This window comes from Quercus lobata, chromosome 5, assembly GCF_001633185.2.
Source record: "Quercus lobata isolate SW786 chromosome 5, ValleyOak3.0 Primary Assembly, whole genome shotgun sequence".
Classification (NCBI taxonomy): domain Eukaryota; kingdom Viridiplantae; phylum Streptophyta; class Magnoliopsida; order Fagales; family Fagaceae; genus Quercus; species Quercus lobata.
The window spans coordinates 75,957,287-76,029,375 of NC_044908.1; the positions used below are offsets into that span (position 1 = coordinate 75,957,287).

General features: G+C 33.0%; 3 protein-coding genes and 1 long non-coding RNA gene across 8 annotated transcripts; 3 read left to right on the forward strand and 1 right to left on the reverse strand.

Annotated features, from left to right (window-relative positions):
- Positions 1-6,097: 6,097 nt before the first annotated feature.
- Positions 6,098-9,195, forward strand: LOC115988946 (putative receptor-like protein kinase At4g00960). The gene is made up of 7 exons (XM_031112584.1): positions 6,098-6,915; positions 7,054-7,218; positions 7,497-7,618; positions 7,911-8,121; positions 8,239-8,476; positions 8,561-8,711; positions 8,807-9,195. The coding sequence occupies exons 1-7, from the start codon at positions 6,120-6,122 to the stop codon at positions 9,089-9,091; spliced, it is 1,968 nt and encodes a 655-aa protein (XP_030968444.1). The 5' UTR covers positions 6,098-6,119; the 3' UTR covers positions 9,092-9,195.
- A 409-nt stretch (positions 9,196-9,604) lies between these two features.
- On the reverse strand, positions 9,605-13,852 carry LOC115988949. Of its 3 annotated transcripts, XR_004091716.1 has the most exons (4): positions 13,223-13,242; positions 11,540-12,626; positions 11,123-11,281; positions 9,605-10,286 (listed from the first exon to the last, which is right to left on the reverse strand). It is a non-coding gene; the product is annotated as an uncharacterized LOC115988949 (long non-coding RNA). The 3 variants fall into 3 exon arrangements; XR_004091715.1 differs by lacking the exon at positions 13,223-13,242 and having other exon boundaries at positions 11,540-12,841; XR_004091717.1 differs by lacking the exons at positions 9,605-10,286; positions 11,123-11,281; positions 11,540-12,626 and adding exons at positions 12,852-13,168; positions 13,656-13,852 and having other exon boundaries at positions 13,223-13,275.
- A 9,560-nt stretch (positions 13,853-23,412) lies between these two features.
- On the forward strand, positions 23,413-40,700 carry LOC115988938 (cysteine-rich receptor-like protein kinase 10). 3 transcript variants are annotated; one of them, XR_004091710.1, is made up of 5 exons: positions 23,413-24,357; positions 38,465-38,635; positions 38,935-39,065; positions 40,103-40,253; positions 40,350-40,433. XR_004091710.1 is itself a non-coding variant. In XM_031112575.1 (4 exons), the coding sequence occupies exons 1-4, from the start codon at positions 23,544-23,546 to the stop codon at positions 40,632-40,634; spliced, it is 1,401 nt and encodes a 466-aa protein (XP_030968435.1). In that variant the 5' UTR covers positions 23,413-23,543; the 3' UTR covers positions 40,635-40,700. The 3 variants fall into 3 exon arrangements, 2 of the variants coding, with proteins under 2 accessions (XP_030968435.1, XP_030968436.1); XM_031112575.1 differs by lacking the exon at positions 40,103-40,253 and having other exon boundaries at positions 40,350-40,700; XM_031112576.1 differs by lacking the exons at positions 40,103-40,253; positions 40,350-40,433 and adding an exon at positions 39,954-40,010.
- A 3,275-nt stretch (positions 40,701-43,975) lies between these two features.
- On the forward strand, positions 43,976-50,902 carry LOC115988926 (cysteine-rich receptor-like protein kinase 10). The gene is made up of 7 exons (XM_031112563.1): positions 43,976-44,845; positions 48,425-48,592; positions 48,830-48,951; positions 49,193-49,403; positions 49,518-49,755; positions 49,949-50,096; positions 50,201-50,902. The coding sequence occupies exons 1-7, from the start codon at positions 44,044-44,046 to the stop codon at positions 50,528-50,530; spliced, it is 2,019 nt and encodes a 672-aa protein (XP_030968423.1). The 5' UTR covers positions 43,976-44,043; the 3' UTR covers positions 50,531-50,902.
- The last annotated feature ends 21,187 nt before the right edge of the window (positions 50,903-72,089 follow it).

Genomic DNA, 72,089 nt, shown 5'->3' on the forward strand with positions numbered 1-72,089 from the left:
TTACATAGATTCACAAATTCTATCAACCCAATCATAATTAAACATGATTAAAAACTTACTCATTGTTTAATGGGCATAAAGGTGATGGTGATCCTGAGGGTGAGCTACCAGGTGAAAATGGCGAGGGTGATCATGCAAATGGCGAGGGAGAACCAAATTTGTTTGTGTCTCCCATCTCCATTTTAGGCTCTGCATTCCCAACAAACAAAAAAAAAAAAAAAAAAAAACAATAAACAATTCCTTCCATTAGAACAAAATGGTTGAATTTTTAGTTTTTCAATTTAACGAAATATCCTCGTTAAATCAATGCAGCAATAAGGATCTAAGCACACACATTTATTGATAAGGAGACTCAAGATAGGATAGTAATTCGAAGATATGTAATCAAGAAGAGCCAGTCCAATACAAATAGAAAATTATTACCCTTATTATATCTGTTTATAAACCATTGAAAACAGAAACTTCCTCCCACGGGTTGCTCCTAGATTTTCACTTTATGGATGGGTCCAAGCATGATAAAGAGAAAAGTTTAATTTTTTTTTTTAAATTGTTATTATTTTGAGAGAAGTAACAAGTTGAACTTTTAGGAAATGAGAAAAGTGGTCAATTGTTCCAAAAACCTTAACAAACATAGACATAACAAATTAATTTTAATTGTTTACATGCCATCAAAAAAGAAGAAGAGCTCAACTATTTCCAAAAAATTAAGTTACAATGAACATAAACTAAAAATACATGTCTCAACATTATTATTGCAATTAACCTCCACACCCCTTTTTAAAAAAGAAATACTCCGCATATGGTTTCTCTTGTGGAACCATTATTTAACAAAACATAAAAAATAAATAAAATAAAATAATAAAAAAAACCAAAATAGTCCTCACACACACACACACACACACACACACAAACTCAAATTCACAAAAGAACAAAATCCAATCAAACACTCAACAAATTCAAGTATGTAACAAAAACAAACTACTCTCCAAATATGGTTGCTGCCCTGTCACAGTTGCAACAAAATCATCAAGAAACCAAACTACATTTGCGATTTTAGATAGTAACCTTATTTGAGCGCATCAAAAAAAGAAAAAAAAAACATTTTATGAAATACTTAATAAAACTATGGGCTTTTGTTGGTTTTTGGATTTACAAGGGAATGTGATTATGAAATAATTAAGAAAAAAATTTGAAGAGAAGTGGAGAACAGACTGGCGGTGACAACTGGGGTGCCGATGAGACCTTGGACTGGTGGTGCAGAGAGCTTGGACCGACGATGAGAGGCAGTGAGCTTGGACGGCGGTGCTTGAAAGTGAGTGAGATGGAGGTCATGTGACTGTGAGCTATGAGATTGAGAGTGAGTGACAGAGTGAGGCGGCTGTGGCTATACTGTGAGTGTGCTTGTGTGAGGCGTGAGCGTGCTCTTGTGTGAGGCGTGAGCTGAAATGATATGTGGGTGGGCTAGGGTTTATAACTATTATATATATATATATATATATATATATATATAAGGGGTTATTAATAATTTCAGAATAATAGGGTCGGGTCCGGGTCCGGGTTACGAGCCGAGTTTTCGATAAAACGCGGACCCGCTTCTGGGTTTTTTTTTTTTTTTTCCCATACCCGACTCTATTCTTTATCAGGCCGGGTAAAACCTGGCCCATTAGGGTCGGGTCGGGCTGGGTACCCGTGGGTCAAGCAGCAATTGCCATCCCTAATCTCTGTCTAAAACATAGAAGAAAAAACTAGATCTTTACACCTTTTAAGCTAAACAAAAGATGAAGAAAAAAAACAAAACAGAGGTTGTGTGAGAGGAAAAAAAATAAAATTAAAAAAAAAAAGAAGAAGAAGAAAGGAAGAACAAGATGAATAGAGTGTAGATACAATAAAAGCATTTGCACTAACTCCTATTTTAGTATAAGAACCGAATTTTTTTATTATACATAATCACTTTTCAAAAAAATTCATATCATATTATCTATTTTACACTACATTTCATTATAATATCATTTTTTATACAATTTTGTTTTACTCTCCCAAATCATCGCTCTGTCTACGACTAAAGAAAATATTCTAAAATACATATTTGTATATGAATAGTAACCATATATATTTACATAGCTATTGTATCTAGAATCCTATTTTGCACAATTTTGCATAAGTTGATGTAAGTATTTTTTGAGATTAGTTGAGCAAATTGTAGGGCTAATGCTATTTTAGATAGACTAATATGAATAATCTAAGACATGATGAAAAATAATGAAGGGTTTAGCCGATTAGGTGAAAACTTTGTGAGATTACAAAAGCAAATAAATTGGGTAGGTGAGAAAGAAAGTCAGTAGGGTTGGACAATGTGAAAAGTGAACCTTTCAAGAAGGTTCCTTGTACCACCATGTACTTTTGGTGTGATGGTCACTCCACAAGTAAAAGTGCTTGTAGGGTGTGGGGACAAAGACGGAGGTTCAAGTCTCTAAGTGGGAGCTTCAAGTCTCTAGGTAGGAGTTTCACAAATATATACACTTAAATTAGGTTAGAATAGAATTTCTATCTTGTATCCAAAAAAAAAAAAAAAGTTATTCGTTTCAATTACTCAGTATGTTCGTTTTAGTTACAAAAATTCCATAAATGATTTAAAAAAAATAATAATATGCCCACATTGTTTTATTTTTTTAATTTATGAAGAATTATGCTCATTTTATTTAAGATTGAAAAAAAAAATTAATTAAATTCATTGTTTTATATATAATAGGGTCCTCGAATATTCCCTTCCAACTGAAATGGAGTCTGAAATGATATTCAGAACTTTGCCAGCTTAAGTAAGGCCCTCATAGTGTAAGAAAGTCCCAAGTATAGATTAAGGCCCTCATAGTGTAAGAAAGTCCCAAGTATAGATTAATAAAAAAAATTAAAATAAAGATAAACATCCCAAATATTAGTTGATACATTCTGTCAAAAAGAAATCCCAAAATATTTATCTAAAGAAACAAGAGCAAAAACTTTTGGGCTATTAATTATCTTTTAGAGTATAATTAAACCCCAAAACTTACCTAATGCATGTAATTCTCCATCTAAAAGGTGTGCAATTTGTCTACAACTCTTTTAATAGTAGGAGTTATTACTCTATAAATGTGCCACATAATATATACCAAAGATGTTTGACTTTTGGTTAACTATATAATATTGTGCCATATAAGTTTTTGGAGGAAATTACACTCTATCACCCTAAATTATTCTCTCAATTACACTTTACACCATAAACTTTTAGAATGCACACTAAATTATGATCCTTGTTATACCTTACACCTCAACATCAAGCTTGCCGTTAATTTTAATGGAAAAATATGGCACAATGTGAAAAGACCTAATTGCCCATCTTCCTTATCCCTTAATAACAAATGAGAAACTACACTTTACCATCATAAATTATGCTCCTATGTATACTTTGCACCCTAAACTTTAAATTTCTATCCATGTTAAACACAAACTTAACATCAGAGTGCAAAATGTAACAAGAGTCATAATTTAAGATGCAAAATGTGTATTCAAATATTTTAGGGTGCTAAGTGTAATATAATATATAGTTTAAGGTGGTAAAATATAATTTTCCGAAGTTTTTGAGGTCTCCAAATGTTTACATTTCATTATTTTAATAAATATTTTTAATTAAATTTAAATTCTATTCAATATTTAAGCTCTCCGTTAAAATCTTGATTTCTTTAAATGATAGCATATATACTTTTAAATATAAACACATTTATAATAAACTAGCTGATATTCCGTGTGATGTGCATTGCATTTTCAAAAAATTTATAAGAAATTTTCCTATAACCCATCGGGTTCATCATTATTATTGTTGTTTGTCATAACTAATCTAAAAATTTTGCTAGTAAAAATAAATTCAAACTAAACCCTAGTTCCTACCCATTTTTTTGATTCCAAAGTTGTTATGTAGTGGTTTGTCATGAATTGTAAGAAGGGAAAGTAGACATATATATTTTACAATGTTTAAGAAATCATGGACCTTAACATTGAAGAAAAAAATGTGCCACTATCCATGGCAATGTTTAATAAAAAAAATTACCCCAATAAATCTTTCAAATCTTCATCATATACACGTAGAACATTTTATAAATTACATAGCAAACTGCCGAGTACATGCCTAAGAGCTATAAATTATTATAATAACAGCTTAAATAGAGAGCATATAAACAAAATATGGTACTACTTCATTAATAATTATAAAATTAACTCCAAAGAGAAATGGCTATTTAAAGGCTTAGATTTAAGCAGCAAATTACATGATAGGAGGTTATGTAATCTATAATATCTTTTTTCCGCTTAGTGAAATAGCTTACTAATATATTATTTAAAAAAAATTAGAAAAAACCAATTAGCATTTAGAGAAGGCGACAACTGAGGGGTGAAGAAGATGAACCATGAGGTTGAAAAGGTGTAATTGACATGTTGAATCTAAAGGGCGGCATCCTTCTTGGTTTGGATAATTTTATGTGTATTTAAGATGAGATGACATGAAAGAATATGACTAGGTATATATAAAGGATGAGAGGTGTCAGATGATAAAATCCAAACTGTTTGTTTAATCTTGTGAGGAAAGTGAGGAAAAGTCTTAAAACAATGAACCAAAGAAAACAAAGAGTCATTATCTTTTAATTGGTGAGTCTTAAAACAATGAATCAAAGGAAAGGAAACAAAGAGTCATCATGGCAGAATCTCATACTCTTTCACATGAGGTCTCTGTTTATATATATATATATATATATATTGATTGATGTGTAATGAAAAAATATACATTTTTCATATACAAACACAATCATAATAAATAAATATTAATAACTACCATAATTATTAAATTTTATATTTAATAAAATTACATCATGTTACTTTCTGCTCATTGAACGGGTTATAGATTAATATTTTAAATTTTGGAGTCAAGTGGTTGTTGAACGTTGGAACTATGTATTTGATGGGAAAATTTCTCATGCGCCAGGTGCATAAGACCTCTCTCTTACTAACAGGTGGGTCACACACGTGTGGGGCCCACTTATCAGTGAGAGAGTGGTCTCTTGCATGTGAGGCTCACCTACCAATGAGAGAGTGGTCTCATGTGCATGGCACATGAGATACCAGCTCATATTTGACATGGAGGCTTTGGCCCCCACAAATATTTTACATTTTTTTTTTCAAGTAAATACAAAAAAGTTTATTTTAGATAAAATTTACAAAGAAATATGTCCCTAGCTTTTTTTTTTTGTATGAGATGACCCAGCCCCCCGCCCCTGTCCATGTCCATTTCAAGTCCCAAAATGCTTTCCCAAGCACGCTAGCCACTAGCCAATCAACACTTCAATTTTATTTTTTATTTTATGTGTTTCAATAGTATCTTTTCAAAAGTTTCATTCAACTTTACATGTGTTTTACTTTACTTTACTCAATTTACTCATCTCGCGGTAGGTAAGGGGTATCTTGTGAGATCATTGTATCACACGGGACCTACATATCAATGAGACAATAGTTTCATGAGATTGACATATATAAAATTTCTTCTCATCTTAGTGCAATTTCTCTCACAGGTCAGTGACTTCCGTCTCTTTATTGATCTCATGGTCGCATTCTCATTCAACTACTTTCTTTTTCTTAACAAAAATTGCTTTAAAATCATTAAAGGTACACAAATTTTCTTCTCATTTTTCTTTTATATTTCAATTCAATTTCTATCTATTTATCTTGTGGTTTATAAATTTCTCCTTTTTTTTTTTTCGTTTTTTTCTTTTTATAATTTCAGGTTCCACCCCTGCCAATGCTAATACCATATTTGATGGTAGTCCTTTTTCAGATCTCAGGTTCCCCTCTCCACTACTTACATATCAAAATAAATAAATAAAAATCAATTTTATTATTAATGAATCACAAATCGTGGAAAAAAGAAGCCTCGTTTTGACTGATTTTAATTTTTCAAACCCATATCATTTTTGAAAAGTTCAACGGTAGGTGTCTTGGCTTTCTTCATTGAATCTCAGTATTATTGACACCTGAGACACCAGAGAGTCAGAGACTCCTTAGTCTGAGCGCAGTACGAGCACAAGACTATTCATATATATATGGAAATCCCTTCTTTCAGTGTCTCCATGCACCTAGTGCTCCTTTCCATATTCACCTCTCTAAGCCTTACGAGTGAAGCAGCCGAATACCGCTACCACTTCTGTTCAAACCAAACCACCTTCTCCCCCAATAGCACCTACCAGTCTAACCTCAACAACCTCCTCTCTTTCCTCTCCACAAATTCCACTCGCGAAACCGGTTTCTACAACACCACCGTGGGACAAACTCAAACACCGGAGAACACAGTTTACGGCCTCTTCCTCTGCCGCGGTGACCTCGCCACCATTGAGTGCCAAGACTGCGTCTCAACATCAACCAAAGAGATTGTTCAGCTATACTGCCCAGAAGAAAAAGAGGCCGTGATATGGTATGATGAATGCATGTTACGCTACTCAAATCGATCATTCTTCTCCATTATGGAAGACGAGCCTAGTAAGATTCTGTGGAACTTGTTGGATATAACAGAGCCGAATCGATTCATTCAGCTTGCAGCAAAAACATTAAGTGACTTGGTGCCGTTGGCGGCAGCAAATGCTTCGTCCGGTGCTAAAAGATTTGGCACCAAAGAAACCAAATTCACTGACTCGCAAACGCTATACAACCTTGTACAGTGCCTCCCTGACCTATCCAGCTTTGATTGCAATAGGTGTCTTCGGGCAGCCATAACAAACTTGTCCAAATCTTTTGGTGGAAAGAGAGGGGGTCGAGTTCTGAATCCTAGTTGTAACGTTAGGTATGAAGTTTTCGCGTTTTACCTTGTACAAGCTGTTCCCGCACCAGGACCTGGACCAAAAGGTACATATCCTATATCAAGATGATCCATTTTACAGTTCAAATTAAATATTATTGATTCAAGTTTCACCCTCGATCATCTGTATTGATGAAGCTTGATTACTTTACTTCACTAACATGTTATTGTTTTTGCGGGTAAAGGCAAAATCTCAACGGTAATAGCTATCGTTATTGGTGTTACAATTGCGGCCTCTGTGGTGCTAGTCACTCTGCTTTATTGTTTCCGAAGGAGGAAAGCAAGAAAGAAATCTGATGCTATAAACGAATTGAATTCTGAGAAATCTGACAGCATCCTAAATTATCATGGTACGCAAGTGGTTTTATGTTCACATCCTATGTCACACACTACTCATTTTCAAAAGTACACGAGAAGGAATCATTTCATTAAGATTGTGTTTTAAGCCGCACGTGAAAAACAATATAAATTCCTTACTATTTTAAAAGTTAAATTTCTAGGATGGTTGGTAATTTGTCAAAAATAATAAAGATTATATTGATTATGTACAAACTCTAACCTCAACATATCTGAAATCAGTGCTCTTTGTAGTGTAATCTCTTACATCTATTTATTTTTGGATGTTTAGCTACAAGAGAAATAACAAGTGTAGAATCCTTGCAATTTGATTTTGGGACAATTGAAGCCGCCACAAACAAATTCTCAGATGACAACAAGATTGGTGAAGGTGGATTTGGTGAAGTTTACAAGGTATATAGAATCAATATAATCTTTGTCATTTCTGAAATAAGGAATAAATATAAGGTGGAAAATTAACCTCTCGAATAGAAATACCACAACATAGAGAAACGTTGAAAACACTAAAAAGGAAAGATTACAATAAAGACTACGGCAAAAAAGTTGTACCTAAAGTCACATGAATCTAGTGAGATAATGTAATTTTTGTCGTGTACGCAAAAGTCTTCAAATGGTAATCTAATACAATCCACACCAATTAACAATTTGGACCTGAATTTTTCTGTTTGGGGGTTATTTCATTCAGGGTGTGCTCCCTGAAGGGAAGGAAATAGCAGTCAAAAGGTTCTCAATGAAGTCATTACAAGGGTTAGAGGAATTCAAAAATGAGGTCGTACTTATTGCAAAACTTCAACACAAAAATCTTGTGAGGCTACTGGGATATGGCATAGAGGGAGACGAAAAGCTGCTTGTATACGAGTTCATGCCCAACAAAAGCCTTGATAATTTTATTTTTGGTTTGTTTCTTCCTACATTTGTTTTTATAAGTCTGATAGTATTTTGGATTTCTTGTAGACTTCTACAATTCACATTTATTCATGATGTCATAACTTAACATTAATATTGAATTTCAGATTCAAAAAGGCGCTCGCAACTTGATTGGAAGACTTACTATAATATTATTTGCGGGATTGCTAGAGGACTTCTATATCTTCATGAGGACTCCAGACTTAAAATCATTCATAGGGACTTGAAGCCTAGCAATGTGTTGTTGGACCATGACATGGTTGCAAAAATATCAGATTTTGGAATGGCGAGGATCTTTTCTGAAAACCAAAATATAGCTAACACCAAAAGAGTTGTAGGAACATAGTAAGTCACTCTTCTTTTATTTCTCTTCTTCTTGATTTTTTAATAATAAAATAAATAATAATAATTATGTTGGTATCCGAAAAGTGGATACATGGCTCCAGAATATGCAATGGAAGGAGCATTCTCTGTGAAATCTGATGTGTTTAGTTTTGGTGTAATCTTGCTTGAGATTATTAGTGGAAAACGGAGCAGTGGCTTCTACCTTACAGAACATTCTCAGACACTCCTTGCATATGTATGTTAACTTTTTCTCCTTAAATTAGAATTTGAAAAAATGGAAATGGGATAGCATATATGAAGTATAACTCCATTTGCAATCTAAATTGATAGGCATGGAGATTGTGGTGTGAAGATAAAGTATTAGAGTTCGTGGACAACTTCATGATGGAATCATGTTCGACATCAGAAATTGTAAAGTGCATACATATTGGACTTTTGTGTGTTGAGGAAAACCCACAAGATAGACCCACCATGTCGACTGTGGTAGTTATGCTAGGAAGTGAATCAGTAGCCCTTCCTGAACCAAAACACCCTGCATTTTCAGTGGCTAAATTCATGCCAATGGATGAAATCTCTGTAAATGATCTCACTTTTTCTACTATTGTGCCACAATGAACGCGTACAACTGTACAAGATTGCAATTGGGTCTTACATGATGGAGAACTTAATATTGTAACCTCAATTTCTATAAAATAGGAATAGGATAAGTATTGGGAAGGCTAGGCCTTACGAAGTTAATAAATAATATTGTAAGTTCACCAAATTTGCAAGGGAGAAAGTTTTACAGCAAATAACATTGTATGTTGTATAAAAATGATTTTCAATTTTCATTTAGAAAAAGGAAAATTCAATTGTATTTAAAAAAAAAAAAAAATCTTTTTTGGGGTGAGTTTTCTTTTGTAGCTAAATGCAACATGACATTTATTATAACTAGTCGCTAACCCGTGCAATGCACGGGAAAATTAATAACTAAGTTCCAAAATAGTTTTATTTATTTATTTTTAAGATTGTTAAATAATACATGAGTATTTATCGAAGTTCAAATCTCTTAAAACACTACACCAATATGAGAAATTTGATTGTTGTGTTCTACCGAAGTACAAAGTTAAAAACAACATCTAACTTTGTATTACTTATTTGTACCTTTAGTTAACAACCTCAAACTACTGGTAGGCATCCTACATCTATTATCAATTGCATCCTTTCTTTCATGAAATTTAAGGTCTCTATCATTTTTTTTAACATAATCCCTTCTATTATTCAGTGTATTTACAAAATCCTGGTAATCCTAGTTGTTTATTCCTTGTTCTTGTAATCATTAATGTGCTTTAAAAATCACATTTAGGAGTATCATTTGAAAAGTCATATATGGTGCAATTAATAAACAGTAGAAAGGGAGCACAACATGCAAACACAAGAATGCTTTACATATCTTTAAATAAACTACATCCATTTAAATAAATAAAAAAACATATTAAAAGAAAAACATTAAGGACCTTGATCTTTGTGAAATAAGGTTATAATGTTATTACATATAAAGTTATTCATCAGCCCTGTCTCAGTCTTGTGTGCACTGCAAGCAGTAGTTGGAGCATTTGAAACAATTGCAGTCTTTTCTTTTCAAGGCAACACTTGCAGCGGTCTCAGTCTTGTGTGCACTGCAGGCAATAGTTGGAGCATTTGAATCAACTGCAGTCTTTTCTTTTCAAGGCAACACTTGCAGCGGTACCCCACATTCCATCTTGCCTTTGGATGGTTGTCCTCAGAGGTTGCTATTAGAGATATTTGAAATCACGGTAGCAGCCATAGCCTATTGAGGGTACAGAGATAGAGAGAGGGGGAGTGCATTATCGGGTTCAAAGTAGTTCTAAGTTCAAACTAAGTAAAATATTTAACTAAAATACCGTGCTAAAAATAAAAATTAAAAATATTGTTGAGGTGTAAAATTGTGAAGACTCCAAAGCTGAGGTGGCACACTCTTAAGAGGCCAACTTTTTATTAACATTTGAATTTCCTTGCAACCTTCTATTAACATGAAGCAAACAAACACAACCTATGTTAATATTTCTCACTAAGTGCTTTTTTAAGAATCTGCCAATAACTACCAAAACATCCTAGACTTTGCATCAATTCCTAGTACAATGCCAAAAATTACCAATTATCACAATTAAGCTAACACTAAGTACAATAGAAGCATAATGCATATTAGCATGTACAACAACAACAACAAAATTTCACAAACAGCAGCACCAGGCCTTAGTATAGCAGCACACAGCAACAATAATGTTAGTTTGAATACTGAAAAATGAAGATTAGCCTTATGACCATAGGAGCAACATAGAAAGCGTATTGACTAAAACCTTATCTTCTTTCCTTTTTTTTGGTAAGTGAAAAACTTTATCTTCTCTCTAAATCATTTTATTTCAAATTACTGAAGCTCACCCTTTCAAGGGTTCAAAAGAATGATGATAGTGAAACATAAGCAATTGTGAACAGTTGTCGGCCTAATTAAACCATCAACACAATAATTAGACTACAAATATGAGTTATATTAATAATTATTTTTCACAAAATTAAATCTAAAAAAAAAAAACAAATAACAAAACCTAAATAATATTTAACACAAATTTTTGTTGTTAAAAGTACCCTGTATTGGTAGTGGTTCTTGCAGTATATGAAGGTGTCAAGAGGCAGGGTTGAAGGTGGGTGATGATTTGACATGGTAGTAGTTTGACAGTCCTAGAATTCCTCTCTTAATCTCTCTCCATCCATCTCTGTGTGCACATTTACGATTACCTTTATCGGCTACAAAATCATAATAAGAAATTATATTAAAAAATTAATGAGATGGAAACAAACGAACAAACCCAATTAATTGAACAAATTCTTAGGTGTGATTAGACTATTATAATCCAAATCGACTTTTGAAACCAACAATACTCAAACTAAAAGCAATTCAAATATAAACCAATTAGTAAAACTAAATAAAAGTTAAAACGATTCAAGAATATCTAATGCTATTCGTACTAAAATGGATTTAGTCGGAGAGAGAGAGAGAGTGACCCTCTTGGAGGAGTTGGCTCAAATGGGAGTGGAGACTGAGTATTGAGGAGATGGAAAGAACAACAACTCTGACTCTTGTTTGTCCACCGCTTACTCTCCAATATCCTTATACGTGTGTAAGAAGAATAAAAACAACTGTTGCGGCAATCGCAAGAGGTTAAGAAGTTTAAATCAATTTTGGCCGTTCATTGTACCTTTTGGATTGTGTCAAAGATGGGTATAATTTGATTAATAAATTATAAAATGAGAGAAGAGATCTAACCTTTGGAAATAAAGTACAGAGAGGTAGTGAGAGGGAGGAGAACAAATAGAAAGAGAGGGAGAAGAAATAAATGGTTTTTTTTTTTTCTTGGGGGGCTGGGGGGGTTGGGGGAAGAAGAAGAACTATGCAACTTGAGAAGTTTAAAAGACACGTTAGAGTCTAAAATAATAAGCGCTTCACTTTTTTCTTTTATTGTTAATGGTGAAAATATATTTGACATCAAAATATTCTGTAAAATAGCATTTTGGGACAATCTACAATCTGGCCTTACTATAAGTAAAGCCATGCAAAATAGCAAGGCATCAAAACCAACCACCCATAATGTCCTTCCCCCACCCCAAGAAGAATCCAACTAAATAGCAAGGAAAATTAATCACCAAGATTAACTCCTCTTACCATGAAAACAAAATTGAAGTCAGCAGAACTAAAATCTGAAAACCCTGACAAGAAAGCTTCTTCAAAGTATCTAGTATTCTCAAGCCCGGAAATAGAATAAAACAAAAAGCTAAATAATAAGCGCTTCACTTAATCCCAAAAGACCCCGTTGTTCTATGTTATGGCAACATAGCAAAGAAAAATAACCCACAATTTGCCCATTAGATTCAACAATCAATATATCATCTTGGATGATAGTAAAGACTTAGGAAATATGCTTCAAAAATAGATATAGAAGAAGGAAAAACACAGCTCTACCTTTTCACTTTGCTATTGCTGGAATTTGCAGACAGCTTCTAAACTATATAGATTTGGTCTTTAACTGTGCATAACAGAAAGCAGAAAATAATCCCGTGGGTTACTGAAGGACATTGGAAAAGTAGCTGGGGTCTGCAACCAAACAAAGAATCAAACAAAACCCCTCAAAAATCTAGATGCTACTCTTAAAGAAGATTTGGATCAAACTAAAATACAAAATAAATAGAGACTAAACATGAAACCAAAGCTTGAGATAACCTAGAAACTTTAATTAAATAAAAAAAAATAATAAAAAAACAATAATAATAAAGGTCTCATATTAATACAAATAGAGCATAAACTGAGAATTCATTATGGTGGAGGACATCAAATACCGAAACTACACAATTAAAAATTTGCTAAAAACCCCTTTTTAAGGGCATTGAACCAAAGGCCAACCATTCAACCATAGCAACCCAAAAAACCAAAAGTAGATCAAACCAACAGAATTCCCCAATTTCACTCCCCCTTACGAATAACAGAACAGATAAGTGGGAAAACAAAACTTGAAAATTAAAGTGACATGATTAAGTTTAAAAGATCACTAACCATTAATACTCAGATAGGATTTCATCTTCTAGGGGTTTTCCCTCATATCAATAAATAGAGAGGAAAAGGGGTATGAACAAAAATTCCTAAATTGACAACAAACCATAATTGAAGAGAATATTAGAAAAAGAAATTAATACCTTTGTTGTGATGAAATTAGGGTCTCTACATTGTGAAAAATTCCACTTCATCTCTGCAAAGAAACTGAATGATTTAAATCCAAAGAGACGAATTAAAGAAAAAAAAAATATATATATATATATATATATATAAACGAAAACATTTAATAAGTCACATCAGAATCCTATTTTCTAAGCCCTAATTTCTGAATTTAAATCTAGAACCAAAGCCAACTAAAATTGTAAAATTTGAAAACATATAACAAATCTAATTTACCTTTTAGATTTGTTTTTTGTTTTTTAAAAAAAAAAAACAGAGAAAGAATGGGAACCCATCGGAGGTGTTGGTTCAGAGAAAGAGGAACCCATCAGAGAAAGAAATAACAGGAAGTTTTTTTATCAGAGAAAGAGTAGGAACCCATCAGCGGCGGTGTTTATGGGCAGAGGAGATTACCTTTTGAGAGGAAGTAGGCCACAACCCGAAAATCAAAGAGAATGGCTATCTATTTCACTTTCTTCAATTGAAGCTTACCGTCGCCAGGGAAGAGAGAAAGCTCTGTGTCTAGGTTTTCTGTTTTTGGGTTCCTGCGTATGGGTCTTGCAATGTTTGAAGGAGAGACAGAGAGTCAGAGAAATAGGTTTTTATCGGGCTTGTTTTTAGGGAGAAATAGTTAAGGGTTTTAGTTTTTTTTTTTAATAGTTTTTTATCCTCTATTTTCGTTTGCTATTTTTTTTCCACTCTTTTGTTTTTTTTTTTTTTTAATAATGCTAACGTGGAAAATTATGGGAGCTTTAAAAGTTTCGATTTTATATATATATATATATATATATATAGATAATAATTATTTTATCAAAACGTTGTAATCCTAATCCCACCACCCCGACCATAAGAAACAATCTTCGGTGCTAAAAATAGTTAAGAACTCTATACTTATTATTAATGCCCTGTTCATCTCTTTGTGGGCTTGGACATTTTGGCCCAGTATCTCTTCTTGTCATTATTCATGGATGGGCCTGCTGGATGACTTGGACAGACCAGAATTTGGATTCAATCAATAATACCCAAGTGTAGTTACCCACCAAACAAAACTAAACAAAAATCATAATTCATGAATGCTATTTTCTTTCAGTTCTATATGGCAATCACATTTTGGATTATTGAATTATTTATGAGAGAGAGGATAATCAAGAAAATAAACCGATTGCTTAAGTGAAATTGACAAATATTTAATTATTTTCACTCATTTAAGCATATTTCAAAATCAATTGTTTCTTACCTAAATCAATTAAAAATAATCATAAAAATTCATTTTACATAACTAATAAGTGCATCACCTACAAATATTATCACATAAAAACAAATGTATTTACACTAATAATATTGAGTCTAATTACATAAGACAAATGTAGACTACTACGATGTTTGTTCCACACACACATATATTATGTTAATAAAAATATTTACTAAATATAAATTTTTCAGATTAATATAATAAAAAAAATGAACATATCACTTTAGTGAATTCAAAAAAATATTTAATTATTTCAACTACTTTAAGCTTTCCATTATTTTTAATATTTTTTATTGGATGTATTTACCTTTTTTATACCTTTCCGATCATATATATATATATAAAACCGAAGCTTTTGAAGCTCCCACAGTTTTCCACATCAGCATTTAATTTATTTATTTATTTTTATTTTTAAAATTTCGATTTTTTTCCCAGTATTTTATACGACTGACTCTCTCTAAGTTTCTAACCTATACGCATCCTCAAAACCCAAAACCCTAACCTCTGACTTTGAGCTCTCTCTCTCTTCGCTTTGTCTTGGGTCCTGCCGTTTCCCCTTTCTCTCTTTATTCCTCAAACCTCTCCCTTACAAGCCATCCCCCCATTCACTCATTCGCTCTTGCTTCGCTCGCTCTTCACCGATTTCAGCGTATTTTCAGGTAATTTATACGATTTCACATTAAATTTTCTGCTTTTTTTCATTAAAAAATATACAGATTGCATCAGATGGTTGAATTAGAACTTTGTTTCAGAAAATTAGGGTTCGTTTTCTTCTTCTTCTATTTCTTATTTTTTGAGATTTTCGATCAAAATCGCATAAAGCTGAATTTTTTTTTTCTTTATCAAACCTAGGGTTTGATTTGATTAATTAGCAATCAATTAATGCTGAGTACTTCGATTTGTGTGTGTGTGTCGGATCTGTAAAACTATTTGTTGATTTGAGTAAAATCTTTATGGATTTTCAGTGGACTAGAAATTTAACTAGGGTTTTGTAAATTTTGTTCGGTTACTGATTTGCTACGATTTCACATTAAATTTTCTGCTTTTTTCATTAAAAAATATACAGATTGCATCAAATGGTTGAATTAGAACTTTGTTTCAGAAAATTAGGGTTCGTTTTCTTCTTCTTATATTTCTTATTTTTTGAGATTTTCGATCAAAATCGCATAAAGCTGATTTTTTTTTCTTTATCAAACCTAGGGTTCGATTTGATTAATTAGCAATCAATTAATGCTGAGTACTTCGATTTGTGTGTGTGTGTGTGTGTGTGTGTGTGTGTGTGTGTGTGTGTGTGTTCGGATTTGTAAAACTATTTATTGATTTGAGTAAAATCTCTATGGATTTTCAGTGGACTAGAAATTTAACTAGGGTTTTGTAAATTTTGTTTGGTTACTGATTTGCTTGATTCTGATTTGATCATTATTTTTTTTGGTTGGATTTTTTTCGATGAAACGTTTGGTCTTCACTACTCATTTGATCTGTTGAGTTGATTTTGCTTTTGAGTCCGTTTGATCTGTATGTATATTTATGTTCTGTTTGTGTGTATATGTGTAAATACTATGTATGTATTTAAGCTTTGCTGAAATTAATGCTATGTGTTTCATATTGTTTTGTCGGGACTAGGTTTCTGTGTTTTTGTGGTTGGTTTCAATGTTTTGCTTAATGAAATGATTTGGGACATGATATTTTCTGAACTCTGTTTTTAGTTTTTAACTGCCTTGATTTAAAGCTTTGAGAACTTCTAATTTGTTCACTTGATTGTGGTTTACTTTTATGCCAAAATGAGTTGTGCTTAGAAAAGATGTATATTCTTTTGGGGAAAACAGATATTCTAATGTAAAGTTCACATCGTTTGTAAATTTATGTAAGCTGAAATTTTTATTTTAGTCTACCACCAATAGTATTTAAGTTTTTAGAAGTAGAAGTTATGGCAGAATGCTCAAGGTTTTTAATGTCAGAGCTCAAGCTCCAGGTATGTAGTTTTACGATGTTTTCATCACCATAGAGTAGCCAAGGTGTAGTGAGCCAACTCTATTTCCCTTTGAATTATCAAAAAAAAAAAAAAAGACTCTATTTCCCTTTGATTTGTATTCTTTGAAATGGGAGTGTATACATCTTTTAATTTTTCCTCTCTTTTCCTTTTCTAATAAAATTATTTACTTAAAAAAAACACTAACTTATAATTTGATACAAAAAATTATTTGCTAAGATGTAGAAGAATGGTAATAATTTGAAATACTTTAGGGGAAGTAAATTCATATGGTGTGTAATTTTATGGAACTTGCTATTTAAGTGAGTCTCTATTTTAATTTGTTTTAATAGTTGGGAGTTAAATTCAGTTCTGATTTATTATTATTATTATTTATTTGATTGAAAAGGTAGAAATTGTATTACTATCAAAAAGAAAGTTTGAAAAGTATAACATGGGAATGATACAAGCCAACGCAGTGGCTTAGGTTCCAAGAAAAAATATATATATACAGGGAAATAAATAGTATGACCATGTCAACCAGTGGTTAGATGAACTCCAATATACATATATTTATATATTTCGTTTATATTCATATTTTTTATTGAAATGTGAATCTCAGGTTTGTGTTTTCCTATCAAATTGAGATAGATATTTACTTCTTCAGTACTTTCCACTCTTCTGACAATGGGCTCTTCCTCCTCATATAAATGGATAGTGTGTAGGCAATTTTTACATTTTGGTATAATAAGATTGGACACTTGCACTATTGCACATTCTGAGTCTAATAGAAATTCTTACTCTCCCATCCCATATTCCAATTTTACTGTTTATTTATTCTTTTATTAAATTGTTTGTCTTTCTTACAAATAAACAATATTGGATATGATATTGATAGTTTGCTATTTCAGTAAAGCACTGATTCATAGCTTTCATATATATGAATGCATGCTAATTATTGGATTAAATCTTAAATAATTGTTGATGCATTTGTGTCACTTGGATTGAAGGTTTAGAAAAGTACATTTTCAAGGTATGACTTCTTTGGGTGTAATATTTTAAATTTTTGAGAAGATAATCATGTTGACAGATTAATAAGAATATAATAGTAAGTGCATTTTTCCATAGAGGATTTATTATGTATATTGGAAGCTTCAAGGAGGCTGAAAATAATTATAAATGAATCATTACAATTCCATTAGTCAATTTGTGTTTACAAATCAATACATTTTTCAGGTGTTTGAGAAAATCATGATCTATGTTCAATTGAGATGAAGATTACGAATAAATTGAGCATCCCATTTTAGTAACTGTTTTCTATGGTATCAAAAAAAAGAAAAAAGGAAAAAAAAGAGAGTTACATATAGTCTTCAACTATGTTAATTAGAATTATTTAGAATTTAATAAAGGGATCCAAAACTAAATAAATTTTGAACAAATTAGGATTGATGTTATGTAAAAAAATTCTAACTAAATTAGGTAAACTGTTTTTTTTTTTTACAAATAGTCCAATTTCATTTTTTATTTATTCATACTTATTAACTATCAATTATCTATAATTATATATTTTCACAGCTAGCCCGTGCATTGCACGGGTTAGCGACTAGTTAATATATAAAAATCAATGCACTTAACTTATTAATTAATACATTAATATAAATAATTTTTTTATGAGATAGAAGCTTAAATGAAAAGAATTCTTTACTCCTTAAATAATACCCTACTGGACTGAACCTTAGACTAGCTAAGAGATTCATATGAGCACATAGCATGCTTGGGCTTTGACCTTTGGACTCGCACATGCAAGTTGTTAACCAATACAAAAGCCTTCATATTGGTCTCCTTCCCAACAATTAAGAGACTCTTTCGGCCCAAAAACGAACTACGAATTTTAATATCTATTTTTGAAAGGAATTTCAACACTAAAATTTTGCTACAAATTTGGTTGTAGCCTTAAGACTACAACTTTATTTGATATATTTTTATTAGATGTAAATTTTGATAAATTTATCATTGAATTATATTTTCTTCATTATATCCTTCATATTTGCAAATTTTGAGAAGATAAAAAATCAATAACTATGTCATCAATTAAATATTTAAATTTTAAGTTTATGTAAGTCAAAATTATGTATAAAAAAAATTTGTGAATTGAATAGTAGATAATATCTTATTAGCACAACATTTGACATGTGTGTTAAGAATATTAAAAACATACAAACTAACACTTAGATTTTTAAAATATGTAGTTATATTAATTATTGGACAAAATTTAGCTACGGAATTGGTTGTAGGCTTAGGCTACAACCTTACTCCATATTTTTTTATTGGAGGTAAATTTTCAAAAATTCACCATTAGATTATATCTACTTCTTATATCTCTCATACTTGCAAAATTTTTAGAAATAAAGATCAATAACTATATCATCAATAAATTGTTTAAATTACAAAATTTTAAAGTTTAATAATATGCATAAAATATAAGATTATAGATTATATAGTAAATAATATCCGATTGACACAAAATTTGATATGTGTATGAGGAGCATAATGAACATGCAAAATGTTGTGGATGTAAAATTTCTCTTTTGATAAAAAAAATTATTGTTTTATTTTTTGGCTAATATTTGGGCTTTGCTTAATAGTGTTTTAATGAAAGAAATAAATCTATTAGTTAAAATTAAGGGGCCTTTTTCTACTTAGTGGGTCTTAGGCAATAAGCTCGTTTACTGTAAAGCCTATCGTGATCACATATAATTGACTACTTAAATAAATTTTGGCAAAAGTTATGTTAGCAAAATAATTTTTTCTTCTTTTTTATCTTTTAATTTGTAGAAGAAAAAAAAAATGAGTGCAGAACTTCGATCGTCCATAGGCAAAAAAACTGTCATCTAAAAGACTAAAGTCCAAATCTCATATGCAAATCAATCTGTTCACGAGGCTTTCACATTGGATTTTTTTTTTTAGGGGGGGAATTTCAACACTCGACACAGGATTCATAGACAAAAACGCTATAAAAGACCGCATTTCGTCACAGTTCCATTCAATCTCCACCTGTCTACCTCTCTATGCCCTTTTAGTTGTCAGTCCTTTCTTATTATTATTATTTTTTTTTGGGGGGTGAGAAACAAATACACACGAGAGATTCTAATGCAATATCACGACTCCATTTAAAAGTTATGATAACTTTTAAAGGAGGGTGGAGCAAGTTATACTACACACAACACATTTTTTTAAGAAACATGAGACAATTAGTTGTCAGAGTTAAAGGTGCGCATCTCTTTGAGACTGTCTAATATATAGTTCCATTTCAATTTATTTGATTTGACCCTTATCACTTTTTTAAGATTTTTTTAATTTTTTTTTTTTTAATTATGACTAGTTAGGGCAACACGTGCAAGGCACGTGCTTGTTGTATGAAAAAAGTACTGTAGTAATTAAGATCAATTCAAGATTTTATTTGTATTACAAAACAAAGTTATGAATCATTTGATTTTTAAAGTATATAAAGATTTATATTAATCAAAAGAGACATTAATTTTAAGAATTTGTATAATTATGTCATAAAATGTTAATCTCATTCATTTAAGAATTTTGATAAATCACAAAGTGAGGGTAGCTATTTAACATATAAATATTTATTTAACTATAATAGTTTTTTTGTACCTACTTGCTAAAGATAATATATCTATTTTCTAAAAACTTGTAAGAATGATAACGAATATTATCATCTTCCAACAATAAACAATTGAGTTTTGCTAAGAAATTTTAAAAAATAAAATAAAAGATAACAAAAGGCTTGTGTTATCGAATATCATCATTCTAACTTTCTAAAAAAATTTATCATTTAAAACTCAAAATACGTAAAGAAAATTTTTAGGATGTTAAAATTTAGCAGGAGTAATTTAGACATTACACAATAAAATATTTTAAGAATCATAAACTTTCATTAGGGTTTAACAGAGAGAATGATAATATGACAGATTTGCTCTTTTCCAAAATATTAAGGAAAAAATTGCTTGATTTTAAAGTTGAAGGAAGAATTGTAAATTACCCCAAACATAAATGGTGAAAAATGTTTTTTTTCTTAAGTTTTTGTGTGCAAAACTATGTGTTTTTACTTAAAATATTATGTAAAGAAAAAAATATACAAAAAGTCAACCTAAGAAAATTGTATGTGGAATAGTGAATTTTGGCTCAACAAAGTTGATTAAACCAACAAAAAACTTCTAAAAACACTACAGAATGATGCAACATTTTCATAGTACCTTTATAATTTTGTTATATTTTATTTTAACTTGTAAAGAATTGACAATTCAGCAGTTTTAAAAATATTGTGACAACATCAAGATGTCTTAACATTTTTCACACAAAAAAATGTTATGTCCATGACATTTTCACAACAAATCATAAGTAGTAGATTACTACAAGTTGTTATTGATAGGCAAAATAGTAGTTTCATTGGTAAGTTTAAATTAGAACCAATAACAATTTACCATATTTGATTTGTTATGAAAGTGTTGTGAAAATTATTGTGGACAAACCAAAAATAATATAGCAAATATACTACAACTTTATGCATTCACAAAAAAATAAATAAAAAAATAAAAAATAAAAAGGCCAGAAAAACAGTGAAAGTTAAACAAGCCAAAAATACGGTAGCAAAATTACTGTAACTTTTCACATTCACTCTTTATATATATATATATATATATATATATATACACACACACACACATTGCACTTACAATGTAAATTTATATTATAAACGCATAAAAATTGGTAAATGTTGTACACATTTGCAAAATTTGTACAATTTTTTTTTTTTTGCAAATGTATATAATATTTGCTACTTCTTTTGTGTATACAATGTAAGTTTACATTACAAGTAAAAATTAAACATATAAAGATCATTTAAAAGAAAAAAAAAAAAAAAAAAAAAAAAAAAAAAAAAAAGGAAGCTCAAACCAAGTTGGGACTTGAAGGGAAAAGGCAGTCATAAACTAAAAATACTGTTCATAACACTATTCATGAGCCATTGCTCTTTTTATATATAGAAAAAAAAAAAAAAAAAAAAAAAAGAAGCGATGAACAATACATATTGAACAAACCAAAAGTACAATAGCTTTTACACATTCACCCAACAAGTGTCACAATATTTTTACAAAACATTTATTTTCAATTGTGGTTAGTCACAGTTTCATATTTTATTATTTTATTTTAACTTATAAGAAATTGACACCTCAATAATTGTAAAAGTATTATGAAATTTATTGTGTCAGTATAATAATATACATGATGGTTCTTATAAATTTTTAAAAGAAAAAAAAGTACTAACGGAAGACTAGGAAAAAAAAATGTTGTACCACTTGGACAAACCAAAGTAGCACTGTAGCAACTATTCAAAACTTGGGGGAAAAAAATGGCTCACTACACCAAAATGGGCACTTTAGAGGCATTGCCTCTTTTTATATAGTTAGTAGAAAAAAGAGCACAAATCGATAACTAAAATATATATATATATATATATGTATATATGTATTGAACAAGCCAAAAGTACTATAGCTTTTACACATTCACCTGACAAGTGTCACAACATTTTCACAAAACATTTATTTTCAGTTGTGATTGGTCACAGTTTCATATTTTATTATTTTATTTTGACTTATAAAAAATTGGCACCTCAATAATTATGAAAATATTATGAAATTTGTTGTGTCAGTATAACAATATATATAAAAGGAAAAAAAAGGTACCCAAAAAAAAATGTAGCTACAGTGCCGCTTGGTACTAAGCTATTGTTCAAAACTTATAAAAAAAAAAAAATGAAAGACAAAGTGGCTCAATAAACCAAAATGGCACTGTTGAGGCATTGTCTTTTTTTATATAGTTAATAGATATGAATGGCAAGAAATTATTATTATTATTTTTTATTTTTTTTTTTGGGAATGGCAAGAAATGAATTTGTAGCTTGAAACTAATACTATATCGAAAATTTACCCAAAAACTTTGGTGGGTATATAAAGTAATACAAACACCAATAGTTAAAATAGGCCAAATTCCAGAACTATACCCTATAAGTTTGGATTAATTGTCATTTTTGTTATACAATTTAATTTTTGTCATTTTAATACTAAACGTTTAACATTTCTATCAAGATCGTTCTTCCATCCATTGTCATCAACATAATTGCGGTTTGGTCCAAGAAAATAACATAGTATTACATATATGAATAGTTAAACCAAAGTATAAACTTGACATTAGAAACCAACTGAGATTGGGTTCTTTTAATAATTGGATCCAATTAATGAATTTCTTTAAAACATTTGTTAATAGACTTTTTTAAGAAAATTTTGAATTCATTTTTATAGAAAATATTATCGGTCAAGCTATGAACAATGTTATTTTCCAAACTAGTTTGAGGATAAACTCTTCAAAATTTTGATATATCTTTATATTGAGTGTGAATTTTCAAAATTTAACCGTTAAATTGCATGGTCTTATTATATACTTTATACCTTTAATATAAAATTTTGTACAAAAAATAAGTTTATTAAAAGAATAGGAAATAATACTCAATTTGAACAAAATTTAATATACATATTAAGAATATAGAAAATAATAAAAATCAACTATTAAATTTTTAAAATTTACCAAAAAAGTATATAATTATAAGAAATTTGAAAAGCCAAGCCATAACACGATGTCATTTAGACTTTTTAACTTGCGTGGAGCAAGAAAAAGGATACTCGAATACAGGTGTATATTTATCTCCCCTCATAACTGGTGGGACCAGTTGTGAGTCCCACCAACTTGTGAGAGAGAGGAAATATACACCTGTTAATGGGTATATTTCCTCGTGGAGCAGACCCTACCAGCTTCTGAGAAGGGGGAAATATACACCTATTTAGTGTGTATATTTCCTCGTGGAGCAGACCTCCATCCTAAAAGGCAGATCTGTACGTCCTCACTGCTCATCATACCTACCCCCAAAGCATCTGAATCCCAAAACATACATGCAATAAAAACACCACATAAACTCTTTACATAAGTGCGTAGAGGAAGAGTTTGATTCATCGAAATGACTTCCTTCTTCAATCCCTTCTCTCTTCCCATCTTGTTCCTTTCCATTCTTACCTTCCTCAGCCTTACCGCTCATGCTGCTGACCCTGTTCATCTCAACACCGTATGTGAAAACACCACTTTCAGCGCCGATAATAGCATCTACCAATCCAATCTAAACTCCCTCCTTTCTTCTTTCTCCTCCAACGCCAATGTTGATTTCTACGCCACCACTAAGGGCGGAAACACCTCCGACCCTGTCTATGGCCTCTCGAACTGTCGCGGTGATGTCACCCGTCAACTCTGCCGAGAATGCGTGGAAGCAGCGGTGAAAGAGCTAACCAGCAAGTGTTCAAGAGAAAAAGTCGCCGTGACATGGTACGATGAGTGCATTTTGCGCTACTCCAACCGGTCTTTCTTAACCACCGTCGACGAAAGACCAAGGCTCGGTTTGTTAAACACCCAGAATGTGACAGATCAGGACAAGTTTAATCAGTTAGTGAACACGTCGATGATTGCGTTGCTGACTGACTTGGCAAGGGAAATCTCGGACGTTTCAACCGGTGCTAAGAAGTTTGGGACCAGGCAAGTGAATATATCTGCGTTTCAAACACTGTACAACCTTTTACAGTGCACACCGGACCTGTCCGGCGCCGATTGCTATAGTTGTCTTCTGGACGCTATAAATCTTGTTCCTTGGTGTTGTGGTGGAAAGCAAGGGGGCAGAATTGTTTTTCCCAGTTGCAATATTAGGTACGAATTGTACCCATTCTACCGGATGGCAGCAACGGCGCCCCAACCTCCACCTCCAGATTCCGTCAGTGGACCTAAAGGTAAACTGCACGAGCACCTGTTTTAGTTTACTGCTTTTCATTCTTGATTAGACTTAGTCTGGATTCAATTACTTTTTGAGCAGTATGTGAAACTGTGTAAATCAGTTTATGCGCAACATGTTTAATCCATTACTTTTTTGTTTTTTTGTGCAACATGCTTAATCAGTTTAATCCATTAGTTAATGGTTAATTACTGTTACACATTTGCATGTTCCTCACATTAGTTAGTATCACCAATAGATTAGCTAAATCTATTTTTTAGAGAGCAAACCCCAAAGATCAGCTCTAATAAATTCTTTAAATGCCAAATTTTTTCAAATATTTTTTGAAGTTGTTACAATGGTTCTCTTAAAAAAGAAATAGATGTGAACATAGAGCTCCATCAGAAGAAAAGAAAAAAAAAAGTAAAGTGAAGATAGAGTTAAGGGAAAGGTGTGGAGGAGAAAAAAAGAGGAAAAAAAAATAAAACGTGTGGATGAAAAAAAAAAGATAAAGAAAAAATAAAATAAAGAATAAGAAATTAAAATTGAAAAATACTATTACAATATTTTCATAATACTTTCACAATAAATTTTAAGTGGTGGGTTGTTACTAACTAATATTGATGAAAAAAAATTATTTAAGTGATGTGTTCAAATTAAAATTAGTAATAACTTATCACATATGATTTATTGTGAAAATATTGTAAAATGTTAAGAACGTAGCATTTCTCATCAAAATTAGATGAATGAAAGAAGATTGAAAATGAAATATTAAAGAAAGAATGAAGAAATAATATTTAAATGGGATAGAGAAAATGATAGAAAGTCTGTTGGAAAATATATTTGAAAATGTAGGTAGATAAAAGGTAAAATGAACTGTTCACTTTCCAAACAGTACAAAAATTTGAAGAGACTGCTGGAGATGCTCTTAATATAGAGAAAATTGTAGTAACTCTAAATGAATTTTTCTACTTAAAAAAATCATATAACTTAATAAAAAACAATTCTTTGGGTCTGTTTGGATATAGCTGAAAATTGAAAATTGAAAAACACTGTAGCAAAATAATTTTTAAATGTGTGAATAGTACCGTAGGACCCAAAAGGCATGGCTTGGCACAATGAACGCCGATTCTGTGCCTGCCTATGTCCTTTGATCAACGGTGGAGCAAGCAAGATATCTCTCGCTTGTTCTTTCTTTGTTTCTTATCGCATAGAGAGTTAGAGAATGTTCTAGAATCAAGTAGAACAAGAAAAAGTAGAGAGAGAGAGAGAGAGAGAGAGAGAGAGAGAGAGAGAGAGAGAGAGAGAGAGAGAGAACTGGAGAAAGTGATCTAGAATTAAGTAGAAAAAGAAAAATAAGGGAGGATAGAGATAGGAGTGGGTATACGTGTGTGGTGAAGAAAAAATAATAGAAAAAAAAATGGATGAAATTTAGAAAGGAAAAATAATATAAAGAATAAGAAATGACAATTAAGAAATGCTACCACAATATTTTCACAATAAATATTATGTAATTGATTTTTATTAACTAATATTGGTGAGTAAAAAAATAATTTCAATGATGGGTTCAAATTAGAACTAGTAACAACTTTCCACATAAGATTTTATTGTGATTCTTGTGAAAGTATTGGGAAAAATGTTGTGGATATAACATTTCTCATTGAAAAATATAGTTGTTGGGAATGAACATAAGAAGAATAAATGATGATTAAAAAAAGAATAAAGAATGAATGAAGAAATGATATTTAAATTAGATGGATAAAATGATAGAGAATTTGTTTTAAAGTGTATTTCAAAAAGTAAGTAGGTGTTGAGGTCTAAAAAATCACAATATTGCACCAAGGTTCAAAACAGTACAAAGGATTACTCTATAGAAAAAAAGTAAAGTATTTGAGCCTTCAATAAAGAAAAGGGGGGAGAAGCCCAAACTCATTAAGGATTATAAGGAAGAACCCAAATCTATGAATGGGTAAGTTTCAAATCTCATGAGACAAAAAGAAGAAGAAAGCCCAACCCACCAAGGACAAAAATCACTAGGGAGCCTAGGGAAAGAACTGGGTCGGGATACTTGAGGATTCCCAGGAGCCTGGGATCCTTGGGACATGCAGCAAAACTAGGGTGGATTAAGACAATTTAGGGGGGGTGCCGAGAAACACAAGGAACAAGAATAGACATATCCCTATCAACCACCCAATGATGCTAAAAAGAAGTCAGAGGGCCTGGGAACCAGTAACTCATGAACAAGAGCCTTGGTACCTTGGGGAATCCATGAAGAAGAACCAGAAAGGGAGGAGACTTGTGATCTTTCGGCCTAGCAGAAAAGGAATCAGTTCACTTGGGAAAATGACAAAAGTGAAGGCAGCCAAAAGGTGGGTCTGAAAAAAGTGGAACCTAGAAACCTTGAAGAAGGAAAGAACAAAAAACCAGCATTCTAGGATCCCCCAGAACAGAAAGTCAGCAAGAGGCTTTTGAAAAAGAAATCCCAAAAGAAGCAAATAATGAGAAATGAGGAAAGGACCAGCCACCAATGATGTTGGCACAATAGTGGCTTTGGTATCCAAAGGAGCAAATGAAGGGAATTAGTGGTACCCTAGAAACCTTAGGATGACACTATAAAAGGTGCAGCAGCCAACTATGAAAGGGCAATTTAGCAACAGTGAATTAGAGTAAAATTATTGAGAAAACTCTGTCAGAATTCAAAAAAAAGAAAGAAAAGAGAGGGAAATACTACTAGGTATCCTCAAATAGCCACTAGAGAACACACTAGGATTCAAAGGGATTCAAGTCTTAGAGGCTTGAAGAGCCATCTAAGTCTGTGATTTTTGAACTTATTTGGACCTTGTAACGTGTCCTAGTGAGCATAGTGTATTACACAATGTTTTAAGGATCCTTAACGCTTTATTTTGTGTCTTTCTTTACCACTTCGTTCCTTTACTGTTTCTTGCTGTTCAATGCATATATTTCTTATTTGTTAGTATGTATGTATTGTAGGATTCGTGCTCTGTGTACCATATGGTTCGAAATCAGCCCATTTAGCTCCAGTGAACCAAGCCCAGTCCCTTAAAACAACAAGTAAAGGGCCCAGGATCCTTGTTTCTACTTGGGCCTGGGTACTATCCAAAAAAAGGACCCACACATTTTAGCGACTTCACTGGGGACTAGGTAATTGAGAGAGAAGAAGTAATCCCTTCGCAGAGCCTGGCTCCAAGACCAAGGAACAATAAAGGTACCAATGTACCACCTATGGCATCTGAGCTTGTAGGAGAAAATGAAGTAGCTTCCAGACAGAGGAACGAAGTACCTATAGTGGAGTAGGAGGTCTTCTCTAGACAGAGGCATGTGGGGCAGGAGCTAGATCATGTGGCCCGAATGGCAAAAATGCTGAAAAATTTGCAATAAGAGATTCGCATCCTCAAAAAGAGAAGGACCCAAGAAATCAGGGATAACGCCCCCTGTGGTCAACCAAGATAGAGCCCAACTAAAGGGAGGGTTAGCAGTAGGAAGGGGAGCTAACCCTCAGTGTCTCATGCTAGTAGATGTCAAAGCCCTTTTAAAACAAGAAAGGGAAAAGCTCTCGGAGATCTCCAAGCAATTTTCTCAGGATCCCCCATTCCTACCAGAACTCCTTGGTAAGCCTTATCCCAAAGGATATGAACTCCCAAAGTTCCATCATTTTAATGGAAGAAACAGAAGTGCTGTGGAACACATGAGTAGGTTCATTCATACTATGGGCCTTTATGCAGGAGACAAGAAGCCGTGTCTAAGAGAGTTTGCTAAGTCCTTAGTGGACAGAGCATATACATGGCACACCACCTTGAGGCTTGGGTCCATTAAGACCTAGGACGAGATGATGGAGAGGTTTTATGCAAAGTACTATCCAGGTGAAGACAAGGTCACCTTCCAAAGCCTTTAGATGGTAAGGCAAAGGCCTGGAGAGGATCCTATCTAGTTCATCAAAAAGGTTTGAAGATGTTTCTTTGTATTGCTATGGAGACTATGAAGAAAAAGAGCTCGTGGAGACTTGCATATCCAACACGTTCTTTGATTACAAGCTTAATCTCGAAAATCTTTGCATAACCCAGTTTGCTGACCTGCTACAAAAAACTAGGAGGATCACATTAACCATGAGAACAAAGAGAGTGCTAGTACCCTAGGCCATTACAGCATCAGTAGGAGAAAAAATGAAGAGACCTGAAGGAAAAATGGCCGAGGAACCACCTATGATCCTATGTACTGCAGAAGAATTGAATCATGTTTTGGATAAGTGGATTGGAGACAGAATCGTTAGGCCATTCACTGTATCTAGACCACCTACTGAGGAAGAAAGAAAGAATCTGCTATTTTGCATAATTCATAACTATGTCAAGCACTTTACTAAGGATTGTTGGACCCTTCATAGGCTTTTTCACAAGAAACTTAGGAAGGGGACCCTAGAGCTCACTTAAAAGGAACCCAAGGTACAAAGAAACCCTTTACCCAATCATAAGGGGAAGGGAGTGGTGGCTGTGGTGGTCCATGGAAACCCGGCAGAAGTAGAAGAGTCTAAAGGATCATTTCATCCAAACACAGTCAAGACCCTTCAGAAAAGGCCTAAATTCAGAACACTATTCAATCAATTGGCATTTGCGCTAAAAGCGAGAGGGATGGCCACAGAATCCCTCATGAGTATAGCAGCAGATTCAAGAGTAGAATATTTCACAGTAGAATCCCATGCCAGTCGAGTTTATTTGGAAACAACCAATGCGATAACCTTCACTGATGAGGACATGGAAGTTGAACACCCAGACCATTGCAGACCCCTTTATTTAATGGCCACCATAAACAATGTCCAAATCAGAAGAGTATTGGTAGACACAGGGGCATCATTCAATCTCATAGCCCTGAGTACCCTGGAAGCTGTGGGCCTGACTGGTAGGAAGATCTTGAGGGCTCCCATGGAGATAACAAGATTTGGAGGACCAGTAGAATCAATTGAGAGATATGTACAACTGGCTTTAAGGGTAGGCCCAATAGTAGCCTTAACCAGATTTCATGTAATTAATTCAGAAGTTTCTTACCATGTTCTGTTGGGACATCCATGGCTCTATAAACATCGCTTTATTCCCTCCACGTACCATCAATGTGTTAAAGGGAGATTGAATGGGGGGCCCGTAAGGATCCCTGCCAACCTGAACCTTTTCAGCCAAGGAGGAGTGAACTTTGTGGAAATAATGTTTTATGATGAGTTGGAACCAGATGATGAGAGCCCTACACTAGGAACCCTAGGAGCACCTGTCTTGGAAGAAGAAGAAGGAGGGGGTGCCCATGACCTAAGGAACCTCCTGGACAGACAAAGGCAAAAGAAGGAGACCAACTCCTTAGGATCCCGGGAATGTGTAGTAGTATGGGAGCCCAGAGGAAGGCTTATTTATCGTTTATGAAGGTGCACGGGACCTGAATCCATCATGCATGAGGGTCCTAGACCACTAGATTGTATGATGGCTCAAGAAGAAATCTTAGAGGACCTAGTCAATGAAGCACAAATCCAGCCCGAGGAGGAATTGGAAAAGGTAAACTTAGGAGTTGAGCTGGGATCCCAGAAGTCTGTTTTCATTAGTAGTCAGTTGACAGCACGAGAAAAGGAGCAGTTAGTGGCATTATACAAAAAATATGTGGATGTGTTCGCATGGACATATGATGAGATACCTGGTCTAGATCTAGGATTGGTGGTCCATTCTCTTAATATAGACTCAGGAGTTAAACCAGTAGTCCAACCAATCAGGGTCTTTCACACTGATATAAAGGCTCAAATAACTCAAGAAGTCAAAAAGCTATTGGCAACTGGTTTTATCAAGCCTATCCAGCATTCCAAATGGCTCTCCAACATAGTACCCATGAAGAAAAAGAATGGCCAAATCTGGTGTTGGGTGGATTTTCACAATTTAAACAAAGTATGTCTAAAAAATGAGTTCCCCCTGCCTAACGTTGACCTCCTTGTAGATTCAGCTGTAGGAAAATCTATGTTTTCATTTATGGATAGATATAATGGGTATAACCAAATCCGCATGGCTGTTAGAGATGTAGAGAAGATAGAATTCAGGACCCCAATCAGAATTTTTTATTATACTATGATACCCTTTGGCCTTAAAAATGCAGGGGCCACATACCAACGAACCATGACAGCTATCTTCTATGATATGATGCATAGGGAAAAGGAAGATTATGTGAATGATATTATGGTAAAGTCAAAGACTAGGGCAGGACACTTCCAGATATTTGAACAAGTTTTTAAAAGGTGCAGGAAGTACAAACTATGCATGAACCCCGTGAAGTGTGCCTTTGGAGTATCTGCTAGAAATTTTCTTGGGTTCCTAGTACATCACAGAGGCATAAGTGTGGATTCAGCTATGGCCATAGCCATCACAACAATGAAAAGGCCTGCAATGGTTAAAGAGCTCAAAAGTTTCCTAGGGAGGGTCTCCTACATCAGGAGGTTCGTGCCAAGATTAGCTTCGGTCACAAGCAATTTATTCAAAATGTTGAAAAAGGAGGTTGATTTCACTTGGGGAACTGAACAACAGGAAGCCTTTCAGAGGATCCAGTAGATCATGAATCATCTTCCTACCCTACAAGCACCAGTATGTGGGCTACCCCTGTTACTATATTTAGCATCAAACTCTCAGGCTATAGGAGCCCTGCTAGCACAAAAAGATGGTGATGGGAATGAGTAACTCATTTATTATGTGAGTAGGACACTTAAAGATATAGAGACCAGGTATCCTAGGATAGAAAGAGCGTGTCTAGTGGTTATCTACGCATCTCAAAAGCTAAAACGGTACTTCTCAGCCCACTAGATCCTCTTACTAACCAAGTCACATCCCATAAAAACACTCCTTCATCAGCCTCTCCTAACAGGAAGAATAGCATAGTGGCTGTTCACTAAGCGAGGAGATCCCCAGGGAAGTAGCAGTGGTAGAACTCCCTTGAAAGAAGTGGACAATGAGGTTTGATGGGTCAGCAATAACAACTTCAAATGGCCTGGGAATTGTGCTAAGTTGCAAAAATGGGGATACCATGCATTATCTTTCAAGCTTGGGTTTTCCTGTTCAAATAATGCTGCTGAATACAAGGTATACGTGATTGGGCTGGCCATAGCGCTCAACATAGGAGTAAAACATATAAGGGTTTTAGGAGATTCCAACCTCATGGTCTTCCAAGTAAAGAGTGACTTCGCACTAAGAGAGCAAAAATTGGTAGCCTACAAAACTTGAGTGCAAAGGGTGGAGCAGAAATTCCAGACCTCCAGTGTGGAGTACACCCAAAGAAGTGAAAACAGGTTCGTTGATGCACTAGGCACCTTGGGATCCCAGATACTGTTCAAAAGAAAGGGTACTTTGATAAGAGTAAGTAAGCAGGAACATTCCATCATAGGAATCTTCAAAAGGATGTTCCTTGAGGAATCAAAACAGAAAGATTGGAGAAATGAGGTAAGAGGGAAAATGGAAAAATTGGGGCATGAAGGAAACATCAAAGAACTAAAAGTACACTTTGATAAAAGGAGAGCTGTACAGGAGGCTGCCTGGAGGGATCTTGTCTAGATGTATCAACAAGAAAGAGGGGAAGCTAAGATTAGAAGAGTTACATAGCCAGATTTGTGGGATTGCAGAAAAAATCAGCCTATATAAAAGGATGCAGCGCATGGGGTATTATTGGCCAAATATGAACAAAGAGGCTGCAACTATATAGGAGGAATGTCAAAGGTGTCAACTTTTAGTAGACAAAGAAGAAAGTTATTTTGTGTTTGTGACGGAAGATTGGAGGACTCCATTCATGGAATACTTGGTTCAAGGGATCCTACCAACTGACAAGACATTAGCCGACTAACTCGAGAAACTTGCCATCAAATACTTCTTGTAGAATGGAATCTTATTCAAAAAGGGTTACAACGAAGATCCCCTAAGATGCCTAGGGCCTAGGGAAGCTAGAGAAGTAGTTAGGGAAGTCTACTCCGGTGACTGTGGAAGTCACCCAGGGAAAAGAAGGCTTTACAAGCAGCTATTGCAATTGGGATACCATTGGCCTACAATGAAAAAGGACTATGAGGAGCTGGTTAAAATGTGTCATGCATGTCAAGTACTTGGAGATGCAATCCATACTCATCCAAATGTGCTGCAAGATATGACCACACCATGACCTTTCCACACTTGGGGGCTTGATCTTATAGGACCCATAAACCCTCCTTGTAATGGCCATATATAGATCCTAGCAGCCACTGAGTATTTTACCAAATGGATAGAGGCTATCCTTTTGAAAAAGGCCACTGGAGCAGCTGTGGCAAACTTCATTCGAGAACACATCATCACAAGGTTCAAGATCCCCAGGAGACTGATCAGTGACAATGGAACCTCATTCATAAACAAAGATATGAATAACCTGATCAAGGCATACTACATTAGGCATGGAAGGTCCACACCATATTATCCATAAGGAAATGGTCAGGCCGAGGCTACTAACAGGGTGATATTGAAGATCCTCAAAAAAATGAAGCATGAGTACAGAGGAAAATGGAGTGACCACCTGACAGATGTACTCTGGGCATATAGGAGCTCCTTGAAGACAGCTAGGGGATTTTCACCATTTTCCATAGTTTACAAGACAGAAACCATCTACCCCGTGGAGCTAATCATTCCTACGCCAAGAGTAGTGCTCAAAGAAATCCAAGAAGGCACAGATGACACGAATAGTGAAAGGAGGTTGGTAGATTTGGAGGGGTTAGGAGAAGAACGAGAAGATAGAGGTACCAGTAGAGGATGGCTAAAGCGTATGCACAGACAGTACACCCAAGAGTCTTCACAGAAGGGCAGCTAGTATTAACAGCAACAGAGCATGTAAGTAAGAATGTCCTAGGACCTTCCAAATTTGCTCCAAAATGGGAGGGGTCTTACATCATCAAGGAAGCCCACGACAACAAATATTACTACCTCACAAAGGAAGATGTGACTGCCTTGATGGACCCTATAAACGGAAAATGGCTGAAACAGTACTATGCATAAAAAGAAAGGGGAGGCTTCAGTACACCAAGAGCCTTTTTTTTTGCCACTCTCCAATCTACTAAGTGTCCTGTCACTCTTTGTATTTTTCTCTTCTATCATGAACTTTACTTAGTTTTTTTTAAGGAACCCATGATAGAAGGACATCCAATGATCCTTACAATCTTTGTCAATCCTCTTATGTTCCTTAGTTTGGCAACCATATTTTATCTCAATGGAATCTTTTCTTTAAAAAAAAAAAAAATCTGGGTGGGGTACCTGGGCCAGCATAAAAAAAAAAAAAAAAAAACAATACCTAGTCCAGGACATGCTGCAAATTTTGTAGGGACCATAGCCTAGGACTCAGTTCAAAAAAGAAAGGCGTAAATGCACTTTTAATCCCTACATTTTGACTTTTTTTCCATTTTAGTCTCTATATTTTAATTTTATCACTTTTAATCCCTAAATCAATTAACGCGTTTCATTTTGATCCTTTCCGTTAGCCCACTAACGGAAATTACTTAGGTGGCAAACTGATGCTAATATGACTAATTAAAAAATAATAAAAAATTTTAATTAGAATTTAAAAAATGCCAGGTCAGCTTATAATTATAAAAAATAAATTTATTAATCAATTTTAACGAAATTAAAAAAGAAAAAAAATTAAAAACAATAAAATACATCAATTCAGATCTAATTCATTTTTGAACAAGAACACAATCATAGATTTAAACATCAAGCACAAACCAGAACCAAACACAAAAAACACAAACTTAAATTTATACATTAACACAAGATCACAAACACAAAGAACACAATAACAAACATAAACCAATTAAAATGAGTAATTAAAATTCCAAAACAACAAAAACTTTGACAAAAACCCAATACCAAAAACGCAAAACAAAACAAAACCCACAACCCCAATTCCCTCATACCTGAGCAGAAATCTCCTCAGTCGCAAAATGCTTCCCAATCGCTGGACAATCCAACTTCACATTTCCATTCTCATCTCTCACAACTCTATACGAAACCTGCTTACTCTCCTCATCCACCTCCGTCATCTTCCTCCCGATAAACCTCTTCGCAGAAAAGAACGTGTTCTCTGGGTTCACAACGGCCTGTCGTTTCGCAATCTGACCTACCAACATATCACCATTTTCCACATACGCCACCACAGACGGCGTCGTTCTCTACCCCTCAGCGTTCGTCACTATCGTCGGCTTCGCACCTTTCATTGCCACCACTGCCGAATTCGTTGTCCCCAGATCGGTGACAGTGGTGGTGACTGGTGGTTTGATCTGTTCATGTGGGTTTCAGATTACAGGAGTAATTGGTTGGTTGGTCAGATCGGTGATCATTGGTTGGGTTTGGGCTTCAAATTGCAAGGTATTTTCTGGGTTTCGGGTTACTGCTGTGTTTATTTTAAATTTCTGGGTTTTTTTTTTTTTTTTTTCATGTGGATTTTATTATTTTTCTGGGTTTATGGGTTTGATTTGTTGGAGGATTTGGTGGAAGAAAGGGATTTTGAATGAATTTTTGCATGTTTATTTGCTGAGAAAATGTAATAAAAGAAAAGAAAATATTGATTATTTTAATTTTTTGGGCAACCTTCATGTTCTTTCCCGAAGAACATGAAGAACATGTTACTTTGCTCTTCCAAAAATAATGAAAAGAAAAAAGAAAAAATTTTATTTACTCCTTTTAATTGGTTTGTGTTTGTTATTGTGTTCTTTGTATTTGTGATCTTGTGTTAATGTTTAAATTTGAGTTTGTGTTTTTTGTGTTTGGTTATGGTTTGTGCTTGATGTTTAAATATGTAATTGTGTTCTTGTGTCTTCTTATTCAAAAATGAATTAGATCTAAATTGATGTATTTTATTGTCTTTAATTTTGTTTTTTCTTTTTTAATTTCTTTAAAATTGATTAATAATTTTTTTTTAATTGGCCACGTCAGCAACATTGGTTGGGTTTGGGCTTCGGATTGCAAGGTATTTTCCGGGTTTCGGGTTGTTGCTGTGTTTATTTTAAATTTCTGGGTTTTTTTTTTTTTTTTTTTTTTTTTCATGTGGATTTTATTATTTTTCTGGGTTTATGGGTTTGATTTATTTGAGGATTCGGTGGAGGAAAGGGATTTTGAATGAATTTTTGCATATTTATCTGCTAAGAAAATGTAAGAAAAGAAAAGAAAATATTGATTATTTTAATTTTTTGGGCAACCTTCATGTTCTTTCCCAAAGAACATGAAGAACATGTTACTTTGTTCTTCCAAAAATAATGAAAAGAAAAAAAAGAAAAAATTTTAATTACTCCTTTTAATTGGTTTGTGTTTGTTATTGTGTTCTTTGTATTTGTGATTTTGTGTTAATATTTAAATTTGAGTTTGTGTTTTTTGTGTTTGATTATGGTTTGTGCTTGATGTTTAAATATTTAATTGTGATCTTGTTGAAAAATGAATTAGATCTAAATTGATGTATTTTATTGTTTTTAATTTTGTTTTTTTTTTTTAATTTTGTTAAAATTGATTAATAATTTTTTTTTATAATTATAAGCTGACATGACATTTTTTAAAAGCTAATTAAATTTTTTTATTATTTTTTAATTGGCCACGTCAGCATCAGTTTGCCACCTAAGCAATTTCCGTTGGTGGGCTAACGGAAAGGACCAAAATGGAACGCGTTAATTGATTTAGGGACTAAAAGTGATAAAATTAAAATGTAGGGACTAAAATGAAAAAAAGTCAAAATGTAGGGATTAAAAGTGCATTTACGCCAAAAAGAAAAGAAGAGAAGCAACAAAAAGAAAAGAAGAGAAGCAACAAAAAGAAAGGAGCAGCATACACATTGTGAGTGAACCCACATATTGTCAAAAGCAGTTTAAAAAAAGAAAAAGAAAAAGAAAAAACAGTTCCACATATTGCAAAAAAAAAAAAAAAAAAAAGTCAGAAGTAGTTCTCAAAAAGGAGAAATAAAGATAAACTTATACAACCTTAATTGTCTGAAAAGTAAACTTATACATTTGAACTGCTAAAAAAAAGGAGAAAGGAGCTAAGGCATAAGGCCAGCAAGCAAAGACCCTCTCGAGGGGATTGCAGGAACAGTTGATGAAGAAAGAACTAGTTGCTTCTTAACTTTCAGGTCTTGCAGTGTCTTATGAGCACGAGCCAAGGCCTCCTTAGTAGCAAAAATCTCGGCGTCCAGGTTCCTAGAAATCTTCCTCTAGAACAGCATGTGAGCCAAAGACCGTAGGTGCTCCAATAAAAAGGACAGGTTAAACTTGGCTTCCACAATATCCTGCACTACTCCTCTCCACTCCAAAAGCCTCTCCTCGCATAGGGAATCAAGAGAGGAGTCCCTCGAAGAAATCAACACAGGGTGCAGGAGTTCCATCAGGATGTTGCCTAAGAATACTTCTCCCTTGAACCCACTAGTAAAGTCCCCATGGGCTTTGAATAGTCCCTCCAACAATGGTAGACCCTCAACTGGCATGGAGAATCGTAGAAAGTTGCCAAAAGGAGGTCCAAAACGATGGAAATGGCTCGCAAGGAGGCTGTTGAACTCCAAAGAATCAAAGCGGGACAAGAAAGCAAGGAGTCCTGAGTCGGGATCTGAGACCATCATCTTTGGAGCTAAATACATTTATGCTACTTCTAGTGTTTGTCATGCGATTTGCATTAGGAGTTTATTAAAGGAGTTGCATATACCGTAAGCAAAATCTACAAAGATATTTGTGGACAACAAGTCAATACTACTTCATGCATAAAATCCATTCTTTCATGATTGAATCACTCACAATGATTTGAGACAACATAATACAAGAAAGGAACTTCAACTTGAGATCATGAAGTAATATGATCAGGTTGTAGATATAATGATGTAGGATAAAATATTCAAATTAATTTCTGTAATTTTTATCTTAGGTATTTTTATGTAATTTTTGTTATTTTAGGTTTAGGTTATTTATTTCCTTGTTTTAGGTGCTTTTAATGTTGTTTAGTCAAATTAGGGTTTTATATGCTTTCTTAGTTGCCTTAGCGTTTTCTAACCACCTTAGGGTTTCTAGCCGCCTTGGGGTTTCTTGCCACCTTAGGTTTTCTTTTTACTATTTGAATGCATTGAAACCTCCATAGGCAATTCAGTTTTCAAACTATTATCAATAAACACAGACTTTTTGTCAATTTTCTTCTCTAGTGGATTCTAGTTTTATCACTTTGTAGATTCAAGGAACCCCTTGTGAATGTGAGGTTTACTATCCAAAAATTAACAGTTTAGTTTTTGTCCATCAAAGAGAGTATCGTATGTGCTTTCTTCAAACTTCCGCGAAATCATATAATCACCAAACCAATCAAGTTTGATGTATTTTACAAGCTACAAGCCTTACTAAACTTGACTAGAAAAACAAGTTTAATGGGGGGACATTAGATGTTAAACTTGTTTAATTATTTTTTTCATTTTTTACTATGATTTTTTTGTATATTAAATAATATTTGAATGAATGCATATGAAAGACTTTCTTGAAGTTATGTGGAAAATTATGAATGTGGGGAGTTTATGAAGTAAATACATCTTGGAGGTTTTTGATGTTATGCAATAAATAATGAAGGTTAAGAGAGTGCATGGAGGCTATAAAAAGCCATTCCTACATCAATTTGCATGCAACAATGAAAGAATTTAAATAAAAGACATGAAGTGTTCTCTACCTCTTTCCTCTTCGTTCTCTTTCACTTTGTGTGCTTTGTGAGTGCGAGTCTCTTTAGTTGAGTCGTGTGTGAGGCTCACTAACTTCGACAAATATTACAATTTGAAGTGAGTGGAGTGAGGTGGGATGGGGTGGGATGGGTGAGGACCGGAGTTCAAGTCTCTAAGAGGGAACTTCAAACACATATACACATAAATTATTTTAAAATAGAATTTCTATTTTGTATAAAAAAGAAAAAGAAAAAGAAAAAAGTGAGTAACTAATCTAAGACTCAAGTATACCAGCCAAGCCAATATGTTCTAATGGTACTTTCAACCTCATCTACGCTGATCAGACGTAATTAATTTATCAGGCAGCACTTCTTGTAACTGACTATTATGGTATTACCTGTTGTCAATATAACATGATATTGTTTTTGCAGGAAAAGGCAAAATCTCACCGGCAGTTATTATCGCCATTGTTGTTACAATTGCTGCCTCTGTGGTGCTAGTCATTCTGGCCTACTGTTTCCTCCAGAGGAGAGCGAGAAAGAAGTCTGATGCTATAAACGAAGAGAGTCCCAAGCAATCTGATGGTTTCCTTAATTATCATGGTATGCTAATGCAAGTGGTTTTGTGTTCATACGATCATAGCACAATCTCCTCATTTTTAAAATTATACGTGAAGGAATCCTTTCATTATGGATGTGTTAAGCGGCACTTGAAAAACTATATAAATTAGGAATAGTAAATTCCTCTCTATTTGTAGGTTAAACTTCTAGGATGGTTGGTAATTTGTCTGAAAATGATAAAGAATATATTGATTATCTAAAAACTCTCACCTCATCATATCTGCAAACATTGATCTCTGTAATGTTATCTCTCTTATGTTAGTTTATTTTTGGATGTCTAGCTGCAAGTGAAATATCAGCTGATTTAGCTGTAGAATCCTTGCAATTTGATTTTGTGACAATTGAAGCCGCCACAAACAAATTCTCAGATGACAACAAGATTGGTGAAGGTGGATTTGGAAAAGTTTACAAGGTATATATAAATAAAATTCGGTTCTTGCATTTTTTTTTATAACTCAAAATAAGCATACATAGAAAATTTACAGCATATAAATATAAATTTTTTTTAGAAAAATTTAAAATCTTTTAAAGTGGTGATTTTATAAATTATACGAAGTAAACTATTCTAGAGCCAGTCTAAGCATTGGACACATCCTCAATATTAATCTCACCATTTCCTTACTGAAAAATATACTTTAAACACCTTAGTAATTAACAATGCAAGAATAATGAATTTGAACAATTAACTATGCACACAATATTGACAAATAATAAAAATACTGAAGTGAAACCTTTCAAATGAAAACCACTACTAGGAGAAAATCAATCCTGTCAAAAATCACTTTTAGAGGAACAATTACATAGCTAGCAACTTACAAAATCGTTGCCTTGTCTAAATCCATGCAACCTTTGCAAATTCCTAGTTTGCCTTCCTACCATGATAGTCCCACAAAGACTAACAACTTGGTCCTAAATTTGTCTGTTTGGAGTTTATTTCATTCAGGGTGTGCTACTTGATGGGAAGGAAGTAGCTGTTAAAAGGTTCTCATCCAAGTCATTGCTAGGCTTCAAGTCCCTATGAATGATTTTAAGGTGGGAGTCCTCATGAAGATATAAAAGTCCTTTGGCAATCCCGCTAATAATGTTATAGCAAGTCTTCCAATCAAGTAACGAGCGCTTTTTTGAATTTGAAATTCAATATTAATGTTAAGTAATGACATCATGCATAAGTGTGAATTGGATAAATTTACAAGCAATCCAAAATATTATCAAGCTTATGAAAAAGAATATAGGAAGAAACAAACCAAAAATAAAAATATCAAGGCTTTTGTTGAGCATGACCTGGTTGCCAAAATATCAGATTTTGGAATGGCGAGGATCTTTTATGAAAAACAGAATATAGCAAACACCAAAAGAGTTGTTGGAACATAGTAAGCCACTTCTTCCTATATCTTTCTCTTCTTTTTGGTTTTAATAATAATAATAATAATAATGTTTGTATGCAAATAGCGGGTATATGGCTCCAGAATATGCAATGGAATGAGTATTCTCTGTGAAGTCAGATGTCTTTACCTTTGGTGTAATCTTGCTTGAGATTATTAGTGGGAAAAAGAATAGTGGCTTTTACGTTACAGAACATGCCCAGACACTCCTTGCATATGTATGTTAACTTTTTTTTCTCCTTGAATTAGAATTAGATAGTGAAATATGGATTGCATATATGAAATATAACTTTATTCGAAATCTAAATTGATAGGCATGGAGATTGTGGTGTGAAGATAAAGTGTTAGAGTTCGTGGATAGCTTCTTGATGGAATCATGTTCGACATCAGAAATTGTTAAGTGCATAGATATCGGACTTTTGTGTGTGCAGGAAGATCCACAAGATAGACCCACCATGTTGACTGTGGTAGCACTTCTGGGAAGTGATTCAATAGCCCTTCCTAAACCAAAACACCCAGCATTTTCTGTGGCTAAATTCATTCAGATGGATGAATTCTCTATAAATGAGCTTAGTTTTTCTAGTATTGTACCACAATGAACATGTACAACTATATAAGATCGATTGGAATTAGGTCTTGCATAATGGTGAACTTAATATTGTAGACTAAATTTCTATAAAATAGGAATAGGATACGTATTGGGAAGGAAGGTCCAGTTAATTGAGCAAATGATTGTGCCGTACAAAGTTAATAGATAAGATTGTATGTTGTGTAAAAAAAAAAAAAAAAAAAAATCCAATTTTCATTTATAAGAGTTATGTAATAAAGTTGATTTTTTGGGATGATTTTTTGAGAAGGGAGTTATGAACTAAGGGACGTATCTCATTGATGGGCCTGCAGGATGATTTGGACAGTCCAGAATTTGGATTTAGCAAAAAATACTCCGTACTGTTTCCCACAATAAAGAAATAGATCTCATAGGAATGTGCTTCTAGCCATATTGGCACATCCCATTCTCTTCAGTTTTTGTGTTGTGCAATTCCTTCCTACCAAATTTTAAACCAAAAAACAAATCATGATTTGTGAGTGCTATTTTCTTCAGTCAAGTCCTATATGGGAATTGATGGTTTTTAGACCCCTTAAAACACAATTGATTTAACCTAGGTAATTAGCCAAGTTGTTACTTAGTCCAATTTAACAAATCTAGGTTATCATAATCACAAAGATCATATCATGCAAAGCAGTGGAAAGATAAATAACACAAGATATGATCACCCAGGAAACCAAACCGATAAAAATATGGGGAGGATTTGACCTAACTATCCTCAAGGTAAACTTGAATTTACTATCTTGAAAGAATTGAAGTTCATACAATAAGACTTACAAGCCTCCACGCTCGACTTCTTATTGCTACCCACCAGTAGAACTTACTGACACGATCATGTGCAAGCTCCGAATCCACGGACTCCTTCTTTCTTGGATTCACCACCAGATACAAGCACATCCGCTTGTGTTTTCTTTAAACTTCAATGGCAGCAATCGAGTTAATCATCAAGGTGTAGATAAAATCTTCTCTTTGAAAACCCTAAGTTTGTGTAAAGGAAAGCTCCTCTAGATCTCACAAGAGATTTACACAAACAGCAATATAAGCAACCTTTAGAGAGCCTTTGGGTACAAAACCCTAAATACAAAAGAGGCACAATAGGCACTCTAATATCTCTTTCTTCCCAGTCTCAAAAACGTGGCTTAGGGTTTCCTTTATATAGTGGGAGAAGTAGATCTGAAACTCTAACCCTTAATGGGCTTAAGTTGCTGTTTGGGCTGACTTAAAATTCTGCAAATACGATTTTCGATTGATCGAGCCTGTTCTTTGATCAATCGAACCAGGCAGAATATGAAGTCTTCTTCCTGCAGTTTGTATGTTCTTGAATCTTGACTTGAATCACCTTGAGTATTGTCTAATAAAATCTATAGACTCTAAGATCTATATCTAGACAAGTTTGTGTTCACAATTTGCCAATTGTTCTAAACATTTAGAACCTAACAGGAATCACATGTTGGATTCTTGAAGTTTACGATAAAGAGGATAATCAAGATTATAAACCAATTGTTTAAGTGAATTGAAAAACATTTAATTATTTTCGCTAATTTAAGCATACAATTATCTTTTATAATTTGATTACATGCAAGTAAATTTGATTTTATCTTTTGCCTTGCTCTTATTCAAGTGTTGTCAAAACAACTCATTTTAAATAAAAATGTCATATTTCAAAATCAATTGTTTCTTTTATAAATCAAATATAATAAAAAAAATTCATTTTACATAACTAATAAGTGCACCAACTACATATAATTAGGACATAAAAACAAATGTATTTACACTATTAATATTGAGTATAATTATATAAAACAAATCTAGATTAGTACAATGTTAGTTCCACACATGTATATTATGTCACTAAAAGGATTTAAGAAATATAAATTGTTCATATTAATATAATAAGAAAATGAGCATATCACTTTAGGGAATTCAATTTTTTTTTTTTTAATTATTTCAACTAATTTAAGCTTGCAATTATTTTTCATATTTTTTATTGGATGTTTTACTATTTTTTTTTTAACCTTTTGATGATTTTCTTTCGATGAGGAAGAATTTCATATTGTTATTTTTATATAACAATATTTTGTGCACTATCTATAATTAATACATAAAAATTAATATATTTAACCTATTAATTAATATATTGACATAAATAAAATAAAAAAATTTATGAGGTGGAAGAAAAAATGAAAAGAATTCTTATTCCTTCTTGAAGAATACCCCTTCTGGACTGAACCTTAAGACTAAGAGATTCATGCTGAGCAATGAGTACATTGCATGAGTGGGCTTTGGCCTTTGGATTCGCATATGCAAGTTGTTAACCAATACAAAGGCCCTTCATATTGGTCACACTCTTCTGGACCCCACAAAAGAACTCTACGAATTTTAATTTTTGTAAAGGAGGGGAATTTCAATACTGGACAAAGAATTACGACAAAAACACTACTGTAGACCGCTCTTTCACTACACTGGAAAGTAGATCAGTTTGGCCAATGCTTCGGTCATAGTTCCACACTTCCACTCCAGTCTCCACCCATCATTGACTTTTACCACTCGGGCAGCACAACAATTTTGACCGGAATATATTCTTTAATCTTTTTCACTGTTCCATATATTTTTTTAATAAAATCCAATAATATATTTTGATGGTTTGGTTTATTGTCAATTAGGTTCAAAAGTTTTCAAAATTCACTAATTTGTTTTTTAAATTCAATTACCTATCTAAAAATTGCTAGACTAATTAGTCATTTTTTTTAACTATTTTAAGGACTAAGTTAACTTTAAGAACCAAATTAATCAGTTTGAAAAGGTCTTGATTTTAATTAGTAATAGCCCAAATCTCAATTATGTTAATGAAATTTACTCTTTTCTTTTATTTTTTTTCTTTGGTAATCCCTTCTAGAAAAGAATAAGGACATATAAATTATTAAAAGTTTGACTTGCATCATGGCCAAAGTCCCAACCTTATCCTCACGCAAATGCTTGCATATTCTACGCCCTTGATATCTTACCCTCGGATCCCTATTTTGTTTTTAAGTTAGAAAATACTTTCACTGGCACAAAGTAAAACAGAAAACTACAAATTAAAGACAATAACTAAGAGAGAAAAAATATCACCATCTCCATCTTGTGGACAACAAACAAGAATTCCAGATATTTGATATGTGGACTAAACTGTAATAACATATTTCCTTCTTTTTTCTGTAATTTTTTTTTTTAAAATTTATAACATTTTTCTCACGTGTATCAAGTTATTATAAGACATGTGGAACAAAAAAACAAAACAAAAAAAAAATCATCTCCATGACAACATTTCCTTATCAAAAATCTTATCAATTCTCACTACATCAATATAAACTGAAAATCAGGTAGAGTAGACACAAAAGAGGAAGAGACCGAACTATCAAATGACTTCTTTGAACTCCATGACCCTTCTATTCATTTCCATGCTTAGCCTTAGCTTCCTCAGCCGTACCACCACTCATGCAGCTGACCCAGTTCACCTCAAAGAGGTATGTGCTAACACCACTTTCAGCCCCAATAGCATCTACCAATCCAATCTCAATTCCCTCCTCTCTTCGCTCTCCTCCAACGCCACACAAAACCTCGAATTCTACAACACAACCAGCGGCCAAAACACTCCCAACCCCGTCTACGGCCTCTTCCTCTGTCGCGGCGACGTAACCCCTCAACTCTGCCAAGAATGTGTAGCTGCGGCAGTGAAAGAGGTAACCAAGAAGTGTTCAGGAGAGAAAGTCGCTGTGATATGGTACGATGAGTGCATGTTACGTTACTCAAACCGGTCTTTCTTCTCTACCGTGGACGAAAAACCAAGGTTCGCCCTGTTGAACACGCAGAATATCACTGAACAGGATAAGTTTAACAAGTTACTAGCAAAGAGTATGAACGAGACTGCAGCACAAGCATCTAATGCTCCTATTGGTGCCAAAAAGTATGGGACCAAGGAAGTGAGTATCTCTGCTTTTCAAACACTGTACAACCTTGTACAGTGCACAGCGGACTTGTCCAGAAACGATTGTAGTACTTGTCTTCAAGCTGCTATAAAGCTTCTTCCATGGTGTTGTAGTGGAAAGCAAGGGGGAAGAGTTATTTTTCCTAGTTGCAGTGTTAGGTACGAATTGTACCCTTTTTACAGGATGGAAAATGCGACACTCCCACCTGCACCAATTCACCCATCTTCACATACAGGTTCTGTAACTGGACTTTTGACTGCTTTTTCCTTTTTCTCTTATATTATTGGCAATTGAGTGATGGGGCTTCAATTTTTCAAGGCATACTTTATGAATCTTTGTTTATGTTGGGTATGATTTTAATGCCGGTCATATTCTCCCATTAAAGAATTGGAAACATAGCTTTAACTTGTACAGAGTCAGGACCAATTGTTTCTCCAAAAAAAAAAAAAAAAATGTCAGGGCCAATTAAGTGAGTTATAAGTTATAGAAGTAGGTAAGTGACCATTCTATTGCCTACCAATATGGTTCGGTGAGGGGTAGAATGGTAGACCCAACCATTTGCAGAGCTCATGCCCAGCTATGATTCAATTGGCTAGTGCAAATCGTCATTTAGCGAAGAAAGTATTTCTTGTAAGTGACAGTTACACTAAAAGCCGAGTATAAGTCACATATATAAAACAACCTAACAAGTGAATAGCATGTGAATTGTTGGGAATACAAATCCTCAGTATCATTTTTTATTTTCCACTAATCACAATTTGATATGTATTTATTTAACTTTCTTTATAAAATAGTCCAAATTTTTTTTTTTAAGAAAAAATAGTCCAAATTTAAAATGGAAAAAAAAATATAAACATGATAAATTGTAATTGGTGTAACATAAAGTAAAACAGAAAAAGTAATACAGTAAATTTGTATTCAAAAGTTAGAGTTAACAACTTTGCAATAAATAAATATATTACATGGCATTTATAAAGTGAGTTTTTTATATGGGTGGTTTGGCATTCCTACATTTTTCAATTAGTGATCAATTAATGAGAGTGATGCAGTTTTTTTTTTCTTCTTCAGGACGACCAATTAGTAAAACTAGTAAGTTGACTGTGCGATGCGTGGATAACGTTATAATATTTTATATAATATGGTTTTAAAGAATATTGTACATATATTATAGTATAATTGTTGTAGAATTTTGTTAATAATGAGTTCATCATAAGAAGAAATAATTATAAATTGCACACACATATATATTATAATTATTCAGTTTAAGTAATGAGAAATTAAAAAACAACTTTGGAGGAATATTATAGAATAAAAGTTTATATAAAATGTGTCTTTCTCTTTCTCCTTAATTCTAAAACAAAATACACATATCAAACATCCACAATCAATCACATCTTTTACAAAACCCACAAATCTACAATGTTTGACCTTAAATCAAAATTGAAATTGCTGTTATCACTCAATATAAAATGCATGCCCCTCCTTCCTTGGTTGTAGCCAACTCATACGGGTTAGAATCATATGAGACAACAATTTTAGAGCTAGGTAGGTGTTGTCAAAAGATTGAAGATAAATGAAATTATTTTTGGTCTATTATATTTGACATGAGATAACATGAAGAGCTATGGGTAGGTATATATAAAAGAGCAAAAGTGCAAGAGATGAAAACGGTGAATTGAAATGCAAAGAATATTGTGTGTATGCGTGAGTGAGGAAAAGTCTTGATATATTGAACCAAAAGATACAAAGAATATTTACTTTTTTAATTAGAAAAGTCTTGAAATATTGAACCAAATAAAAAAAAATTTTAATATTTAATTTGTTCTAATCTCTGATGTGGCACTTGAAAATATTTCAATTCTCTTTGTCAAGAATGTGCCACTTGACAGAATCTCATACTTTCCCACATGAGGCCTTTGCTTTTATATATACTAGCTTGTAACTAATACAAATTCTCTATACCATATTTTGTGTTCCATTTTATGTTCCACCAATCACAACTTGTCATAAGTTTATTTTTTTTCCATTTTAAAGTTTGGATATTTTATAAGGAAAGTTAAAAAAATACATGGCAAGTTGTGATTGGTGGAACATAAAGTGGAATACAAAAAATGATATAGAAGATTTGTATTTGCTTGTAACCTCATGCATATGCATAGATACATTTAAAAATATACAATAAGATACATAGTATAATTCCTATATATATAATTTAAATACTATTGATAGTCATTATTATATTTTGTTAACTCTTTAAAAACTCTTGTAAGAATATTATTAGGTATAAAATGTAAACTGTCCATATTTATTTATTTATTACTTCTTAATTTTTGTTATTGTGAAGCACTTTTTTTTTTAATGATTCATTTATACTAGATGTTTTGGTTTTTGTACTCAATAACTCACTTGGATGAATATTTATGATGTGGTCCCACATTTGATTCTAAAATTATAAAATAAAACTCTATCTAAAAATAAATAATTTAGGACACATGACGCAAAATTAGAGTCTAATTTGAAATTCTAATTGGACTTTCTCTAAACTTTACTTGTTAATATATATATATATATATATATAATTATAAGATTGGGGAGAAAATTGCCCCCTCTCCCCCCCTATATATACATATATAAAAGATTGGGGAGAAAATTACCCACCCCCCCCCTCCCCCGCGTGCGGTCAAGGGTGAACCCGTATATTCATGTTTTTCTTTTGTCATTGGTTTGTAAGTGTAAGGATTATTGCGTTCATTAAAATAAAAAAAAAATAAAAAAAAAAGGGTGTAAGGATTATTGTATGATTAAACACACAACTAATCTCTCTTCTTTTGTCATTGGTTTGTAAGTGTAAGGATTATTGCGTTCATAAAAAAAAATAAAAAAAACAACGTGTAAGGATTATTGTATGATTAAACACACAACTAATCTCTTCCTTACTTTATTTATTTATTTATTTAAAAAGTAATAATTCTATTATTCCTTACTTTATTTATTTATTTATTGAAAAATTAACAATTTTATTGTACGATGCCTAAGTTGAATAAGGGTTGTTATTCCATACTTTGGGAGTATACTCCTTCCCTCTCACAAAGGAGTGGGTCCCACTCCCTGGGTATACAATAATTTTCAGTTGAAATAATCAGTTTTTGACTCAACCATCATGGTCATTCCATTTGGTAGATTTATTGGGACATCCTTCCCTCCCCAATATGTCTTCTATGCATCCAATCGATGCATTCAACCTCTCATTGTTTGTGAACTCCACAATCATATGGTAACCACATTCTATGAAAAAGATAATGCATATATCGTATACATATGATACATTTTCTTCCTTATTTTCTATTGATCAACTTTCTCATAAAAAATAATAAATAAAATTAAAAGCCGATTTCATGGGTACAGGTACAACATTTTTTGAAAAACAAAAGTACAACATGACTAGGATACGGTAATTAATTAATTAATATTTTTTTGGGTATATTTTAAATATTTTTGGAAATAATATTTTATTTTAGGTTTTAAAATTAACAATAATAAAATTCTTGAAATTTTTTTAAAATTAATTTAAAGGCAATAATAAATATTGAAGAAGTACAATGACATCCATACAATGTTGTTTAAAGTACAAACTAAGAGTTCAGTTAAACTAAACACTTAAGTTGCACAAATACGCACACGAGTATGAGTACAAATACTTGACCATTTTAGCCATGTCCATGGAACATAGGATTAGACCTAATTAATTATTAGGCAGCTCTCTCCTAAGGGACTATTGTACAGTTGTCAATGAAACATGATATTGTTTATGCAGGAAAGAAAAAAATCTCAACGGCAACAATAATCGTCATTGTTGTTCCAATTGCTGCTTTGGTGCTAGTCATTCTGTCCTTCTGTTTCCTAAAAATGAGAGCAAGAAAGAAGTCCAATGCAATAAAGGGAGAGAGTTTTAAGAAATCTGATCAAATCCTAAATTATCAAGGTACGTATGCAAGTGGTCTTATGTTCACATCATATATATGTCACTGTCTTCTCATTTTCATGTCCACGTGAAGGAATCGATTCGTGAAACTGGTTTCTTAAGCCGAATGCGAGGACAGATTGTAATTTGTCAGAAAATTATAGAACCTATTGATTATGTTCAAACTCTCACCTCATGATATCTGCAAACATTGCTCTTTCTAGTGTAATCTCTTACGTTCATTTTTCGGATGTTTAGCTGCAAGTGAATTAACAACTGTAGACACCTTGCAATATGATTTTGGGACAATTGAAGCCGCCACCAACAAATTCTCAGATGACAACAAGATTGGTGAAGGTGGATTTGGTAAAGTTTACAAGGTACGTAGAATCAATATAATCTTAAGGTATAAATCAAAATTTATTTCTTGTTTTTCTTCTTCTTTTCCCTTTGATTTTTTTTGTTTTTGTTTTTGGTAGTACTCAAAATTAAGAATCTGCAGAAAATTTACTGCATACAAATATAATCAAATTTAGAATTTGAAACTTTTTTGAAGTTGGGATTTAATAAATTCTTTGAATTAAACTATTCTAAAGCCAGTTCAAGTACGTATGTTACCAGGGTACACTTCCTAGTGGACAAGTTATAGCTGTGAAGAGGTTAGGGAAAAGCTCTGGACAAGGAGTCAAACAATTTAAGAATGAGGTTGAACTACAAGCCAAGCTTCAGCACAAAAATTTAGCAGGGGTTTTGGGATTCTGCTTAGAAGGAGAAGAGAAGATACTCATCTATGAATTTGTGCCCAATAGAAGCCTTGACAATTTTATATATGGTTTGTGCATCAAAACACACATCCAATAGTGTTATGTGAATAGAATTGCATCATTGATGTGCATTTGCAATTCTTTAAATCTTATTAGATTTTTTTTCTTTGATGAACTTTTAGATTCAAAAAAACAAGGACAATTGGATTGGGCAACACGATATAAGATTATAAGTGGGATTGCTCGAGGAATTCAATATCTTCACAAAGATTCTCAACTTAGAATTATACATCGTGATCTAAAAGCTAGTAGCATATTGTTAGATGCCGATATGAATCCAAAAATTTCAGATTTTGGTATCGCACGGATTCTTGAAGTTGATCAAACTCAAAAAAATGCGAGTAGAATTGTGGGGACATAGTAAGTTCCAAATTGTTTTCTTCTATCTTGCATCATTAGAAATTAATGGATTTATTCAAGTCCCATTCCATCTAATGAATCACTGAAATAAAATATTAAAAAATAAATAAAAATGGTCATTTTGATCAGCATAGTCATGAGGCTCCTAATTGTCTTTTAGTAACACTGTTATGTTTTTGGTGTTGGTTTGCAGTGGTTACATGTCTCCAGAGTACGCAATGCAAGGAGAATTTTCTGAGAAATCTGACGTGTACAGTTTTGGTGTCCTAGTCCTAGAAATTATCACTGGTAAAAAGAATAGTAACTTTGAATCAGAAGGGGCTGAGGACCTCCTAAGCTATGTGAGTATAAACCATATAGTGTGATTTCTTCTCCTCTCTTAATGCCAATGTCACCACTTGTATTGTAGCATGACATTTTAAACACTACTTGATAAAATGTGCAGGCTTGGATACATTGGAGGGACGGGAGGCCCTTGGAATTATTGGATCCAACTTTGGAAGGTTTTTATTTAATAGATGAAGCCATTAAATGCATCCACGTTGGCTTATTATGTGTTCAGAAAGATCCAGCTGACAGACCAACTATGGCATCAATAGTTCTCACACTTAGTAGCCACTCTGTCAGTCTACCAACACCGCTACAACCAGCATTTTTCCTTCGCAACACAGACCAGAACTTGCCGCAAATGTATATGGAGTCTGATCAATCTACTAGCATGTCCATATCATGGTCTATCAATGATGAATCTGTTACTGAACCACACGCACGATAATCTACAGAAGCAAGGAATGCACAAGCCTTTGTGCAATTGGGTGGCCAGAATGTTTCGAGTTAATAAAACATTAGATAGTGGGTGTATGTACAATAAAGTGAGCAGACTACTGTCTATTTGTCTGGGGGGAGTCTGAGTGTAAATATTTTGTGTTGGGCAAAACTTCCGTCTGGTGCTTCATTGGATGGGGGCACAATACAAATATGTAATCAGTTTTAGACACGCACCATGTCATGTCCAATACACTAGTGTACTCGACGCATGTGAAACCCTTTAATATTTATAGTTTACGCATTCAAGAAGATAGTTAGGAATTGGTATAATCTACTGTAATGAGTAACATAATAATAGATGTTAGGGTTTTAGACCCAAGTTGTCTCAAATTTTATCAAATCTTAGCCAAATAATTAATTAAATTAATTATGCATGCATGAGATTTGAATCAAATAAACATAGATCACATGAACACCAAGAATGATGACTTAGAAAAACTTTTGAAATTGTGGTTTCAAAATAAAAAAACTATGAAGGATTTAACCTAAACAATTCTCAAGACAATATATCCATTAAATAGAATCAAAGTTTATATAATAAACTTAACCCTAAATCTAGTGCTACCTCATATAGTACTTATTGGTGTGACTACACGTAGCTCTGAATTCATGGACTCTTTTACAATGGACTTTTGCTCACAAACTCTCCTATTTGTGACTCAAAGAATTCCACTTGAAGGTTTTGACCAATGACTGCTGTAGACTATATTTCTTTATGGCTTCATACAAATTTGCACTATGGCAGCAACAATACCGTGTTGATCTTTCTCTATGTCCTTTTGAACTCTCACTATTTTGACTAGCAACTAATGGAGGCTCAAGTCCATTTTGAAAGTCTCCAATATAGTGAGATTGAGAGAAACTTTGTTATACATATCATAGCCATAAAAATGGTGATTTCTCTCTTTGAAAAGCCTTTCTACGATTGGAATGAATTATAATGTCCTTTTAATAGTACAACAAACAGATCACAAATCAGTCTTGAAATGAGAAAGTTATGGGCTTTTTTAAGTTTCAGATTTTTGTTGATATCGCAATCTCGATCGATCGAACTAGGTATCGAGCTTGCAATCGAAAATCTCGATTGGTCGATCAAGGTGTCGAGCCAGCAGTTGAACTAACAGAAAATTTGTTTTCTTGCTCTGAAATTGATTCTTTCTTGATCCAAACTTGGGTCTTTGTTTTGGACTTTGAAGCACACCTTTAACATATTTATGACTCACCAAAAACACTACAAATGGATTACAATTGATCACGGCTTGCAAACCTAAAAATATGGACTCTACAATGGATATTTTCCTAACAAAAATAATTGTTAACGCCATCACAACTAATGTACCCCTAGCCAAAGTTATCAACTTCATTCTAGTTTATCCATTAGAGTGAGACATTTCAAAATCGGTTTATTTCAATGTACTATTTCAAGTTTCTGGTTTATCCATTAGAATGAGATATTTGGATATCAGTCTATTTCAATGTACTATTTATAGTTTATCTATGGCAATCTTCTTCGAATTCTGGGATTGATTTTTTTTGTTTCTAGTTTTTTGTTTTAACTTCTTTGTTATGTACAAAATTTTCAGTTTTTTTTTTTTTTTTTTTTTTTTTTTTTTAGTATAACTATGCATTTTCGTGCCTTGGATGTACAATAATCATTAGAACACATTAAAAAAAATAATTAAAAAAAAAACTACAACTTTTGCAACAACTATCCATGTAAAAGAATGAATGATGGATAAGAAGTGGTGTGTTCATATAAAAATAACAGATAACCATAGCTGACTCAGCCAAACATAGGTTGCCATCTATGATGGTTGTGGCAAAAGTTGTTATATGGTACTAGAATTACTCTTAATGTAAAAATAAAATAAAAAAAAGTTTTCATTGCACATTAAATCAAAAGATCTAAACAATGACTTGCCAATTGCTACCACGACTTTTTAAAATATATGGACCAACAACTTTGATATATGTGTATATTTCAAGTGAAAAGGATAAATTTGTTCTTTCAAGCCCCGTCTCTGCTCCATTTCTCTCTCCCAATGGCCAAACAAAACATCGACAGAAATATCACCCAAGCTCAGGCAATATTGTTCCTTCCATCACAAATACTTAATAACTTCCCTGTGAATTAACTAAAGAATCTAAACCGAATTTTAAAAGTTGAATCTCGACTGATGAGGTATTATAGCTCCTTCCATCAAAATTAAGATAAATATGTCAAATGACAGGATAATTATTGGGTCCCAAATAAATTCGTCAAATATATTATTTATTATATATTTATAGTCAAAAAAATTGTTGCAAATAGTTTAATTAATTTAAATATGGATGAAATAGTTTCTCATCATCTTTATATATGAATAAAAATTTACAAATGTTTATTGGTAAAAAAATATGACAAAAATATCCTCATTTTGTTTATGTTTATATTTAAATTTTCTGTTTATGTTCAAGGTTTTTTTATTTAAATTTTATCTCGATAAATAATTCTAAATGTTATTATCCTTAGACACACGGATTTGGATCCTCTCCATTTCTTTTTGAAATGGAGAGCGTCCATCTCATGGATAGGATCTCTTTAATATAAAACAACGGTCTAAGAAGTGCCACATCAATTAAAACTTAAAATGCTTAAGCTCAACTATGGTTAACGTTTACTCAATAAACCTCCCTGATCTAAACAATTTTTTTTCTATATCTCTCTCGCCTCCAAGCTTCACTCTTTCTCAACCTTGCCGTTGCCGTTGCAACCATGATTCTCGTTCCAAATCACTGTCATAGGGGCCACATCTCAGAGCCCAACATCACTGAACTGCTCCACTAGAACAGCCATTGCCCAGTAAGTTTCTCTCTCTAATTTTTATTGATAAGCTCTGTTTGGTTGTTGGAAAAAAAAATAAATATATATATATATATATATATATGATACAACTATTTTTTGATTGATTTATTGGTGCTGAATTTGGTTTCTTTTTTTTTGTTTTTTTTTAAGCTTTTGGTTTTGAGCTTGGTGGGGTGTTTCAAATTTGTTATGTTATCATAACTTTTGATTTAGTTGTTTGCAAATGTTCAATTTGATTTTTTATCGATTAGGGGATAAAGAAAAAGGAAAATTTTGACAATTTTATCTAGTAAGCATGCATGAATGCACTAATTCACCTTAAAGCTTAGAGCGTTCTCGGTTATAAGGTTAATTATATTGGCTTGAGGATGCACAGAATCAAATATAAGATACTGTGAATGTTCAATTTGGCTTTCAAATACGAGCTCTTTGTTTTACTTAATTATTATAGTTCAACCAGTTGGAAATATTGGAGAAGTTTATAATATGAAGGATTGGCAATTTTTGGATATTGCCTGTAGGTTTCATCAATCCTTGGTATATGTCAAGAAGAAGGGTATGAAGATTATTGAGAACAGAGCAGTATTGAAGAAGCCAAAAGTGAAGAAGAAGAAGAACACAGTTAAGAAGGCTCTAAATGACACATTCAAAGCAAGGAAAAGGCTGACTTCATTGAGTGAAATGCATGCGTTTTGAATGAATAGAAAGGGCATAAACAAATCTTGTACATAAAATAAGTTACAGTTTTCATTTTACAGAGCTTTAGCAATAAAAAGCTATTCTCTCATCAATTTTCTCTCTGTTTCTAGAAATTTTCCTAGATCATTTTGTGAATCTTCTTTCTCTGTTGTTCAAGTTCTTTAATCATCTTAAAGTTTTAACAGTATACTTCCTACGTTATTTTGAATCATCAATTACTTGAGAGGAAGACTATCAAAGCGTCAAGTATTCTAGGTGACTGCATTTCATGTATGTAATGTTAAGAAATTACATAGAAAATAAAAACTCATTAGACATTTTCATATTGTTAATAACATATCACATATATGATCACTGTTCAACTAAAAAAATACTCAAACATGTACACACAAAACCAACATCTTTAAGTATCTTCTAAACCAACTACAAAAAATACCAAAAAGTTGCTACAAACTTTGCAAATAATTGTCTAAGTTTCCCTACAAGCTATAATATATCAAATCTCAATCTTTACTTAAACTGAAAAATGAGCGAATTTTGCATTGCGAACTTCAAGATACATTTTCTTCAATCAGTCATGGAATACTTCAAAACCTTTTTCTTGAAAACAAATGGGCAAAAATTAGTACATGGAACTTTGTATAAAGCTTGCACTTGATTTCATGAACAACACTTGTACCCATCTTTAGACCTTTTTTAAGGATAGGTTGCTCCAACTCATTTTCTACAAAAAGAAAAATCAAATGCATTATGTACATCAGAAGGGAAAAAAAATCCACAAAGAAAAATTTCTCAAAAATCTATACCATTAAATCAAAAGCTCTACATATAGCAAATACATTGACAAACTTCGAGTGGTCCATATACTCAGTCATGAAACTGAACTAACATAAGAACAAAAGCAATATCTTCTATTAAACATACATTCTATTTGAAAAACTGAACCAACATAAGAACGAAAGCAATATCTTCTATTAAACATAACTTCTATTTGAAAGGGAATTGGTAAGAAGCTAAGCAAAATCCAAACACTTTTGTGTAAAAAGAACATGAGTTCAAAAAGGCTTGTTCCTACATGCACATTGCATCAAGCCTGAGCCTTGAGGTACAATAAAAGTTTTTAAAATTATAGTATTTATTGAAACTTACAAAATGAAAAAAGCCATTTAGTAATAAAAATTTAGATGATAAATATTTCTGCTTTTATATGCAGTAAGCCAAACGTTCAATGTTTCAAACCCCTTTCACACAAGCATTTTGACCTATCAACTCAAAAGCCCATTTAATAATGTGATGCATACAAACATAACAAGATCAATTGAAATCATACAAAGTAGACTAAAAATGGGTATTTGATTTAATATTATGCTTACCAAAAAAAAAAAGCAATTCAAAGTACTAGAGCTAATTCTAAGAATAGGTAATATGTTAATTAAAAAGCCAAGCACTAGCTAGCTATGATACATTGGGCATATGGTGCAATGTAGAAATATGATGCCAAGCTGCAAAAAATGTTGTGATACAAATTTAGTTGACAATTCTACAAAATACTACTGATACACAAGTAATATTAAGGACATATATTTCTGCAAGGTAAGTAATACTTAAAAAGAATTGTTACTGCACTTAATTCAAGTGGTTCAGCTAGGAATTGGATAGAAATTCAAAGAAGCACCTTTTGCATCAAATAAACCATATTTTGTCAATGAAAGCAAATGTTTAACTCAGCCTACAACCTAAAATGATAAAAGGAAATGAGATTTTGATGATGAAAGATTTGTCATGATAATGAGTAGCAAGAGTTCGAAATTAAGCAAAGTAGAGCCAAACTTAACCATTCAATGGCAGAACATTCTGACAAATTTTAATCCCGAAGCTCAAACCAACGACTAATAAAACCACACAAAAAAGAAACCAAATTCAACACCATTAAAAAAAATAGCAGTATCATAGTTTTTTTTTCCCCTTCTTTTTTCCAGCAACCAAACAAAGCTTTTTAGTAAAATAAATCATAGAGAGGGAAAACTTACTAGGCAATGCCTATGCCAGCGAAGCAGTTCGACGATGCGAGACTAGTGTGAGATAATGGTGGCTAGGCACAAGGGGTCATGGTGGCAGCAGCAATGGCAGGGTTAAGAGAGAGTGAAGCTGGGAGATGGGTTGGAGAAGAGAGAGATTTTGAAATTTTCAGAAAAGATGGGTTTGCTGAGTAAACGGTATGGTTAACCACAATTGCATTTGTTGAGTTAGGTATTTGTATTTTAATTGATGTGGCATGTCTTAGATCGTTGATTTATTTCAAAGAGATCTTGTCCATGAAATGGACACTCTCCATTTCAAAGAGAAATGGAGAGGATCCAAATCCTTAGACACACATATATGCAAGCTTTAAAGTCTTGATGAAAGAAAATCACATCCTTCATCTAACTCCGCAAGTGGTTGATGTCATTTTACAGTGTACGACAAGTATATAATCCATACTGCATATATAGCATCACCTCAGTTTATACCTTTGTCATTGTATGATCTTGATTAGTGAGAATAGAATTAGGTTTTTACTCTTGTGTTCATTTAATAAGCTTCCAAAAAGCCGCTTTAATGATCTTGCAATTTCATCTTATACAAGTGAACCCCAAAACTCCAAAGATGACACAATACTCTTAAGGTGATGGTCAATTGGGTAGTATTTTTCATTTCAGTTTAAGATAAAGGCCAACATAAACATAGACATAAAGTTAATTGTTTGTATATGAATATTCATGAAAAATTAAAAAATTTAAAGATATTTGAAAGGTAATTATAACGTTGATTTATTTTCTACTTTTTATCATTAATATAAAATTCTACTTCTTATTTACCTTTTCTCCCCCACTAACTTACTAATAAAGTGGTATATTGGTGTGAAAATTCAATTCTTTTTTGTTGGAAAATCCCAATAATTGTGGTGGAGAAAAAATTATTTAAAATCATAACTCAATTGGAGAAACAATAAATTAATATGTGATGAAGGAAACATAAAGCAGAGAGAAGTAGTCAATATGAAACTAAAGTCGTTAATAATTTACCATTGATGTTTGAAATGAGCTTAAGGTAACACTTTAATAAATTTGAACTAGTGCTACAAGAAAGAACAAAGGACCATCTATAACTAGTCTTTTGAATGCATCTTGAAAATACTTCATTCCTGAAAAGTTTTCAAAATGCATTCAAATGAATCATGAAAATACTTCATTATATTTTTGTGCATATAGCCTAAGATTGATAGAGGAAATTTAACATCCAATATCAGAATTGTGAATCATTTGTTAGGGAGGATAATCATTGTTTCCCTCACCAAATGTTCAAGTACTATAGGACTAGGAGAAACACTAACACTTTCTTAGAGCCTAAAGACTGAAAGTTAAATGTCACTTACATTTATAGTTGAAAATTGATTTGTTAATAGTATAATTAATTCAAATATGGATGGAATAGTTTATCACATATTCCCATATTTATATATGATTTAAAAAAAATAACATATGTGTTTTAGTACTTTATGTTTATATTTATTTTCATGGAGCTTTTTTAGTAAATAATTCTTTTTTCTTTTTTTTTTAATTTCATACATAGATGTAGATACCGTATTTTGTCCGACCTCATTAGGTTGGAAACCCGAGTTTTAAATCAAGGATCTTGGTGGCTTATTTTGACATGACATTAAACATATTGGAATTCTCTTCATTTTAATATTCAAAGGCAAAAATTAGACTTGAGTTGATCGAATTGTTGTGGAAATGAGAAATTTGACAATTAAAGGTTTGCCATTAAAATGTGCTTTATTTCTTAAATTGGCAATTGTTTCCCCCTTGAGATGCATTCAAGATCATATCTGACATTACCAGAGTTTTCAGGACTGCTCTGATGAGCTACATTTGGGATGGAAATTAATCTTAGCGCGTACTCGAAGCTTCCATTTAATGTAGGAATTTAGCTAGATTTTTCAAGAAATGCTCGTCACTAGTTTTAATTGGGTCCAATAGTTCTACATTTATTTTAATTTGGTCCCATGATATTTATCTCTTGATTAATCTATCTAACTATCCTAACATTTTATTGAGTGTATTTAAGGTCTGTTTATTGTTGGCGAGTTTCAAAAAGGGATGGAATTGGACTGATGATAAATGGCTTGTAATTAGTTCTAGACTATTCCCCAAGTAACAAGTTTGGACACATCTGCCAGCTCATTGTTGGCCAACACACAATTCATGCTTGGACAGCACGCAGGACTCAGTACTACACTCCCACACATTCCTCATTTCAGCAGGGAATAGGACCACAAAAAGGGGGTCTAAGACCCACGGTTTTGGCAGAGAGAGGAAATCTCTCTATCCCTCCCTCATTTTCTCTCCCTTTGTCCTCAAAAATCCCAGAGAGAGGTTGAAGAAAAGAGTGAAAAGGGAAGCAACAAGCCAAGCCTTCCATGAGATCTACAGAGAACCAAAACACAAAACCATGAGCTTCCTTTCTCTTATTCCTTTACACATATTTCTAGGTTTTACTTTAGTTTTGATAGGCGAAAAATGTATTGACTCCTTATGATGAATTAATTAATTAATTAGCCAAATTTATTAATTAATCAAATTAACATGCAACATGTGCGGTAGCACAAACAAATTACAAAATAAACTAAGTATTTAGCGGAAAATAAATTGACACGGTAATGTGTTTACAAATGAGGAAAACCTACATGGCAAAAACCCCACTAGGTGATTTTAAAGTCACTACTCCCGAGAATTCACTATTATCAAAACAAACAGTTATAAGTAAAGGAATCCTAGTACCTTATACCAATCTAAAGTTGAACCCTTACTCCAATACCTAATTGGACTTGTTCTGTAGTGACAATCTCTCTTTTTTAATGCACGACTCCCAGTATGTGACTAACCAATTGGGCGGATCCCAGTACGTAACTTAATCACCAACTTGAGAAGGATGTTGGTTGCAAAGTTCTTCTATTCATCACACAATGAAGATCATGAAGTTGCTTAGTCACAAAACCCTATGGTGTACAAACACAGCAACTTCTTGAAGAACTAGGGAAAACTAGGTTTTCGATCACACACTTCTTCACACTTGTGAATTTTGCTCTTGTGCAACTTGTGTCACCTTTTTCAGACCTTAAAATAATCCTTATATATGTTTAGGGTTATGAAAAAAGAAAGCTCAAACATACATTCACATATTGGATAAAAATCAGCTTGAAAAACTGAATTTCATAAACCTCGATAAATAACCATCTATCGAGCTAGCTGTCGAGTCACAGGTTTCAGTAACTTTTAAACCTTAATAGATGCTAGCTGTCGAGTTTTAAAATCCCGCACTTTCTGACTTAATTCTTGGACAGACTTAAATGGCTTTAACACTTAAACTTGAAACCTTATTTCTTGAAGCATTAAACACATCCTAGATATACCAAATTACAAATAAAGTGCGTTTTGTTAAAAGATTAGGCAATTACATAAAATAGTGACATATGTTTCTTAACATTGAATCACATATGTCCTAACATTGAATCACATATGTCCAAATTTGGCTACTCGGTTTCCTAGAAGGAGGTTAATAGGCCAAAAACGTATTGACCTCTTATGATTAATTAATTGATTAATTAGCCAAATTTATTAATTAATCAAATTAACATACAAACGCGTGGTAGCACAAACAAATCACCAATTAAACTAAGTATGCAGCAAAAAATAAATTGACATGGTGATTTGTTTACTAATGGGGAAAACCAACACGGCAAAAGCCCCACCGGGTGATTTTAAGGTCACCACTCTCGAGAATCCACTATTATCATAACAAGCGGTTACAAGTAAAAGAATCTCAGTACCTTATACCAACCTACAGTTGAAATCTTACCCCAATACTTAATTGGACTTGTTTTGTAGTGACAATCTCTCCTTGTAATGCACAGTTCCCAGTACGTGACTAACCAATTACACAGATCCCAGTACGCGACTTCAATCACTAACTAAAGAAGGTTGTTGGCTGCAAAGTTCTTCAGTTCATCCATGATGAAGATCCATAAGATGCTTGGTCAAAAAACCCTACGGTGTACAAATATAGCAACTTCTACATAGGAACAATGAACTAGGCCAAATTCTGTCTCCGGTCACAATTTGCTTGAACAAATTTTGTTCAACACTTGTGTAACTTGTGTCACTTCTAACGGCTCTTAAAATAATCATTTTATATGTCTAGGGTTGTGAGAAAAGAAAGTTCAAACACATAATCACGGATTAGAGTCAAAACAAGACTGAAATTCTGTTTTTCATAAACCTCAACAAATAGCCATCTGTCGAGCAGCTGTCGAGTCACAGGGCTAGAACAGCTCTTCAAGCTTGATAGATACTAGTTGTCAGGATTTAATGAACTTGCACTTTTCAGCTTGAATCTTGGACAAACTTGCATGGCTTCAACACTTGATCTTGAAACAAAATTTCTTAACGTATTAAACACATCCTAGATTTATCCAAATACAAGTAAAGTGCGTTTTGTCAAAGAATTAGCCAATTACATAAAATAGTGACATATGTTCGTAACAAGTGAATCACATATGTTCTAACAGATGTATAACCTTGGAGGTTGACAAAGACCTTAATTTAGGATAATTTGGCCTAATATGACCAACAATGTGACAATAATGACAAGTGGGGACAAATTTAGAATTTTCATTCTTCCTAGGAGGAGTTTTAGACATAGATTTAGAAATTTCAGCGTTAACATTAGAATTTTTACCTTTGTCTATCCTAGCAATATTAGTCTTCAACTCTTCATTATTCCTTTTAAATGGAGGAATATAAAAATCCTTTTCCTTTGAGTTAGGCTCAACAACATGTTTGGCACTAGTTAATTTTTCAACTTCAGTTTTAGATTCAACTAGTTGCTCTTCCAAACTTTTAATTTTGTCCTCTTGAGATGAAATTTGATTCTTAAAATTCTCATTCAAATTATTGGCTTCATCCAATTTTGCAATCAAATCATCTTTTTCAAGCTTGACATTTTTAAATTTAGTTTTTAATTTTGTAGAATAAATTTATAAAACTTGGAATAGGCATCTTGAATATTATCATCATCATTCAATATAAGATCATGCAAATCAAAACAATCAAGAGTTTCCATGACAACAAGGGTCAATGGATCTCACAGAAAAGATTAAAACTTAATCAAAGTGTCTCTGCTCTGATACCACTTGATAGGCCAAGAATGTATTAACCCCTTGTGATGAATTAATTGATTAATTAGCAAAGTTTATTAATTAATCAAATTAACATGCAATATGCGTGGTAGCACAAAAAAAATCATCAATTAAACTAAGTATGCAGTGGAAAATAAATTGACACGTTGATTTGTTTACAAATGGGGAAAACCTACACGACAAAAACCTCACCGGGTGATTTTAAGGTCACCACTCCTGAGAATCCACTATTATCAAAACAAGCGGTTACAAGTAAATGAATCTTGGTACCTTATACCAACCTACAATTGAACCCTTACCCCATTACCCAATTGCACTTGTTCTATAGTGACAATTTCTCCTTTTCAATGCACGAATTTTAGTACGTGACTAACTAATTGTGCGAATCCCAGTACGTGACTTGATCAACAACTTGAGAAAGATGTTGGCTGCAAAGTTCTTCTATTCATCACACGATGAAGATCATGAAGTTGCTTTGTCACAAAACCCTATGGTGTACAAACACAACAGCTTCTTGAAGAACTAGGGCAAACTAGGTTTTCGGTCACACTCTTCTCCACACTTGTGAATTTTGCTCTTGTGCAACTTGTGTTACCTTTTTCAGCCCTTAAAATAATCCTTATATATGTTTAGGGTTGTGAGAAAAGAAAGCCCAAACATACATTCACGAATTGGATGAAAATCAGCTTGAAAAACTGAATTTCATAAACCTCAATAGATAGCCATCTATCAAGCTAGCTGTCGAGCCACGGGCTTCAGCAGGTTTTAAACCTCAATAGATGCTAGCTGTCGAGTTTTAAAATTCTGCACTTTCTGACTTGATTCATGGACAAAATTGCATGTCTTTAACACTCAAACTTGAAACCTTGTTTTTTGAAGTATTAAACTCATCCTAGATCTACCCAATTACAAGTAAAGTGTGTTTTGTCAAAGAATTAGCCAATTACATAAAATAGTGACATATGTTTCTTAACATTGAATCACATATGTCCTAACAAGTTTGATTCTGACTTGCTTATTGTGTTTCCCTTTTAGCCAAGCACTAACCGAAGCAACTACAAGCTAGAACCAATAACAATAAGAACAACCACCTTCAAGCATCGTAGCAAAGAGAGAACCAAAAAAAAAAGATGAAAAGTAGAGAGAACACATCAACTGGGTAAACTCGAAACCCTCTTCCTTTTCTCTGATTCTTTCCTTTCATAGCATCCCTTTGTCACACACACACACACACATATACATTTTGTGACTCTTGTTTCTACGAAAGTTTGCTTCACACACACACTGTTACATGTTTACAAAGCCTCACAACACTGAGCACACACACAAAGAGAACACTAGGCACACACCAACACAAAAATCAACACCTTAACCTCTATCTGGTGCTATTCACATGTACACATGCTACTCTTTGAGTCCATGTGCCACCACTACCTCAGTGTTTCCTTGATTTGAGATGACCTTAGTCTCCACACCTCTGATATTTTGTTCACGCACCATTTAGGGCCTTTTCAGGTGATAAATCGAAGAGGAGTTGGATGTTTAAGTGTGTTTGAGACCTGGTAGATAAAGTGGGTTTAGATCAGTGTGAGAGAGGTGAGAATCCGTTTGAGAGCTATGTTTTGGCTTCGGGTTTAGGTCGAGAGAAGCCTGAGATAGAAGCCATCATTGTGGTGGTTGTTTAAATGCTAATTGATGATTTTATTTTAGTCCAAAATTTATAACTCAAAATTTTGTGCAAAGTTTGCAAGACTCCTCAAAAATAGAAAAATAAAAAAATAAATAAGTTGGCAAGACGAATAGGATCAAACTACAAATGCTAATAGTCTTAGCATCTTCTTTGAAAGTTTGTCAATTAAGTGCTTGTTTGGCTAACTTATTTTTTGCTAACTTATTTTACTATTCAGCTTATTTTTTGTACTACTCATGGGTCCTACTGCACTTTTTGGTACTATTTATGAGTTCCACTGAACTATTTCAACTAATATTTACCTTTATCTAACATACTTTCAGGAAAAAGTTTTCAATTTCAACAAAATAAGCGAATTCCAAATAAACCCTAAATGTAAAAACTTAAGTAGAATCCTAACGAAATCATTTTAATTCAAACTCTAGTGCTTTATTTTATTTTATTTTTTAAAGAAAATGAAACAATAATTACATTAGCAAGTCACAAACAATACAGATACACAAAGTATTTGTACAATAATTTCCAAGGCTTCCAACACATGAGCTGGTCGAGTTACTTAAATTATGTACGAAATCTATATATTGGATTTGGACCATGAGTATTGTAATCAGTAACATTACCTGATATTTTTTTTTTCTATTAAGAGAATTAAAGTTATAGCTCTTCCTCACTTATAATAACAATTTAATTATTTAAAAAAAAAATTATGATAAGACAACTGTTTCAACTATTTTTTTTTCCAAAAAAAAAAAAATCAAAATTTGGACAAAGAATTCCAGGATGTCTTTAGAAGATTGTTTCAAAAAGCAAAAAGCAAAAAACTATGAACATACACAAACTCACTCTCAATTTTACAACTTGCTTAAGTGTCATTTTGTGATAGGTTTTGAACACTTACACAAAGGATTTACACAAGAACTTAATTAAAAAAATAATAATAATAAGTGCACCAACCACAAGGTAACACCTAATCATTTTGTGAATTTGGGTGTGTCCTAAACTTTCTCTTCAATAAGCCATTATTCACGGTTGGCCTTTCTATACTTCCAAAAACTGGTGAAAAAGTTTGCAGTCGCACTTTCAGCAGAGACTTTTCCATTTCAGTCCGCAGCCATCAGAGACTTTTTCCTTTCCATCCTATATGTTGTCTCCATTTTCCTCCACAGTCCTTATCTGGACGATTTTCTTCACCTTTAGTCGTTTATTTATCAATATTTATTTATTTTGATAGATAAGTTTATTTATTTTATTTATAAAAATGTAGTATTATTTTCCCCCGATGGACCCGGGGCCTTGACCCCTCTAATATAAGGACACAGAAATATTATAGTTGATTGATTAACTTGCTTGATTTCCTGCTTCACGTATACGAAATGGAAGTAGTATATCCTGTGTGATGGGTTATTATTGTGTATTTCAGGAGTATATTTTTTCTCTCTTGCATAAGAGTGAGTCCCACTTACCATAGGGCTTATCCCATATGAGAGGGAGAAAGTATGCTTCTGAACTACCTAATAAATTTTTGTGTGATATATTAGTGAAAAATAACAGAAATCTTTGAAATATTAAATCTAATAAAATAATATAAGTATTTATCTTAGTCTTTTTCTTCTTCTTCTTCTAGAATATATATATATATTCGCCTTTAAAATTATCAGAATGTTTTAATATAGAGCAACCAAAAATAAATAATAATAATAAATCCCTTTTGACATGGAAAGATTGGTTGAGTTGGTCAATTAAATTTGTTTGAGTGACTCTATATAGCATGAGTAATACTTAGGTACTCTTGAAGCACAAGGAATGGTGCTCTCTCCTCTTACATTTATGGTAAGATTCACTTATTAAATTTATGATGAGGTCTACCATGAATATGAGAGGAGGGAGTACCATTTTATTATACTTAGAGAGTAGATATGAATTTTCCCAATAACAAAACCCTTGTCGTACATACAAATATCATAATGAGTTATGCAATATATAAATACATAACAGTTTTCAGTTAAGTTATTAGGTTTTATTAGTTTTCACCTAAACTCACTATCAATATCACCTTATCATCAAATATTAATAAGTTGTCACCTCAACCATTATGAAATATTTTTTAAAAATTGTTGTGAATGAAGAGTTAAGGAAGCAAAAAATTTGTATCTTCACCATTCATTTCCTATATTAAAAAAAATCTTTAAAATATACCAACTGAAATCTTAATTTTTGATGATTCAATTGATAGTATACTTATTTTGCCTGAGAAATAAACATTTACAACATGAAACAAATTGAAAGGATATCAGTATTGCATTAGTCTAATGTTTCCTATGCCAAATTTAGAGCAATAAACATTTACGAGTATTCAACATGATACCTTTGTTATGCATTGAAATTCTGTCAATATTGAGTTTTGGTGCCATATTATCTTAGTCTTTTTTTGCTTTTTTGTCGGAGGAACAAATATTTCCCCAATTAGGTACTACACATGATTGGTACACCTTTTCTTAGGCTTAATGCTTATAAGGCAAGGATGGGAAACGTCTCTCCCCGATGTGGAATTGGACAAATCCGTGAAGGTGGCATCATTCCTCAACCCATTCCTAAAGCGGACAATACCTGATTAGGAAAGATTACAAGAAAGTAATAAATAAATATTGTTGACACATTTTTATATTTTTCATAAAAGTAGTATCAAAACTTTCTTATTATGGTTTATTAACAATTTCCCTAAGGCCATTTGTCAACGTAACCCTATTTTAAAAAGAATTAATAATATTTTTACGGGGCAAAGTATAATTTTATAAAACAAAATTATTATATATACACCATAACGGGGAGACCATTTGTCGTAAGAGGCTAAAACTCTCTAATGGTATTGAACCCACTTGTACATGGTTAGAAGATAGTGGCTAGTACGTTGTGGGTGTTGGCTGAATACTTGCAGCAAACAAAATGTTCGGTGAAAACAATGGTAAAGAAGGAAAACCACCTAGGTTTAATCTTGGATATAAAAGGAATAGTACCCGTGAATATGGGAAAAAGAGAACAACAATGGTAGCAAGAACAACATTGAAATCAATGAAAAACATATTAAGGAAATTTGAATAATGAGTTGAAAGTAGGGCTGTCCACGGGTCAAGTCGGATCGGGTTTGGTATTGACCCGCAACCGACCCGATTGAATCGGGTGAACGGAAAATGGACCCGCGGCCGACCGAATGTTCAGGTCGAACCCGGTGGCACGGGTCATCGGTTAAGCAGTTCGAGTCCATCAGATTATTTCAGGTCTGAACTGAAGCACAAGATGAAGATAGAAATAAAGACCCAAAGAACAAAAAGAAGTCAAAACACAGAGAACAAAGAAATTACAACCCAAATAACACAAACCAAGACCAAAAACACCAGATCCATGAAACTGAAATGAAAAATAGAGATAATACTACCCACACCACCACCACCACCACCACTCCATCCCCCACCATCACCACATCCATCACAAGCTCAATACAGTTTTAAAATAAAAAAACAAAACTTTTTTTTACTAACCCACCGTCGATTAAAGTCTCAAAGTAGATTTCAAGTAAATTAGAGGAGGGATTCATCAAGAGTGTGGAGTTTGATACCCAACCCAGAACGAACGGCGACAATAAGGCCAACAGGGCGACGATGGTAGTAAAGAGGCTAAGGGCGGCAACAGAGCCCAACTCGGCGACGTCTGCAAAAAGGAGGCTAGGGTTAGGGATTTGAGAGAGATTAGAGAAAGTGAGAGATCAGAGAAAGAGATATCAGAGAAAGTGAGAAATCACAGAGAGAGCGAGAAAATTTTTTCTGAAAGGGCGTAGAAGAATATAGAGGGAAAAAAAAAAAAAAAAAACCAGGTGTATTGCTTTTAAAGTTCTAATCAGGTTGGGTCGATTTATATGGGTTAGAAGTTAAGGGACCCGTAACCGACCCACAAAACCGATTTTTAAATAAACATAATCGCACTCGACCCGTTTGGGCATTCAGAACCGCCCATATGCCTTCGGGTCGGGCAGGTGGGTCAGGTCTTCCGGGTTGCTGGACAGCCCTAGTTGAAAGCAAAAGAAGAGAGGAGAGAAAGAAAGTGATATTTGAGAGAAGAGAGAAAGTAGAGAATACAGGGCAGAATTAGCATGCATCACTAGGAATCTTTCCCCCCTCAGAAAACACCAAAGCATACTCTTTGCAATCTCCAAAGGATGACTACTCTGACTCACATTCCAAACCACATAACTTTATAGTCTTATTTAGTAATAAGGTTATGTGAGTTGGGATTGAGATCCTTTTAGTCAACATCTTACTATGAATACTCTTTTACCATTATTATTTTTGCTGAAGCTTTCATTATTTCTTTGTTATTACATGCATTACTTTTAATACGAACTAATCATTATTCTGCATATATATATATATATATATATATGTATGTATGTATGTATGTTTGTATTATGTGAATACGTTTTAGTATATATACGAATATATGTATGTATATATTTGACAATATACTAATCCCTGTAAACTAACATTTTCTTGATGGGTATTTTTTTTGGGTTTTAGAGTGTGTTTGTTTGGAGGTGAAATAGGGTGGATAGAAAACTTTGGAGATAAATTAGGGAGGAAAACCTTTTTGGAGTGCATTTGATTAGGTAGAGAGGAAGGAAAATAAATGGTAGAACCCAAGTGTTTTCTCCTCGGGCCCACCAAAATGTTTTCTTTCCAAAATGGAGAGAAAACTGAATGGGAATTAATTTTTTCTTTATTGAAAAAAATGCCCATGTGGACATGCCTTTATTTACTTATTTTCTTCTCTCTTGGCAGTTGGCAGTAACAGTGCCTTTCTTTTTTTGTTTTTTTTCTTTTTTCTTTTTTCTAGGCAACGTTGCCTCTTCTCTCTCTCTCTCTCTCTCTCTCTCTTTTTTTTTTTTTTTTTTTTCCTTCTTTTGATTTTCTAGGCTAATAGTTGTTTTTTTTTTTTTTTTTTAATAATTATTTAAAAAAGACTTGATTTTTATTTTGGGACATGATTTTTTGTTTTTTAATAAATTTTGGGTGCTTGCTCTTTTTTGTGGTTATTTGTCATTTTTTTTTTTTTTTTTTTTAATTGGGCATCATTCTTTAACAAGGGTATAAGAGTAAATTGATTCAAACTCATTTTTTCTATTCTTCCACTTTTAAACTCCCAAACAAACAAAAATGAGAGAAAATAAAATATTATTTATCCTCCCACTTTTCCACTCCAACCAAACACTCTTAGAGTTGTTTATGTTTAGGAAGTGGAGAAATATTTTTATAGCAGAAAATGGAGAACAATCATTCACGTTGTAGAAAAGTGCAGAAAACTTTACAACACAGTACAAAGTTAAGAAAAATCAGTTCTATGGCAGAAACTGAAGAAATGATCCTTCTATGGTAGAAACAGAGAATAAGCCTAGTTTACAGTGTCGTTCCCTAGACTTTGGACTCAATGTTTGTGCACAAACTAGCAGCGGCAGAATGGAACCTTGAAGCCCATTCCGCGGGAGCGTCAAGCCCAACTTCCTTCCTAGAAAAGCCTAGACTAAATGTTGTCTAATAATATCAAAACACATGTTTAGGGTACAAGAAGTGTAAAAACCACCCTCAACTTAATTATTTTTTGTCATACTCTAAGGAAAAACTCAATTTCTTTGGGTAAACAAGGATAGATACATATGAGTAAATGTTAATAGCTTACATGAATTTGGCTTTAACTTACAAAAGAGTATGAATTTTCAAACTTGAAGATTCCCCCCCTCCCTTCCACACCACCCCCCCCCCCCCCACCCCAAAAAAAAAAAAAAAAAACTCTATCAGTTTTAAAGGGTGAGGAAATATGGATTATGGCCCCCATAAAGAAGAGAAGAAAGGGGAATTTAGAATTTATCTTATGTGGTTTGATCTTATCACAAATTTAATTTATAGATTTTTAATTGTTGCATTTAACTTTCTGAGATTTGAATTAAAATGAAAATTGCTATTGTTTTGTTCAAATACTAATTAACGATTTTATTTTAGTCCAAAATTTATATCCCAAAATTTTTTACTCACAACTACCCCGTGAATTTCGGGCCAAAAAGACACTAACAAAGTAAGGACTTGGCCTAGATCCAAACATAGAAAAGCCCAAGTTCAAAACAAAATAGACCATTTGGACTGGTTATAGCGATAATTCGAGGAATAAGTTTATTATGAGATGAATAGCCTAACCGAGAAGCAATCAACTGATTCACCTAGGATTTAGCTTTGGTTTCCATCCTCAAGGAACGTGAAGAAGTCGATGTGGAGCCCGCCGTAATAGTCACCTTTACATTAATTGGTTATTCCTACCTAATGTCATCCTCATTAAATGTTGAATGACTAGCTTGAACAGTAGAGGCACCCCAAAAGTCTATCTTCATAATCAATAAATGTTAGGGAGGTGTCTGATAGGACAAGTATCTCCCCAAATCTTGCTAAGAGATACACAACTGGAAAGGAGGAGATGGCCAACAAGAAAGGGGGATCCAAAAAATTAGAATCAGAGAACAAAAGAGAGAAAAAAGGGAGAGCAAAAATTTGTATTTGCCTTTGAATTACTCATTGTACCTTGGGAACTAGTTTTTTTCTCAATAACAATGTTTATTTTTGTCTTTCCTTGCCTTCGATCCCCTGTCCATTCTTCCCATTGGGGAGTTCTGCACCTATTTACTTAGAAATTAGTTGTGTTGATCAAGAGTCCATTCATAGTTTTTCATAATTAGTGTTTTTGACCCCACAGAATTCATTTGAATTCAAACTTTCGGGCTTTAATTTAATTTAATTTTTTTTTTTTATAAAGAAAATGAAACGATAATTACATTAGCAAGTCACAATACAGATACACAAAGTAGTTGTACAATAATTTCTAAGGCTTCTATCTCATGAATTGGTCGAGTTACTTAAATTACGAAATCTTTTTATTGGACCATGAGTTGTAATCAGTAACATTACCTGATAATCTTTTTATTAAGAAAATCAAAGTTAGAATCCTCTTCCTCACTTATAAGAACAGTTCAATTATAAAAATAAAAAATAAAATAAAATAAAAAAGGAAAAATTATGACAAGATCAAACCATTTTAAGTAAATTATTCCAATAAATAAAGAAAGAAAGAAATCAAATCAAAATTTTGACAAAGAATTCGTGGATGTCACGTTTAGAAGATTGTTCCCAAAAAAAAAAAAAAAAAAAAAAAGAAATCTACATTTACAATATTTTCATAATAAATTTTTGGTGGCAGGGTATTACAGGCTATTACTATTGGCAAGAAAGTAATTTCAAGGCTAAATTCAAATTAAAAACCTTTAACAACCTGTCACCTAAGATTTGTTGTAAAAATATTATGAAAATGTTATTAGATCGATGTACAATATTTTCACAATAAATCTTTGATGACAAGTTATTACAGGCTATTACCATTGGCAAGAAAGTAATTTCAAGGCTAGAATCTAGATTCAAATTAAAAACCTTTAACAACTTGCCATCTAAGATTTGTTGTAAAAGTATTATGAAAATGTTGTGGATCGATGTAGCACTTCTCGAAAAGAGAAACGCCTATGATCATACCCAATCACATACTCAATCATAACTTATTTTGGTGTCATTTTGTGATTGGATTTCAACACTTACATACGTGACCCACACAAAAACTTGATTAAAAAAAAATTAAATGCGCAAATCATAAGGTGACACTACATATTGTGAATTTGAGTGTCCTAAACTTTCTCTACAATAAGACATTATTAACAGATGGCCTTTCTATACTTACAGAAACTGGTGAAAAGTTCGCAGTCGCACCCTTCCCTCACTTTTTCAATTCAGTCCGTAGCCATCAGCGACTTTTTCTTTTCCATCCTCTATGTTCGTTGTCTCCATTTTCCTCTACAGTCATTATCTGAACGATTTTCTTCACCTTTAATCGTTTATTTATCAATATTTATTTATTTTGATAGATAAGTTTATTTATTTTATTTATACATGTAGTATTATTTTACCCTGATGCCCCGGGACCTTGACCCCTCTAATGTAAGGACACAGAAATATTGAAGTTGCTTGATTAACTTTTTTTACTTCTTGCTTCACGTGTACGGCATAGTAATAGTATACCCTGTGTGAAATATTAGTGAAAAATTAATCTAATATAAGTATTTATCTTGGTCTTTTTCTTCTTCCTCTTCTTCTTATAAAAAAAAAATAAAATAAAATAAAATAAAAAATAAAAAATTCTTGGTCTTTAAAACTATCGTAATGTTTTAATATAGAGTAATCAAAAAAAAAAAAAAAAAAAAATCCCTTTCGACATGGAAAGATTGGTTGGCTAATTTAAGTAATACTTAGTCAGATTAGATTGAGGAGGAAGGAGGAGGAGTAGAGAGAGTAAAGTAGAGTTGGCTGGAAATTAACCTAATTTTTGACAAACTCTACTTTACTCTCCCTTAATTACACCCCTCCCTTTCCCCTCAATCCAAAGAGGCCATTAGGTACTCCCGAAGCACTATGAATGGTGTTCCCTCTACTCACATTCATAGTGGGATTCATAACTAAATTCCTGATGGGGTCTATTATGAATATGAGAGTAGGGGGTATAATTTCACTATACTCCAAAGGTACATACAAATTTTCCCTATAGCAGACCCCTTGTCATACATACAATGATCATAACAAGTTATGCACTTATGCTATATATAAATACATAACAGTTTTCAATTGAGTTATTAGGTTTTTATTAGTTTTCACCTAAACTCACTAATTAATATCACTTTATCATCTAATATTAATCAGATGTCACCTCGACTATTATGAAATATTTTGTGAAAATTATTGTAAATGAAGAGTTAAGGAAGCAAAAAATTTGCATTTTCACCATTCATTTCCTACCAAAAAATCACAAAAAATGTTTAAAATATACCAACGGAAATCTTATTTTTGATGATGCAGTTGATAGTATACTTATCTTGCTTTAGAAATAAACATTTACAACATGAA

Excerpts from the sequence above, each read along its gene's own strand:
- LOC115988946 (XM_031112584.1), top strand. The coding sequence starts at position 6,120 with ATGGAAATCCCTTCTTTCAGTGTCTCCATGCACCTAGTGCTCCTTTCC. Across the intron at positions 7,219-7,496 it reads CAGCATCCTAAATTATCATG|CTACAAGAGAAATAACAAGT; the intron begins GTACGCAAGTGG and ends TTGGATGTTTAG. Across the intron at positions 8,712-8,806 it reads CTCAGACACTCCTTGCATAT|GCATGGAGATTGTGGTGTGA; the intron begins GTATGTTAACTT and ends CTAAATTGATAG.
- LOC115988938 (XM_031112575.1), top strand. The coding sequence starts at position 23,544 with ATGACTTCCTTCTTCAATCCCTTCTCTCTTCCCATCTTGTTCCTTTCC. Across the intron at positions 24,358-38,464 it reads TTCCGTCAGTGGACCTAAAG|GAAAAGGCAAAATCTCACCG; the intron begins GTAAACTGCACG and ends TTGTTTTTGCAG. Across the intron at positions 38,636-38,934 it reads TGGTTTCCTTAATTATCATG|CTGCAAGTGAAATATCAGCT; the intron begins GTATGCTAATGC and ends TTGGATGTCTAG.
- LOC115988926 (XM_031112563.1), top strand. The coding sequence starts at position 44,044 with ATGACTTCTTTGAACTCCATGACCCTTCTATTCATTTCCATGCTTAGC. Across the intron at positions 48,593-48,829 it reads TCAAATCCTAAATTATCAAG|CTGCAAGTGAATTAACAACT; the intron begins GTACGTATGCAA and ends TCGGATGTTTAG. Across the intron at positions 49,404-49,517 it reads CCTTGACAATTTTATATATG|ATTCAAAAAAACAAGGACAA; the intron begins GTTTGTGCATCA and ends ATGAACTTTTAG.